The sequence below is a fragment of the Ceratotherium simum genome, chromosome 13 (assembly GCF_057802395.1).
Source record: "Ceratotherium simum simum isolate JZ-2026a chromosome 13, ASM5780239v1, whole genome shotgun sequence".
Classification (NCBI taxonomy): domain Eukaryota; kingdom Metazoa; phylum Chordata; class Mammalia; order Perissodactyla; family Rhinocerotidae; genus Ceratotherium; species Ceratotherium simum.
The window spans coordinates 2,883,086-2,955,174 of NC_141912.1; the positions used below are offsets into that span (position 1 = coordinate 2,883,086).

General features: G+C 40.6%; 1 protein-coding gene and 1 pseudogene across 2 annotated transcripts; both read right to left on the reverse strand.

The window, feature by feature from the left end:
* Window positions 1-20,566: 20,566 nt before the first annotated feature.
* Window positions 20,567-29,820, reverse strand: LOC101408655 (serpin B8-like; annotated as a pseudogene).
* Window positions 29,821-52,194: 22,374 nt separating this feature from the next.
* SERPINB9 (serpin family B member 9) lies at window positions 52,195-67,261 on the reverse strand. Of its 2 annotated transcripts, none has more exons than XM_087437924.1 (7): window positions 67,101-67,261; window positions 64,480-64,657; window positions 59,931-60,068; window positions 59,456-59,573; window positions 57,860-58,002; window positions 55,844-55,999; window positions 52,195-54,681 (listed from the first exon to the last, which is right to left on the reverse strand). In XM_087437924.1, exons 2-7 carry the CDS (start codon window positions 64,645-64,647, stop codon window positions 54,277-54,279), a joined length of 1,128 nt encoding a protein of 375 aa, XP_087294050.1. In that variant the 5' UTR covers window positions 64,648-64,657; window positions 67,101-67,261; the 3' UTR covers window positions 52,195-54,276. The 2 variants fall into 2 exon arrangements, with proteins under 2 accessions (XP_087294050.1, XP_087294049.1); XM_087437923.1 differs by having other exon boundaries at window positions 67,108-67,250.
* Window positions 67,262-72,089: the final 4,828 nt, after the last annotated feature.

Below are 72,089 nucleotides of genomic sequence, written 5' to 3' on the forward strand. Positions count from 1 at the left end.
TTTCATTTGGAAATGATCTAGATATTCAATGAATTTTTATCATTTAATTTAACGTGGCAAAACTTCAGTTTCATGTTACCAAAGAGATTTTGGAAGCTATTTTAAGTACATACTCCATAACACATAATTATTTTTAAAAGTTCACCCAACACTCATTTTTTTCACATCTATTTAGTCACTTGTTCCCAGTAATTATTTAGATTGCCTACAAGATTTCATGAGACATTAGACAAAATTAGCCATCATTTTAAGTTACTATTTTTGTTAACCAGTTTTGTAATAGAGATAACATCAGCTTATTTGACCAACAAATGTAGAATAAAGGCTGCATGTCTGCATCATATCCATTGCTGATAACTCTGATGACATGCCTATTTTAGTCAAACCAATGAACTTAAATAAGCCTTTATTTGCCAAGGATTATTTCATATCACGTTAACTTGAAAGACATTTGGGTTAGTTGCATTTAGAAATCATTTTTGTAAGCGCTTACTTTAAGCCAATTAAACAGAGCTCTTAACTTTAGCCATACCATCCAGAGGTAAAATATCACACACATATAACATACATATAGACACACATAAACAACAGCCAGATGTAACAAAGATTTTATAGCCTGTGTTTTTAAAAATTTTAGCAGTTTGAGTCTACAAAAGCCTCTTTTCTCTTTTTTTTCTTTATTTCAGTCTTACGAATCTGGGCTGGGCTAGATATTCTCCATTTGTTAAGCACTTGTACAAATATGCAGAGTTCAGAGGGGAGGTTGGCTATTTGGGAACTGGTCCAGCTTTTAGACGCTCAATTTCCTGCTTTTCTTTTAGTTTCATTTTGCTATAAACTCTGAACAACATCTAAGGACAGTGTAGTGGGTCAGAATTGTGCTGCTTGTGAGTGTTACTCTCTAAAGAAAGGTTATAAACACTCTTTTATGTGCCTCAGTTTCTCCCGCTGGCAGCCTAAGACCACCATGGGGGCTCAGAGCACATGGGTGACCAACCCTATATGCACTTCCCCAGACAAGCCTTTAATTAATTAACGTGAATGATAGTGAAGTTGCCTATGGGACTGCTACATATCATGAGGATTTGACTCTCTCACACTCCTACTAATGTTCTCAGTCACCTGGGAATGCCTTTCAGCCAGGAAGAGCAATGTTCCTTCTCTTCGGAGCTGAGCACATTTAGTCTCTCATTGTTCTATCAAGCAGTTTGTTCAGACTTTATAAACACAGTTCTTTCCAATTTAAAGCCAAATTTCAAAGGTCAGGCTGCACCATTCACTCCAAAAGTTCCCTCTAGGCTCCCCTGGCCTAGGAAATTCCCCCTGGTTTCTCTTTCCTAGGAAGTCCCCCCCAGGTTCTTTCTCTTACCTAGGGCATGTACTGGTACCCCCTTAAGACATCTAGTCTTTAAGGTTTGAAACAGCTTAAATAAACTCTGGACCATCGACTTGAAATAAGGAGGTCTGGGTTTCAGGAGAACTCACCAGGGTCACCTGAAGAATGCAGTGATCCAGAGGGGCTCAATGGGCCCAAATGCCGGTTCAGTGTAGATTCCGGGTGGTCTCTGATGGGTTTCTCTGAAATCCTACCGCAACTATGACAAGAAATGTTGATGTGAAATAACCAAAAACCATTCTATAGATAAGAGAAATAAGGTGAGTTTACTTGAGTCAGAGTGAGGATTATAACCCAGGAAGGCCTTAGAAAGCGTTCTGGAGAAGCTTGGTTTTCAGTACAGTCTTATATCTTTTTAGAACAAAGAACATACATTAAACACACCCAGGATATATTTTCATCAAAATTTCAAAAGGTATTCAGTTGCAAATTAGCAAGTCAACATCACTGTGATGTCAGGATAGGGACTAATCCGGGTGTTACCAATAGGGCGTTACCAGTAGGGCATAGGAGGGGAAGTATGTATTCTTATCTTAAGAGAATGCGTTCTTTAATGGTTAAGCAGATGTACAATGTATGTTTGATAGGCCATAAGTCAGGCTTTTTATTTAGTTCAAGCGGAGTCAGTTTTGAACCTGAATAATTACCCCATATACCTCAATATGTGAGAATCTCTTGTCACCAAGGGTTATCAAGATAAGGGTCACACAAACAACAGTTCCCATATTGGGGCAGACAACGCTGGCAAGACAGAATAAATTACAGATCTCCTGTCCCCATAACTGACTCAGTAGGTGCCTAAAATACTCAACAGGTTCTTGACAGGAGACAAAAGAGGATTCCAGATTGTCAGTCAAATGACTGACTGAGGGGTCAAACTGGAATCTCTCCAGGTGCCCAAAAACCAGAGGAGAGCTCCCAGAGGTGGAGCACGAGCTCTCCGAAACCAGAAACTGCAGCCTTGTCAGTCAAAGGACTGACCCACCGGCTAACCTGGAATCACTCCAGGTGCCCAAACAGATTAACAGAAACAAGAAACCAGAACCACCAAGAGAGGGCACCTGGGGTCATCAGGGTAATCAGGTCTGGAAACCAGAGGAGAGCTCCCGGGGGGTGGAGCCTTTGATTCTTTAAAGATTTCTTTATTTCTCCTTTCGAAAGCTCAAAAGGAGCCCAAAGTGGCCACAGTAACTTTAAATTATCCCAAGTTTTCTTGCCAGCTGTTTACAGTTGTCTCCATTTTAGGGGAATTTTCCCAAGGTGGCCGAAACAAACAAAGTAACTTCTAAAGAGAGTTTGTTATGATCATCAAGAAACTCAGTCTCCAAACAGCCAATTTTAACAAATAAAACAGTCAGACATAGACAAACATGATTACACACCAAAATCCAATATCCCAGGGCTCCAACCCAGGGTACTCTAGGACTCCAACCCAGAGCTCGGGACTCTAACTTGATCTTTTTGAGTGCCCCAGTGGCTGTAACCTTTATATTGTCTCCCACAAGCCTTAGGACTTTAACTCAGCAACCAAATCTCACCAGTGGGGCCTCTAACCCACTATCCTGATGAGATACTAGACAATTTTGGGGACAGGCTCGTTTTAATGAGGTCACTCACCCAAATCCCAAAGACATCTGATCCTGGAGCTCTTTACAGACACACAGACACAGACAAACCAGACACCTTTGAACCAGTTCCTAGTTTCCGGGTGAAGTCCTATTCCTCTTCCAACTCTGGCAGGACACCCTATTAACCAGATGATCCCCCTTCTCAAAGAAGGGACCCCAGAGAGAGAGAAAGGAAAGTTCTTGGTGGTGCACCACCGAGGCAACTTACCTTACTACGGGTGTGAGCACATCAACCCACCAGAAGTAGCCATTTCTCATTCCACCATAGGGAGCATTAGGAGGCAGCCAGTGTCAGCACAGGACAGCAGATATGGCAGATCCCTGAGACAAACAGAACCTCAGTAGCCACTAAGGACTTACCCGACAGGTCGCCTGTCTGAGGTCGGCTGGCCACGAGCAGGACTTCACATCCCTTCGTGTTCACCAAATTTTTGTTACCGCACAAAGGGCATGATCTGCTCACCATGAGACAAAAGCCAATTGTCAAGAGGCAAGATGGTGGCAGAGAGAAAGGACAGTTTATTACAGCTTGCTAGCAAGGGGGAAGATGGCCAACTAGTGTCTGAAAGAACCATCTTACAGAACAAAGTCCACAGGCCAGTTATATAGAGGGCTGGTGTCTGAGTTGGGGTGGCATCTGATCTCCAGGTGGAGGCATCCATCTGGTCTTAGTTCCTGACAGTCTTTTGTTTTACTGGAGACTGGAGCAACACCCTATACCCTGATCTTTCAGTTGTCATTGATGATGGCTGTCAGCATAGACTCTCTGCCTGGGGGTCATCAAATTCCTAAGGAACTCAAAGGAACAAAGTTATCAACTTATGGCAGCTGGGAGGGGCCATAAAATCCACAGAGATAGTCAGAGGTCATTCAAAGTTACAATAGCATTTCTTTTCTATTGGCTTCCCTCATGTCAACCTTGTGTTGAGCCAGTATCAATAACAATGCACAGTAACACAACATATGGATTCTCTCTGCATAGATCCTAGTTCCACAGCTCTACCACCATGTATTCATATCAAGGTACAAATCATTTTCACACAGTGTGGTGCTGATCCTTTGTAATGAAGCTGACAAGTTTAATCCCCAAGCAGAACATCCTTGACAACACTATGCATTCCCAGGGGCCTGCATTAGCTGAGGATACACTCTGTGTGAACAGCATCCTGCGTGCTCTCATAAGTTAGCTCAGCTAATCTTTTAAATAACACTTGGAGGTACAGTATGACACTGTTGAGTTGCTTGCGTCAAAACTGACTGTAGCAGAACCATTTTAAAATGAAGTCAGAGCTGCCTTTTCAGAGAAACTGTCTTACTGTCTTGAACCTTGGACTGGGCCAAAATGGAAGTTGTTTTATAAGCAATTGTTTGAGAAGTCAGCAGGAGAACAAACAAAGATTGATGATTGCAGACTCTCTGAAGACAGAATCAATAGTCAATCAATGTTTAGCCAAGACTAGCGTCTGCCACAAACTCCACTTAAAATTTTTTATAATACAAACCTCCCCTCTTTGCCTTTAAAAGCTCCTGACTTTTACTCCCTAGCAGGACACTATTTGAGTTTCTACCTGAATCTGTACTCCCCAAATTGCAATTCTTTCATCCCAAATAGATGCTTTACCTCTTAAACTGGTTTCTGTTGCTGATGCTTGACCCTTGGGATGAGAGGTGGGAGTGGGTTGAAACCCCCAAAGGGCAATGTCAAGAAACAGAAGGGGGTGCTTTCAGAGGAGGCGTGTCCTGTCAGGAAAGGACTCTGCTGGTGCTGAGGTGAGCATGCCAGGAATGGAGGTCACATGTGGGAAGAGCTGAATAGTCCTGCCAACAGAGCAGTGGGGAAGGTAAAGTTGGAAGGGCAGCCAGAGAACATAGAAGAGAGAAGAGGAGACAAGATGCTGGCTCCTGGCCAGAGAAGAGAGGGGAGGAAAAAGTAAATTAAAAAACCCAAACATTTCTACTTGTGCGGCCAACGAGGAATTTAAAAGTCAGGGGTGGCTAAGATGGAATTTTAAGTGTTGGCTGAGAGAGTGTCCTCTGACCCTCCCCGGCAGCCCCCTCCCCACTCCCCTGACCCTCTCTTGCAGCCTCTCCTACCCGTTTTTCAGTAAAGCTGTGCTGCTACTTTTCTTTTGTGTGAGTGGGATTTTTTTCTTTTTTTACAGCTCCCAAAAGCAGAAATGTCTCTCTGACTTCTAGACCTTGTTTTACAGGCTCAGCTGATTAGATTAGTCCTGTTTAGGAGACTCTTCCTTTTGACTAATTCAACATAAAATTATGAGGGCTGTTACTAACATCTCTAAAATATCCCTTCTCCTCTACTGGATAAAACAGCATAATCATGGGAATCCTATCCATCAGAGTCACAGGTCCTACCATCCTCAAAGGGAGGGCATAATATAGGGAGTGAAATCTTGGGGCCCACCTTAGAGTTCTACCCACCATATCAGCTAAACGATCACTCCCATTTTCAATCACTCTATGTCCTCTCAAAGTACACGGAGACCTTAACATCTGTAATCCCTGAGGACTTTTTGAATATGTAATGACTCTACTCCTTTTTTGCTGTACTTTCCATATGTCCTGGCAAGTTAGTTAATAATCTTGATTCTCAGGTTCTGAATCTAACAGTGAAGATAATGCAAACCCTCATCTCTCACAAAGAAGGAATATAGTAAATTCTTTGTAATTAGAGGATGTTTTAAAAACACGGTGATGTCTCTGATAGAAATGCTCTCATAGCTTCACTCAGAGAGTGTTGATAACATCCTTTTTCATAATAGACCCAAAATGGAAATGATGGCAATGTCTATCAACAGTAGAATGGATAAATACGTTGTGGTGGATTCACACAATGGCATAGTATGCTGCAATGAGAATCAACTACAGCTGAACTCAAAAATATAGAGGAATCCCTTGCATGATATATTAGGGGAAAAGTCAAACATAAATTTGTGTAAACAGTAGGATTAGATTTATATAAAGTTCAAAAACACATTAAGCTAATTTACAATGCTGAAAATCAGTATGACCCTGAAGGAAGAAGTGATAATGAAATGAAAAGGAAATTGGAAGGGAAATTCTGTGGTGTAGTTAATGTTTTATTTCTTGATCTGTGTATTTTTTTATATGACAACTCAATTAGTGAAAACTCACTAGACTCTATACTTATGAATTGTATTATTTTCTGCATGTAAATTATACTTCAATAGAAAGTTCAAGGATATATAAAATAAATGATATGAACGAGAAAATATATGGAGGTAAAATATCCTCAAATAAATTAGAAACAAAAATAAATAGAAGTGTTGTCCCTATGAAGAATATGTTTGTGATAACATATTCTCTGTACCTATAATGCTATTGAATTTTAAAGTATTTTACAATGAAATCAAATTACAAAGAATTTAGAATTATCTATCAACGCCTACGTATTGGAACATAAGCACATTTTCTGAAATGAAATTTTTCCTTTTATTTCCCACAGATCAGGTAGAAAAAGGAGCTCTGCCCTGATGTCTTTTGCACTGTCACTTTCATGTTAACACAGAGTTTTGGGTTTACTATGTCAGAATTGCTATATACTCTGTAGCATCTCAGCATATTTCAGTGGTTTGGCATAGTTTTTTGTATATACCATTATTAAGGTGCAAAAATTAAATCATAATTTAAAATATATAACCCTGTCATTTATTTCCAATCACTTTGCATAGAACAAAATAAATTATGGCATATTATATTTAACCAAGAATAATCTCCCCAAATATATTTGTGAATGACATTAAGTTATATTGAATGAGTAGACATCATGAACACAGATACCTGATGTGGTTTGAATATTAATTGTAATATATCTTAAAATGGTACCAATATTGACATGAAATCTACATTTCACATTTAATTCTGTGAAATCTTTATTAGCATAGCAAGTTCCTTACTTTGTGTATGTATCAACTATTGGTGATATATTTCTTCATTTCTATGGTAATTTTCTGTGTTGAGATGGACTAAACATAGAGTAGTTTAAACCACTGGTGTCAGAGATCTTTAATAGTTAACATATTCACATTTTGTTCCTCCTGGATCTGTCCTAGACTTTATATCTTCTCATTTTATATATCTTCCCTAGGTGATCCAATCCATTGCTATGCTCTGTAAAATCTATATCTGACATTTTATTTTTTTAAATTTTAGGGCAACACGTCTAACGACCTGCAATAGACTACCTGGATGGCCACAGATATTTAGACACAGCATGTACAAAACTGACTAGCTTTGCCACACAATTTTTCTGCTTCTTAGTTTTTTGTCTATATAGCTGTCATTAACCTCTGAATATTTGTCAAAGATTAAATTACTGTATTGCCCTTATTCAAAACATTTAATATATTAATGTATCATATTGATTTTTTTTCATAAAAATTCTCCAATTCCTCCATTTTTCACTATTCTGGTGACCATTTCTCTATGCCAGGCCACTATCTAACTCCTGGATTAAAGCCATACCCATTTATGCTCCTGGATGTCAATTTTGATATTTTCTAATACCTTATCAAGATATTTCAAAGATGCTCTTTAAAATGGTATATTTCCATTTTATTTTTTTCCCCCACTGCTTACAACTTTTCATGTAGAATAAAATAGAAACTCCTCAACAGAGCACATGGACACCTTCCTCCATTTGCTCCTCCATTTTATTGTCTTTTTAGTCTCTATTTCACTTATTTCTGCTCTGATCTTTGTTATTTTCCTCCTTCTAACTTTGGACTTCACTTGTTCTTCTTTTTCTGTTCCTTGAGGTGTACAGTTAGGTTGTTTATTTGAGACTTTTCTTGTTTCTTGAGGTAGGCATTTATTGCTTTGAATTTCCCTGTTAGAACTACTTTTGCTGCATTCTATAATTTTTGGTATGTTGTATTCCCATTTTCATTTGTCTCAAGGTATTTGTTTATTCTCTTTTGATTTAGTCTTTGACCTATTGGTTGTTCAATACCACGTTATTTAGTCTCCATATATTTGTGAATTTTCCAGTTTTCTCTTTGTAATTGGTTTCTAGTTTCATACCGTTGTGGTTGGAAAAGATGCTTGATATGATTTCAGTCTTCTTAAATTTATCAAACCTTGTTTTGTGGCATAACGTATGATCTATCCTGGAGAATGTTCCATGTGCGATTGAGAAAAATGCGTATTCTGTTGTTTTGGATGGAATGTTCTGTATATATCTGTTGACTCCTTCTAGTCTAATGTGTCATTAAGGCCAATGTTTCCTTATTGATTGTCTGTCTGGATGATCTATCCATTGATGAAAGTGGGGTATTAAAGTCCCCTCCTGTTAATATTTACTTTATATATTTATCATATATCCTATGATGGGTGCATATAAATGGGTTCTTTTAAGGGAACTTGATGTGGTACCGAGTTCTGTCTCTAGGTTGTTGCAGAGTAAAAACAGAAATAATACATGTGGATGCAGGACCTGAGGATTAGGTACACTTGACATTTTGATTTTTTGAGTTTATTAGAATTAGATCTAAAACAGGTTCTGAGTCAAATACTCTATTAGCAAAGTACACTGTAAGATTTATAAGGTGAGACGTTATCAGCACTTATTTTCTTAGCCCCAATTTTAATATTTCTTGGGTTCTTAGTCATATTTCCCATGTTGAAGGTTTGTTAGACTTTATATAGTATAAGTACTTATATATAATTAATAATTTGTGTGTAATAATATATTATTACATTAGTAAATTAATATTATATGATCGGTTAATAACAATTAGTCTCTCTACATGTATATTAGACACATGTTCAAGTACCTAGTAATAGTATGCAAAGATCTTGCACCCTCTAATACCATGTGTTTAAAAGCTTTTTAGTTTGAAGTGATTACAGATTCAGAGGAAGATATTAAAAAACTGCACAGGAATGCCCTATACACTCTTCACCAGGCTTTCTCCTGTTACCCTGGTACCATCTTGCATAACTCGAGTACAATAGAAAAGGCAGGAAATTGACATTGGTACAATCCACAGGATTTGCTCAGATTTCATCAGTTTTACACGTACTTGTGTGTGTGTGTGTGTGTGTGTGTTGTGTTGGTCTCAGCCTATCAGTAACCAGTGTTGTGGCTGGACCAGACTTTGTGGTTCTTATTATGATTGCAAGACACCCTTCAGCAGTAACCTCAGGAAACTTGGACAAAATAAAGCTTTATTACTTTCAGGACCTAGAAATTACACAGCACACCTGGGGCCACACAGCAAAGTCACAGGGAGAGAGAGAGAGAGAGAGAGCCTGGGATCCTGCTTTTATTGGGGCCAAGGGTGGGGGCCTAGGGTTTCATGGGCTCACTCTTTATTGGTGAATTTAAAACACAAAAGTGGGAATTTGAAGTGCGGGAAGAGAAAAAATGAGTAGTCCAAATGGTCAGTTATTGAAATCAACCAAGATCTCTAAAACAAAGGAGCCTCACCTGGGGGAGGTGGCCTAGCTCTTTATCTAGTTGTGTGGCTGGCAAAGTGCTTATTTGAGATAGCTGTCTTTGAAGTGGATGCCTCTTTGACATGGAGGCCTCCACAATCAAAGCTTAAGTCAGGCGCTTGCACTACAAAAAAGGAAGAAAAAAATACCAACTGTCAGAGCTTACACTACAGTGTGTGTGTGTGTGTGTGTGTTGTTGTTGTAAGGGTAAATACAAATAGAAAAAAACATTAATTTTGCATGGTGCAAAGATGGAAAGAGACTTCCCTCACACCTCACTTCTGCTTTTCTTTGAGACCATTTTCTCTAGAAAATGTGTAATTGTAAACCGTTTCACTGTCCCTTTCAGATGTTTATAAATCTTTTTAATACCTAAATAGTCTCTTGACAGCTTTACAACCAAGGCTGTCTTTCTTGAGGACCTTGGAACCATCTCTTTGAAATGTAGAAATTGAAGAAGACAATACCCCTGTCTCCCAGTTTCTGTAGGATGGTAGGAAGGTAACTTCACTGGGTGCCTCCCTCTAAGTTGCAAACCTACCTCCTGTTATAAAAAGAAGAGAAGTTTATTTTTCCTTTGGATAAAGCCAATTAGCTGATACATATAGTCACCTCAACCACCAGGTGAATTTAGAATGAGCTACGTGTAATAAAGCCAGCCCACTATGTGGTCTAGTGGTTGAGATTTGGTGCTCTCACCACTGAGGCCAGGGCTTGTTTCCCAGTCAGGGAAGCACACCGTCTGTCTGTTGGTTGTACTGTGGCAGCTGCGTGTTGCTGTTGATAAGTAAATGGCAAGCAATAGGATATATTGGAGCATATGAGGAAGCCATTTGGTTTAAAACTAATTTGGCCTGAGTTCATTTGTCCAAAAGGGCCTGTCACCTTTGAACATGCATTGTGTATCTGCTTTAAGCAATTAATATATCCCAAAGAGAAGAGTAAATGCCATTAAGATAAGGAGGCAACCTCCCACACATTGGCATTTCCTTAAGGATAAGCATTTCTCCCTAGGCTAGGATTTGATTACTGCACTCACCGCACTCATCCTGTGACCACCCAACTTGAAACAACAGACTTACACCCTGCCACACCCATCAAGCTAGCAGACCTGCTCCCCTCCCCGCTGTGTCCATCAATAGCTTTTCTGGCAGGGCAATCTGGCAGGACAATCTTGTGGCTATTATAAAAGGGACACTGCAATCATATGTGATACATGCTCTTTGATGGTATATAACCGCTCTGTACACCCCACTTCTTTGGTGCCCTTCCTTCTTTAGGGAAGGAAGGCCCCAGGCCATATCGTCCTCAAAAGTTGGCTCATAATAAACTCACCCCAATTTTGATTTACAGATTGATTATGGATTATTTGCATTGACACTGTGATGCTGAAAGCTATGCCACTGGTATTTCAAATACCAGCAGGGTCACCCATCGTGGACAGGTTTCAGCAGAGCTTCCAGACTAAGTCAGACTAGAAAGAAGGACCTGGCCACCCACTCTGAAAAAAATCAGCCATGAAAACCCTATGAATGGCAGCAGAGCATTCTCAGATGTAGCCCAGGAAGGTGAGAGGATGGCGCAAAAAGACCAGGCAGGGTCCTGCTCTGCTGTACACAGGGTCGCTAGGAGTCAGAATCAACTCAATGGCACTAACAACAATAATAAATGTGTGCTGTCAGGTCCTCCTACTTGAGGACATGTTATTATTTATCTTGAGAACATGTGTGTAATGGGCAGTAGCTCCCTGGTTATATGAAAGAGTGAGATTCCTTTCCTTTGCATACTTTTAGCAGATTGCCTGCGAGGCACATCACATTCTGGTTCAAAAAAGCTGTTTTCTTTCTCTTCTACCTTTGTGGAGAGGTTTTTAGGTTAGCAGGAGATTTTGCTTTTAATTATATTTCCCCAACAGTGTATGGTTCTAGGCAATTTTATCACATGTGTAGATTTGTGTAATCATCACAATCAAGATACAGAACTATTCCTTCACCACAAAGATCTCTTGCTGTCCCTTTATAACCACATCAAATTCCCCCCCACCCTTCTCCGAACCTCTGGCAACCACCAGTCTGTTCTCTATATCTATAATGTTGTCATTTCAAGAATTCTTCCGTTTCAAAATTGTTTTAGCTATTGTGTGCCCTTTGCCTTTCCATGTAAAGTCTAAAGTAAGCTTTTCCATGTCTACAAAAATGCTTGCTTGGATTTTGATAGGAATTGTGCTACATCTGTACCTAATTGGGAAGAACTGACTTTTCACTATGTTCAGTCTTCCAATTCATGAACATGATATGTCTCTCCATTTATTTAGATCTTCTTTGATTTCTTTCATCAGCATTTTGCAATTTTCAACATATAGATCCTGTACATGTTTTATTAGATTTATGCTTGAATACTTCATTTTCTTTGGAGTAATTATAAATGGTATTATATTTTTAATTTTTGTTTCCACATGTTTATTGTTACCACATAAAACTGTGGTTGATTTTTTTGCATGTTGACTTTGTACCTTGTAACATTGCTGAATTCACTTATTAATTCAAGGAAAGCTTTTCTTTTGTAGATTCTTTTAGAGTTTTTACACAGACAATCACGTCATCTACAAATAAGAATTTTATTTCTTTGTTTCCAGTCTATATGCCTTTTATTTTTTGTCTTGCTTATTGCACTGACTAAAACTAATATCACTCTGTTTTTAGTTATGTCTCCTAAGTCTCTCCTTTCTTAAATAAACTTTTTGCTTTAGAATAGATCTAGATTTACTGAAAAGTTGCAAGGATAATACAGTTTCCCCTATTGTTAACATCTTATGTTAATATGGTACATTTGTCACAACTAATGAATCAATATTGATACATTAACTAAAGTTCATAATTTATTCATATTTTCTTAGGTTTTACCTAATATCCTTTTTCTATCACAGAACCCCAGCCAGGGCACCACATTACATTTAGTCCTCATATCTCTTCAGGCTCCTCTTGGTTATCACAGTTTCTCAGACTTTCCTTGTTTTTGATGACCTTGACAGTTTGGAAGAGTGCTGGACTCTTTTGTAGAATGACTTCTCAGGTGGGATGTCTGATATTTTTCTCTTGGTTACATGGGGTAATGGGCATTTGGGAGGAAGATCATAGAGCTAAAGTGCCACAGTCATGACATCATATCTAGGGTACATACTATCAGCATGATTTATCACTGTTGATATTGACCTTGGCCACTGGCTGAAGTAGTATTTGTCAGGTTTCTCCACTGTAACTTTCCCACTCCAATGGTGAGAAACCTGGCTCCCACATCCACTTGCTTAATTGTTCAATTAGTAATACCACTTTTAATCAAGAGAGGCATGCAAAGAGTCCCTCAGACTTTGATACTGATACCAGGCAAGAAATGTCTAGTCACAATTCCCCGAGTAAAACCCCCTCAAATGCCCCACAGTTTTGTTTCTTTATCTTCAATCTACCTAATTACTGAGGCTGCTTAGTAACCTTGGGAGTGACTATACTTGAAGCTAATGTTGAACTTGGAAAGTTCATGTGAGTTGCAAACATCCAAATTTTTTAACATTTCCAAAAAATTCACAAAATTTCCTGTCCACTTGTAAAAGTGAATCTGAACCTTACTCTACAGAAATCAATCTGCTCCATTCCCTGGGTAAAACTACCTTTGTAATTTCTTCTTAGAACCTACAGTCTATTGTGCTCATAGGGGTGTCCAAATAGTCTAAAATTCCCTTGTTTCTTATTTTGTCTAAGGCTGTGTTTGAAGATCCTGTGCCTTAAAGGGAACCAGAACAGATGAGCAACACCAAGCGGGAGTCTTGACCAAGGACTTCCCTCTGGGGAACACACCACGCCATGACCACACTGTGGGCCAGGCTAGTAAACAAGGACATATACACAGGATAGATGATAACAACTGGTCCCAAGGAGAGAATCACAGACCAGCCAAGTGAACCAACAGGACAGGAAGTTCTCTTAGCCCTTACTGTTCTCTTAGGTAAGGGCATTCTCAAAAATACGTACATTGGCCCTTTAATTTTCCCACATCATCTGTCTGTCTCCTTTCCTTCTGCTGCCAATATGTTTCAAATACATTTTCAAGCTGTTTAAAAGAGTTAAACAACAGAGTCTTTATCTGGGATCTTATCCTGAAAGCAGAGGACCAGAATTTGTTACTACAGACATGAAAGGATAGGTGGCCAGAAGTACTGGAGGACTTCATCTGGGTCAAGGTCTGAGTGCTGACAGAGGGACATCCAGGGGATTGGAGATGCACCCTTTGGAGACAAAATTTGAGAACAGTCTATGAACAGCCATTTGCTCCTCCAAATCTAGAATAGGCATTTTCTTTCTAAACCCAAATTATCATTCCTCTCCTGGTCTAATTTCCAATGTACCCCAGAGCATCCTAAAGTTGTTTGAAAATTTCAGCATAAAGTGCAAGTGCTCGTATCATTAAGTTCTGAGCTCATAGTTTCAAATGAGCCCCTTTGTTGGGGGTTCTCCCTGCTGTGGGGCTGAGGTCAACTACATGCATACTGTGATAGGAAAGAGGAGAATAGAGCAAAGCAGTCAGAGGAATTGGCTTGTGGAGAGGAGAGCCTTCCACAGAATAGAATGCTCTTTGTTCTGTAGTGCTAGATAAAGAAAAGGAATGGGTGGTCTGCATTAAACCTTTCTACAAGGGTTGTGCATTTTGCTACCTCGACCACTGGCAGTCACAGCAGTCACCTCTGTGCCTTCCTGATTGACCTACATGAAGGACTTGTGCACAAACTTGGAAAGAGACAGCTCTCTCTTGGACGACATTCCAGAAAAATCAGCCTTGTCTCGTCGAAGGCATCAGTAGTTCCCGAATTGCCAAGAACAGACTCCATACTTCAGTTTTCCTCATTGTCCATTGTGCCTGACTTTGTCCACTTGCTGAGCTTTTCATACATAAGCTCATTTTCCACCTGGAAAAAAGAGGTGAGAGCCCTAGGGTCCAGACAGTGGGCCAGCCACTCAGGCCTGCACTGCTTTCCCGTGTCAGACCCAGGACGGTGGCATTGAAGTCCTCTGTCTATGATATAGGGCCTTACAGAGGCTCAGAGAAGCCCAGGCCAATATCATTTTCTGAGTTCCCTGGTTTAATAAAAAAATGAAGAAACGGCAAGCATTATAGTTTTTAAAATTTTATATTTATCAAATGGATGCTTTTAAAACTAGTTAACTAGATAGCAATATAGTTATGCTATCCCCAAGGATTAACTATAGGATTTATAAAACATCATTATGTAGTTTCTTTTATGAGACATGAGCTTAAATTTTATAATTAAAGTATTTTCTGTCCATCTTTTCAGTGTATCTGTCTCTGTGACTCTACATATACTCTCATTAGGAAATAATTTCACAGTTTAACTTTGAGGCCCAAAACAAGTGGCCCCGAGCCACAGGCTCTGCTGCCTGGCGCCTCAAGGCCCGGAGGTTACACCAGGTCCTCAAGGACCCTGAGGTTAGCTCTCATTGGCACCTGGATCCTGTAGGGAGGTGTTTATGGAGTTGTAAGCCACAGGTCAAAAAGGAGTTGAAGTTCAAGAATATTTGAGTTTCCCATACCCCATAGCTCGTTTAAGATGACAGTGAAGTTGATTTCAAATAATCTATTAGTTACTAATTAGTAATTTGTTGTATTTTTTATATATTACTGGCTACGCTGAATCTATCCATGAACTACTGTATACCCGACAGTAAAGCGTTTCTCGTCTTATTGGCAAAGAATTTAGCCTACATCTTTGAGCCTGTCAGCAGTTTTGCATCTGACATTTGAGTAATTTTGAAGTGCTAAGAGGATTTGTTCTTGGTATATTTTCTTCCTTCTCAAAATGAAAATGAAACTTGGTCCAAAAAGTTTCTGCTATAATAAAATGGCCAAAGAATTTATACAAGGAGGGAGCTATCTGTGTACTAATGGCTTTTCAGAAAAAGAGCAACTAACTGTTATGACTGAAACCCACAGGCATTTCCATACTAGGTAGGTGTAGGAAGCCCTAATTTCACTTTACTTACGAATACTCTTCTTAGGGAGGCCAGTTGTTTTGGATAAAACAAACAGTGGAATGTTTATGAATAGTGTCTACCAGCCTGTGACGCGGAACAAGAAATCCCCCTCAGAGCACAGAGGCACCGCCTGGGAATGGGGACTAGAGGAAGACGGGCTAGAGGAAGCATATGGCACTGCCTCTGGATGTCAGATGAAGAAAATAGCGTTGACTGTGCTGTCTCAGCGTGTTGGCCAAGGGGAGAGGATTACAGGCTCTGGGCTGGGTTTGGGGTAGCAGCAGAGAGGAGTTGCCTTGCTGAAAGCAGAACTGAGGGTGGGAGGTGATGTGAAGGGAGAGTTGCTGATAGGCAGCCTGAGCCAGGCTGGAAAGACCTCTGATCATTGAAAAAATGAGCAAAGAAGAAGCACAATGCCTTTTCAAAAAGGTTACCAAGCGAGAATGTGGAGAAACTGGAACCCTTATGCACTGTTGGTGGGAACGTAAAATGGTGAAGCCACTGTGGGAAACATATGGTGGTTCCTCAAAAAATTAAATATAGAATTATCATATGATCCAGCAATCCCACTTCTGGATATATACCCGAAAGAATTGAAAACAAGGTCTCAAAAAGATATTTGTGCACCTATGTTCACAGCAGCATTAGTCACAACAGCCAAAAGGTGGAAGCACCTCAAATGTCCTTTGAAGGCTGAATGGACAAAATGTGGTATATACCTGCAATGGTATAGTATTTAGACTTAAAAAGGAAGAAAATTCTGACACCTGCTACAACAGGGATGAGACCTGAGGGCAAAATACTAAGTGAACTAAGCCAATCACAAAAGGACAAATACTGTATGATTTCATTTATATGAGGTTCCTAGAGCGATCAAATTCATAGAGACAGTAGAATGTAAGTATGAAAGTAGAATGGTAGATGCCAGGGGCTGATGGGAGGGGAGAATGGAGAGTTAGTGTTTAATGGGGACAGAGTTTCAATTTTGCAAGATGAAAAGAGTTCTGTGGATGGATGGTGGTGATGGTTGTACAACAATGTGAATATACTCAATGACACTAAACTGTACACTTAAAATGGTTAAGATGGTAAATTTTATGTTATATGAATTTTACCACAACCAAAAAAAATTAGAAAATAAAATAAAATAAAAATATTAGTAAAGGAGAAAATAAAAAGTTTCCCAAGGTGTGGCCTCAGCAGTATCAGCTGAAGCATCCCCTTCTTGCTTTCCCTAAAAAATGCTATTCAGTGTGGAGGGTGGGTGGGAAGGGTAGCAGCGCTTTGTGTCACTGCCTCTGACCTTTCCCACCTGAGTCATCTGCAAAGGGCAAGGCTGCATGTGTGACAACGTGTGGCTGACGTGTGGCTCCCCAAATCACTGTCCACATGCCCCATTCACTAAGGGCTGGCTCTTCCATCACGTTTTGTGGCAGGAAATTTTGTGGCCTGATTACCAGAAAGTCGCTTAGGATGGGAAAGCAGCTCTCCTTATACAAAGAGCGGTAGAAGATGGAAAATGTAAATGCCCAGCTGAGATGTTGTTTTAGGTAAGAGGCATTAGGTTAAGCATTAACTCACCATCTATTGATATAAACCTTTTGTGCCAAGCCCTCTGCAGTGTTTAAGACAAGCTGAGCTCTGTTCCTGCCCTCACAGAGCAGACCGAGTGGGTAGGATTTAAATGCACCACTGGCAGGACAGAGCACTGCCATACTGAGTGGGAGGCCCCGGGTCATGGCACCATGCGGTCAGGGCGCAATCCAGCCAAGTCTGGTGGGCCTTCCTGAGGACACGGTGTTTAAAGTGAGATGTGGAACAGCAAATATAAACAAGTGGCTATAAACTATTTTTCTGTTTTCATGAGGGGTAGATTGAAAATAGCCCAGAATGAAATTCCTGAAGTGGGAGGAGAGATTACTGCTGAGGAGGAAGAAAGGGACATGAGAAATTCCCCTTTGGTTAGGGCTCAGCTGTGTTTATGGTCCACAAGGCAAGGATGACAGATAATAGGCCTTAAGAATTTCTACTGACCTTTCCCTCCCTCCCACCCTTTCTCCCTCCCTTTTCCGCTCTCCCTCCCTTCTCTCTTCGTTCCTTCCTTCCTTTCTTTTATCATGCAACTACAAAATGAGACAGTTCTGACCCACGGTCTGCAAAAAATAGTTTGTTTTCATATAATTTTCTCCAACTGACCGCAGGCAGTTTCCTGGTCAAAATACACAGTTTTCTTACTGTGCAAACACAAACAAGTTCTCTGACCAGAGTCACCTTTCCCATGGCCCCACCTCTGGTTCAGGCCCTCCCTACCTCATCTCCCAAACCCAAACGCGCCTCTGTGTGGCTGCCAATCATCCTCAGAACCAGGACTTCAGTTATTTTTACAATAAACATTTCCAGTGCATTTTTGATTAAAGTGCCAGGAATCAGATGAAGTTCTGGGAAGACAAGAATTAAACAGTCTTCCAGCCTTCAAGATTATGTTATTCCACTGATCATGAACAATGGCCTGGAATTAGGTAAAAATTAAATATGGCTCAGCCCTTACAACACTAGTCCCCATCTCTTCTCTGTCCATCCTTTCTGTGACCATTTTATGGGTTTTCTCTCTTCACACCTTTGTCCATGCAGATCAGATCCTTAGGCTCCGACACCTTATCAGATGCTCAGCTCATCAGCCTTTCTCTTGAGTTTTGGAGTTTAACCTCCCTCCTCCTCTCTGGTTTGTCTCTGTATCAAGCGCTTAAATTTTAGTCCCAGTTCTGCCACTTATGATCTTAGACAAGTTACTAAACATTTTTGTCCTGAATTCCTTATTTGTAAAATGAAGATAATGGTCCCTGCTTTGCCTGTGGCCTAGAGTTGTTTTAGAAATCAAATACATCATGGATTAAAAGTGCTTTCTAAATTATAAAAGTATTATACACATATATTTTATTATCAAGTTCTATCTCATATTAAATATGGACTCATTTTTCTTTCGTATACTGTTACTGGCTAAAGGTTCGTGGCCTGATGTGCATAAAAAGCCAATGATTAGGGCACCTCCTTTGAGAAAGAAAAGGCTTTATTGCAAAATTGACTGACAAAGAGACAGGAGGCAAGGCTCTCAAATCTGTCTCACTAGTCAAAGTTTTGGGGTAAAGTTTAAGGGATTAGAGAGGGCCAGCTGGTATGCAGAAGCACTGGCAGGATGAGTTTTGATTGGCAGGCCAAAATTTTCTCTTCTGCACGTGCTCCTGGCTGGCTTGCTGCCCCTGAAAATCAGCTTTAACACTCTGTTGTTAAGATGGGGTCAGCTATGGGAGGTTACCAGCAAAAGCACAGTAAACAAGGATAAAGCTGTTATGCAGATTTATGTCACTGCCTTCTGCATTGATAAGAGTTTCTAGAGATAAGATCATCCCCCTTTTCTGGGGAGATATCCTTACAAAGGGAGATTTCTCTTATAAATGTAACTTTCCCTTACAAAAAGGTAACTTCTACTAAGTTTTCAGAGCTTTTCCTGTGTCTGTTCTTTCTTAATAATCTTCAGCTCAAAATAATCCTTATGCCAAAGAGGCATATTTTGGGGTGGCAAATTCTGTTCCTGGTCCTGTAGTTACAATACTACTGTAAACTCTTTGAAGAAGAAGACCATGTTTTACCTATCTTCTTGTTTCTCACGGTTCCTCCCAGATTTCAACAATGCGTCAAGTCTCAGCAAGAGGACAGCAGGGCCACAGGGTTGCTCACCTCCGGGGATGACTTGCCCATCACACTCAATGTGAATGGCACTCCCTGGAGCTGTGCAGACCAACGAGACGGACATCCGCCCTGTTTGTTCTCATTCTAAGGAAAAGCCAGTGTATTGAAACCAAATGACCACAACTAGATGATCAAAAGGGGAAGGAAAAAGGTCTTAACTTATTAAAAATATAGACTTGATACCGGCTCAACACAAAGTTGACATAAGGGAAGCCATATTGTAGAAAACAAACCCTATTGTAACTTTGAATGACCTCTGACTAACTAACCCAGACATGCTCTGTAGATTTTGTGACCCTTCCCAGCTGCTGTAAGTTGATAACTCTCTTCCTTAGGAATGTGATGACCCCCGGGGAGAGAGTCTATCTATGCTGATAGCCATCATTAATGACAACTGAAAGATCAGGGTATAGGCCGTTGCTCTGGTCTCTGATGCATATCCAGTAAAACAAAAGACTATCAGGAACTAAGACCAGATATCTGCCCCACCCAGAGATCAGATGGATGCCCCCACCTGGAGATCAGCTGCCTCCCACACCTGGAGACCAGCCCCATATATATAACTGGCCTGTAGTCTTTTTTCTGTAAGATGATTCTTTCAGACATTAGTTGGTCATCTTCCCCCTTGCTAGCAAGCTGTAATAAGAAGTCCTTTCTCTCCTACCTCCTTGCCTCTTGACTATTGACATGTCTCGTGGCAGGCAGGTGAGCCCCCCTTGGGCAGTAACAAACTTGACTCAGAATACTCACATGATGCAGACAATCATCTCTGATGTTTAGGCACTTGTTTACATTTAAAAGCCTGGAAGAAATCATTGTGATTCTTGAGATCTGAATTAGTTTCTTGTGGCTGCTGTAACAAAGTCCCACAGACTGGGGGTCTTAAACAATTGAAATTTATTGCCTCACAGTTCTGGAGGTTGGAAGTCCAAGATCAAGGTGCCAGCAAGATTGTTTACTTCTGAGAGCCACTCTCCTTGGCTTGTAGACAGCCGTCTTCTCCATATATCTTTTCACGTCATCTTCCCTCTGTAAGTCTGTGTCTAAATTTCCTTTTCTCATGAGGACGTCAGTCATATTGGGTTAGGTCCCATCCATGTGATCCCATTTTGCCTTAATTGCATCTTTAAAGGTACCTCAAAATCCCATCTACAGATACAGTCACATTCTGAGGTACCAGGGGTTAGGACTTCAATATACAAATTTGAAGGGACACAATTCATCCCAGAACAGTATCCCAATGTTTTAAGACAGTTTCTGCACAGGTAGACATAGTCTTATGTCTTATGTGTCTTGCTAATTTTAAAAGACTTTCCTTCTGCATATTTTTCATCAAACTGCTTGGACTACCTTCCTTTAAAGTATATGGCATTGATGAGGACCAGTTCTGTCAATAAATCAATTGAATTGGCAGGCAATACCTCTACAATTCTGTCTTTTTAAAAAAAGAAAGAAAATAGGACTAAGCAATACTTAAACACACATGCTGTGACAACATACGTAAAGAACATATCATGAATTGAGGATAAACCTCTCAAAATGTGTTATGGTTCTCATGCCTACAATCAATTTAATATAAATTTACTATTGCCATCAAACAGTAATTCCTGAGTTGTCACAGGGTGTTTGAAACTATTCTTAACAATACAGAGTTCAGAGAGTTTGGGCTGGCTATTCTCTCTGCAAGAAGGTAAATTATAATTCTTTCAAAAAGAAGTTAAGAATAAATAGAACAATATTAGTTTATAAAATAGATAAATGTTTATAAAACAGATGAGCAGGTTGAATATAGTGAAATTGTAGCCGCATCTGGCTTTATGAAGAAAACTTTTCAGGATGGAAGGAATGAAAGAATGAAGAGAATTCTGCCACTCTGGGTGTGAAGAAATCCAGGGTGGGATTGGGAGGATGGGATGAGGAAAATGCACCCATTTCTGACTGGAATGGTGGTGTGGGCAGTTGTGGAAGGTGAGGTGTCTGGGATTAGATACTGACAATCTCACTGGGACCTGTCATGTCCCAGGCATTGTCCAAAGGCCTTGAGATACATTGATGTAGTTAATCCTCATAATACAACCCCTAGGAGGAATGTCCTAATATGATCCCCACAGGATGCTGGGAGTAATGAGGCTTCTTATAGCTCCTCATGGAAGGTAGGCTGGAGCTATTCAATGTAGACTCACTCCCACTTATAATGTCAAAGATCGTACAGGGGCAAGATTTTTTGTATCCCCTGTGTCTGGGCCAAAGTCAACATTCTTTTGTGTTTTCTTTAAACTAAGCTGAACTGAAGGAAACTGCTTCAAATAGCAGGCAATTCTTTGGCTGCTATGAGCACTTTACTGAGCTATGAGGCATATTACTGCTCTAATGATAAGTATAGATTAACTAAAAGAAAATTCATTTGCTGATGACTATTACTATAAACCCTTTTTTAAAAATCTCCCAGAATAAGTAAAAATAGAGCACTTTTCCTTATGTAATAATCTTACCACCTTATATGTGGCAGAAATATTCATGGAAATCCTAAAGACAATGTAAAAGTTAAAGTTCTCACCTTCAGTCCTTTCTGCCATGCAAGCATTTGTGTGTTGCCTGGACACCTCTGCAGCCTCAGCAAAGGACAGCCCCTCCAGCTCAGCCTGATAAAATTTCTGGCAAGATTCTTTAAAGTCCTGGGGGAAATACCACTATTAAAACAATCCTTCTCGTTCCTAAATAGCCAATAACTTTTCTGAGAAATGAAAATCCTAAAAATTATGCTGCTGATATAGTCAGCTTCCTACTAACAATCCCAGATTGTGACACACGCAGGACTGCACTGTGAAGAGGACAGAGTGGGGCAGCAGTACTGGCCACACACAGATGGAGAGGGTCCACCTGTTGTGATGAGGATCAAGCCTGAAACAATTGGCCGGTTTGTGCATCTTGTTTCATGGCTGGATTTTAAGGGCCTTAAAGGAGGGACTCTATTGTATACTTTTGTGGCTTCTCCCTTTGTCCTCCATAATCTAGCACAGACCTAGAATTTGACTCAAGTAGTCATTCCCATCATTTCTCAGGCTTCCTACGAGGTTGCTTTCACTTATGGTTGTTACATAATAAAAAGTATATTTGATCTTTGTTCTCATTTCCAGTCATAGAGCTCCTAAAACTGAGGTGATCAGAGAGTTGGAATTTCCACCCCACCTCTGACCTCAGAGGAAGAGAGAGGGGCTGGAGATGGAGTTCAGTCATGTGGCCAATGATAAATCCATCACGCCTACATAAAACCCCCAAACAATGGGGTGCAGAGATCTTCCAGGTTGGTGAACACATGGAGGTGCTGGGAGGGTGGCATGCTCAGAGAGGGCATGGAAACTGTGTACCACTCCCCCCATACCCTGCCCTATGAGGTTATATCCTTTATAATAAACCAGTAACAGTATGTAAAGTGTGTTCCTGAGTTCTGTGAGTCATTCTAGCAAATTATCAAATGGGGGGGGGGGGTTGTGGGAACCCTGAATTTGTAGCATTCTGGGCAGAAAAGTAGGTATTTGGGGGACACCTTTTGTGGCTGGCATCCCCACTTCTGAAGGCAGTCTTGTGGGACTGAGCCCTTCAACTTGTGGTATGTGTGCTAACTCTGGGTAGTTAGCCCAAAATTGAATTGAGTTGTTGGACATCCAGTTGGTACGAGAGAACTGGTTGGTATGAATAAAAACCTCTCAAGAGACTTTACTCCTACTTCTGATAGTGTTTCTAAGTTCATAACTATATTTTCTTATCAGTCATGATCTCATTAGGCATGGTTTAGTGAAAGGAAATCATATGTCTTCTCTCCAAAGAGCCTATTTGGCCGTTCTAAGCAAGTACTCAGTTCCCAGTTTGTTCATGTCAGAGAAGTGACAGGAAACTCTGATGAACGTCTTCAACTCTAACTACAGAAAACACCTTTCAAAAAAGGAAAAATAGAGGACCTGAGGTGTTGCCCTTCAGCTTCCTACAGAACAGTGGGTGTTTACCAAAGAAAATCTTTCTACTCAATGCCACGGGGTCTTTTCCTGTCTTAACAGAGAGGTGGGTTGACTTTGTCTGGGAGATTCAAAAATTCAGGGAAGAGCTGGCCTGGTGGTGTAGTGGTTAAGTTTCACGCTCCACTTTGGTGACTCAGGTTCGCAGGTTTGGATCTGGGCGCAGACTTACACCACTTATCAAGCCATGCTGCGGAGGTGTCCCACATACAAAACAGAGGAAGGGGGCGCAGATGTTAGCTCAGGGCCACTCTTCCTCAAGCAAAAAGAGGAAGATTGGCAACAGGTGTTAGCTCAGGGCCACTCTTCCTCACCAAAAAAAAAAAAAAAAAAAAATTCAGGGAAAGATCACATGATAAAATTAGAAAGAGGCCAAATAGCAGTGTTAATATTCGGTGGACTGAAATGTGCTCCATTCAGGAGTAATCAACCATGAACAAAAATGACAATTAACAGCTGATCTGAAGGTATAAAGAAGTGTTCCGAGCACAAGCTGTAATTAAAGCTGTGATGTTCACATATTCCTGTTCATCGTTTGTGGCTAATTAATAAAAGGACATCTGGAGCACTTTGTGATCTCCCTGTTCTTGCCACACAAGTTAACTTGTTCCTCAGGACAGAGTTACACATGCAGGGCATTTGGAGGGAATCCTACCATGTCCTTTGTACAATAAAACTGAATTACTAACATCTTCACTATTTCTAATAAACACAAAAAACCTATTACCTTAAAATTTTGGCTTTTCCTATGTTAGTCTGAAATAAATTCCAAAGTGGATTCATACGAAAAATAAAATTATAAAAACTCTAAAGGAAAACATAGGTGAATATTTATGCAATCTTACCGCCAAGAGGACTTTCTATGCATAACCCCAAAGGAAGAAAGCATAAAGAAAAAGTGATAACGTTGACTATTAAAGTAAAAAGATGCCATAGAATTGCATTTAGGGACATTGAACAAAGTCCATGTGATATTTTGTTAAGTGAAATACGCATAGATAGGACATCTCTAGCTGATTTAGCAGCTATAGACATAAAGATCCAGAAATACTTTATTTTGTGCATCTTTTCTTCTCCCAACCCTATTGTAGCTGAAATCAACTAAAATGAATACCAACAGCAATCTTGCTTGTGGGACATTGTACAAGAATGATTTTTTCAAAAAGTCAATGTTTCTGAAAGTGAAGGGCGGAGGAGGCATTGCTCAGAGAAGCTGCTCTGGATTCAAAGAGTTTTAAGAACGATAACAATGACATTTGATGCATAACCCTTGAATGGATTTTCATTTGAAGTAGCAAGCTGTAAAATATATTTCCAGGACCACAGGGAAACTTGTATATGGATTGGGTATGAGGAAATAATTTGATAAGTGTGAAGATGGTATTATGGTTATGTAGGAAAATGTCCTTTTTAAAAATAAGACATGCGTACTGAAGTATTTAGGGGTAAAAAATCATGATGTATATAATTAACTGATTTTTTTTATGACAATGTCCAATCCACTGTTAAGCTATCAAGTTTTTCATTTCCGACTTAGTTCTAGAATTTTCTTTTTTTTTTTTCCAGTTTCTCTAATGAATTTTTCCATCTGTTCACTCACTATGCCAAGTATTCCTTAAATCCTTTAACATATTTATAACAGCCAAATTGCAATCTTTGACTGCTAATTCCAATGTTTGTATTATTTTGGTGTCTGTTTCTATTGACTGATTTTTTTTCCCCGATTATCGGTCATATTTACTTATACTTTTGTATGTTTAGTAATTTTTTACTCTATGCTAGACATTACTGATTATTTGCCTTCCTTTAACTAGAGTTGAGTTTTGTTCTTAGTTGGTGGCTCAGCTTGCTGCTGGTGAGGTCAGGTTTTGTTAGGGAGGGTCTGGAGTAGCCCTTATTCTTGAGCTATACTAGCCCTGGTCCTAGGACCTGGGCTTTCCGTACTCTCGACTAAATGTCAAACTTGTTCAGCAGGGGTTTCTTAACTCTGGCAGTTCAGAAACCTAACACTGTTCAGCACCATGCAATTTGGAATCTCAGTTCAACCCTTATGACCTAGTCTGTTCTCTGACAATCTTGCAGAATCTCATCCTGTGCTTGCAGAATGGTATTCAGTCAAAGACTAAAGGAAACTCCTGTGCATATTTTGAGGGCTTCTGTCTCTGTTTTTCCCCCTTCTGTGATGCCATGTCCTGCAAATGCGAGTTGCTCCAGCAACCTTGGACACCAATCTCTGTTTGTTCTGTCCACTGAGACTGCTCCTTTCTGTTTGGGCTCCTCCTCCCTGTGCTGCAGTTTGGAAAGTGCACCCCAGCAGAATATGGAACTCATCTCATGTGTTGCCCTTCTCTCAAAGACCACAGCCTTGCACGGTCTGCTCAATACCTGAAAGCAGTTGGTTCATATATCTTGTCCAGTTTTATGGTTAATTAAAAAGGGAGGGTAGATCCAATACTTGTGACTCCATCTTGGCTAGAATTAGAAGTGACATCAACTTGCTTATCAACCTCTGAGCCTCAGGTTCATCACCACCTGTGGCACAAGGAGTTGGGCTAGATCAGTGCTTCTCAAACTTTAACATTCATTAGAACCTGGAAGGTCTCATCCTCAGAGTTGCTGAAGTCTGGGTGGGAGGACTCAAGAATTTGCTTTTCTAACAAATTCCTAGGTGATTCCGATATTGCTCATACAGAGACCACACTTTGGAGAACTGCTTGACTAGATCCATGTTTTTCAACCCTAGCAGTACGTAGAAATCACCTGGGGAGGTTTTTCAAAATGCCAATGCTCAGGCACCAACCTAAAATAATTAAGTTAAAATTCCAGTGGAAGCTAGGCATTTTGGGGATTTTTGATTGTTTGTTTAATAGTAGGCCAGTCTTTAAAACTGCTCCATGCGCCCTCACTCCTTACCCAGGAGGCCAAGGAGAAGAACTAATCTTATGCGCAAACTTCAATGTGCCCCTCATTGTTTTCTTTTTATTGATTTAATTACACTGATTGTTAAAACTACATGTTGATAAATAAAAATGCAAACACTGCAAAGGAATACACTGAAAAAAAGAAAATATCCAGACCAGAATAGGATTAATAGCTCCTCAGGAGATTTTCCTATGTAGCCAAACTCCTAGGCTAGATGTTTCTATTGTTCATTCCAGCCCTGAATTTCTATGATATACAGCAGGGAACTTGCAAAGGGGAAGGAGGGACAAGGAAGTCCTTCACCTGGGGGAGGGAAAGCAAGAATGTAGGAGAAAGAGGTCTTGCCAAGTAGAATCCCCAACTCCCAAAGATGGGGCACATGAGTACCCCAGCAGAGATGGCATCCAAGAGAAGACTCTTAAAACTGCATCAGTTTGAATTAGGCTGAAGGTCCTCACGCTCCTGACGCTGTACATCTGGTGTATGATCCTGCCCATAGTCAGAACTATTTTTTAGGTCAGGCAACACTTTCTCCATCTACGATATGGGTTTCCAGTGTAAAAGTTGGATTCATTCTCTTGAATAAACTCTTCTACAGTCACAGAGACTTTTTGAGCTAGAAAATTCTTCAGAGATTATATAGCCAAGATTTTTATGGCTAATACACAAAATATTTAACATTTTTTAAAGAATTTTAACATACATATTTCACTGGATTACAAATGTCTCATGAAGCAGTAGGCCAGGCTGATATTATCTCTTTTTCATAAAGCTCTGAGAAGTTATGTGGCTTAGGAAAGGTTCTTTAGTGAATCAGAGGCATGACCTGGACTTGAAGGCTGCTCAACTCTTTCCAAGCCTAGTGCCTTCCCATAAGACAATAAAATCTCTGAGTTTATGTAAAAAGTGCCGTAAAGGAAACTATCACAGATCTTCAGGCTCCTACCACATCTTTCACTTCCCTTCTCATTCCAACAGCACTGGCAGAAGTCCTCGTGAGCAGCCCCACAAGGACGTGGAAAAAAATAATGTATTATTGTATCAGTCGGGATCAACTTGGTTACCCTGTGGTAACAAATAATCCCCCAAATCTCAGTGGCTTAAAATAACAAAGAGTCATTTATTCTTCAGGCTATATGTCCATCACAGATAGTCAGGGGCACTGGAGGACCCAGGCCAGTGGAATAGCCATCATCTCAAACGTTGCTAATGCCATGCTAGAGGGACAAAAAAAAATTCTAGAGGATCTCAAACTGTCAAATATTCCTGTGTGCGTCACTTTACACACAACTCAATGGCCAGAACTGGTCATATGGCCCCACAAGGAGCCAAAAATATCAATCCTGCCATGTGCTAGAAGGGAGGAAAACCAGCAACTTTGGGCACACAGCTCTAATGACTACACATAACTCCTCCTCCTTCTGCAGCAGAGGCCTCTGGGCTTTTGGGCAGCTGTGTTTCCTTTTGCCCCCAGGAAGAGCATGACCAAAGCAGAAGAGACAGGGGAGGAAAAAACACATTGTGTGAAGGGTTTTCTTCACATAGTTTCTTTTAGAGATGAGTGGCAAGGATGCCGTTTGCTTCACAGAGGGCAGCTATCGTGGAGGGTCTGGAACCAGAGCAAAAAGAGAAATGTATCATTGTGTGTTTGACAATTTATTGTCCTCAAGAAGGACAAGTGGCTTCTCAGACACAGCCAGGAGAATGTTAAAGGGGTTGGAGGGGAGAAGTGGCTGAGCGGTGGTACAGCCCAGGGAATTGGGGAAAAGAAGGGGTAATTGAGAAGCCCACTACTCTCTTTTCTCCCTCATTCTCACTCAGAGAGCTCTGCACAGCAGGGTGATGCCCAGCAAGGCCAGGCGGTGGTGAAGCAGGAGGCTGTGTCTGCTGGGGGAGGGAACAGCGCCAGTGGCAGCTCCCAGAGGCCATCTGACATCAGGGAGGAAGGGTAAGGCCTGTGAGACCTAAATCACTGCTCCTTTTCAGCCTCTTCACTTGCAACCATGCTTCCCCCCGCCCTGCCCTCACACTCGGGACCTTCCCTTGTGCTGCCTCTAGCAGAGCAGGCCCCAGGTCCATGCCCCTCCCCCAGGAGCCTGCAATAATTAATTAAAGTCTCTTCCTCCTTCCACTTCTTTTCTTCACCACCTTCCCATAAAAAACTTCATTCTCCACTTTCTGTGGGCTTAACTATGCATTAGGAAAAGAGCAATCTGATTAATTTAAAACAATAACAGAAGCTAACATTTATTGAGCCCTTACTGTGGTCCACATAGTGTCCCAAGTACATCACAACCCTAATTCTCAAAACAACCCTTTGGGGTAGGTATCCTTTCGGATGAGGAATTCAGGCGTGCAGAGCTATAGTTGCTTATTTAAGATGGTCCAATTAGAAAGACGCAGAATAAGGGTGACGGCAGGCAGTCCAGAGGCAGAGCTCAGGCACCTAAACACTATGCTGCCTCTCAGCTTTGATGACATATGTGGCTGATCAAACACTCCCAGGGGATCTTGACTTCTGGAATTTCGGGCCACTTAGGGGAGATATTCTGGGGCAGAGCTTTTCTTGGCCCCCCGCCAGAGCATTCCCAGACAAGGGTCTTCTGGCAGACCCTAGAAGGTCTTCCTGCCATGCCCCCCTCTCCTTACCCTAGGTAAGCCCAGAACCCTTGTCCTTTCATGACCTGAGTCCTCCTGGCCCTTGCCTCCATCCTGGTTCTCCTGGATGGGCTTTGAGGAACTGGATGCCTGGCTGGGAGCTCTGCTTCCCCAGGTTTTGGCCTCAGAGAGGCACACTCTCCCCTTGGAACCCAATCCTGGCTGCCATCTTCAGCTCACCTCTGGGATGCTCCACTGACCAAGGAGATGGTGTCTCCTGGGAGGTGGGAGGGAGTCATAGAGCTGGTCTGCCAGAAGGGCAGACCCCAGAGTGGAAGTGAAAATACCCTGGGCACTGGCCAATCAGAATAACTGCTGGCCTAACACAACCAATGAGGCCACATTGGTGCAGACTTGTTAAATATTAGCCTCACCAGGCTTCTCCCCAAGTCAGTCACTAATCCCAGGTCCCATACTGTCAATATCCAAAGTCAGTGCTCAGATAAGGACATAACACTGTGGCTCTCAGTGCCTGCCCTCCCTGACCCTTCCCAGCTTCTACTCTGTGGTTCTCTCTGAATGGAAATCGAGAGCCATGCCCTTAAGAAAATGGATATTGAGGTGTTGTCCCTGCTAGTGCAAGTGTAGCTGGGCAACCTGGCCCTCTCTTTGTTTTCTAACCCTAGCCACACACCAGATCCCTGGATCCCATTGGTCTTGCCCACTCCCAAAGCCACAGTGAACTCCCCGTGGGCCCCAGTGTTCCCGGGGAGATGTGCACCAGCAGGAGGCTGACACTGAGAGCATTTGCCCAGGTTCTCCTCCCTCCCTCCTAAAGCTCAAACTGCAGTTTCTCCTCTTGCGTGATCCCCAGCCACAGGGCCTAGGTGGCCGGGGCGGGGCCGGGGCGGGGCACGGTGGGGCAGCCTGGGGTGGTGCTGGACACTGGGAGAGCTGGTCTCCACCACAAAGCAAAGCCGCTCTCCTTGCTCCCGCATCCCTCCACCCAGAGGTCTGGGGATAAATCTCTGGGCCAACCTGGTTTCACTCTAGGCATTTTCCTACACTGAATGACCTCATCCTGTCCACCCAAGCCTACTGTTCCAGGGTGGTGGCATGGGGCCTGGGGCACAGAGAGCCGGCCCTCCTTAGAGAGATCCAGCTTCGGATCCCAGCTACCCTTGCCCTCCCCCAGCCCGCCTCGCCTGAAACTTCCAGCAGTAGAGACTCATTAACGTTTAAAGAAAATAAGGAGAAAACACTGGCAGCACATGGTTTCCATTATGGAACAGCTAAGCCACAGGAGGGCATCTGGGCAAGGCCCTCTATACGCAGGCATCATGAGTTGGGGGACAGGTGGGGCATGAGAGTGGACAGAGACCCTCCTAGGCTCTCTCCTGAGTGGGACAGTGCAGGCCCATGCCCAGACTGGCAGATGGAGAAAAGACTAAGGATGGCTGTTTGGAAAAGCATTGACATTGTAGTCTGACAGCCTTGGCTTCATTTCCCTTGCCTGCCTCCTACTAGCTAAATGAACTTGAATACATTGCTTAACCTCTCTGAGCCTCAGTTTTCTTATCTGCAAAATGGGGTACCAGTATTTACCTCCCTGGTTGCTGTGAAGACTAAGTAAAATAATACATGTGTAGTGCCTAGCACAGTCTCTGGCACATAGCAGGATTTAAAAATGTTATTTCCTCCTTCCCCTAAAAGAGGAAGGGATTACTAAACCCCATCTTCTCTACCTCACAGCTTTTTTTTCCAATGGAATCCACCTCTCCTTGGAGTGGGTGGCTTAGGCTGTGTGGATGCCACCTTTGCCTGGTTGTCAAGAAGAGATCCAGAATCACAGGCTTGAAGAACGTTGGAGCTGGAAGTCTTGTCCAGCTGGACCTCCTTATTGCATAGCTCTGGAAGGTCAGGACCCGGCTCCCACAGCAGGTAGGGGCAGGGGGGCGTCTTAGGACTCAGCCAGCTTTCTTGGGAGTCAGTGTCACTGTCTGGGACTGGAAATGTCACCAAACCGGGTTCTTTTTTGCCTGTTGCCTAGAAAGCCAAACCCCGAGATGATGAGATTGCAGCAGAGAGAGGGTTTTAATCTCAAGGCAGCCGAGTGAGGAAACAGGAAAACAACTTTCAAATCCACCTCCCTTAAAATGGGGACTCAGGGATATTTAAGGGGAGGGGGCAAGTGGTCTGAAGTGTGGAGATAAATGATTGGAGGTGGGGAGAGGTGAGGTAATTGATAATCTGTGGAGGTGTAGTCAAACTTCATGCCTCTTCATATGACACATGTTCACAAAATGGCAGTGTTAGCATGATCTGAGGGTGGAGTTTTTAGCCTCTTGACATTAAAAGATCACTTATTGGGCATCTGTGTGGGCCCAGTTGATGGGTTGGTGGTCCCAACTGGCCTGAGCTGGACAAGGGGGTCCTAATTCCTGAAAAACAGCTCAAACACCCATTACCATGGTGACCCCAGTGCCAGGGAGATGTTATCTACAGGAACCTAGTGGCAGTCAGATAGCATATTGCCTAAACAGCACAGTTAACAATGGGCAGGGGAACAACTAAAAGCTATAATCAGTAATTGCAAAAAAGAAAAAAAAACTTTAGTTACAAGCTACCTAATCATCACTTCCTAACTGTGTACTGGTTTCAGAAACCTCCCCTTGTCCTGCCCACATTGTGCAAACAACTTTAGCTCCTGCGATGAGTCAGAGAAGCAGCTCAAATCTCAGGGAAAAAGAAGAAAGGCAGTTGGTCCCTGCAGTCACAGCCCCCTTTTGGAGGCTTAGCTGTATTTCCAAGTGTGTTTGACCTTCACGGTTGTGTGGCCCAACTCTGTGAACATTTTCCACCCTCACATCACAATCAAACTGCTTTCTCATTTCACAGACAAGGAACTGAAGCCCTGAGAGGCCAGGTAACTCTAGTTTGGCTCATTTTGGTTCGTTGGAATCGATATTTGCACTCCCTGGACATTTCTCCTGGGCAATATCCAAATGTCTGGCATATCCAGGGGACATGAGTCAAGCTCAATTATAGAGTCTCTCTGTCTCTTGTTTCTCTCTCTCTCTCTCACTATATTTGGCCCTATGTCCAAATATAGTCACATTCTGAGGTACTGGGGATGACAACTTCAACATATGAATTTGGGGGGAACACAACTCAGTTCCTAAAACACCTTGTTAGCTCTATGAAGGAGTTTAATCTTTACCCTAAAATCAGTGGGAAACTACCAAAGCTGATCTCAAGACTCAGGTCCTCTTCTACCTGGGCATACAGCCAGACCATCTGTTCCAGGCTCCTTGTAATCAAGTGTGAATGTGAGACTGAGTGCTCATCATCGGATGCAGGTGGAAGTGGTACATGCAATTTCCAGGCACTGCCCTCCACGCTCCTTCTTCTGCAGTTCTTGGAAGGTGGCTGTTGAATGTTCAATCATCCTAGGTCTTTGAATCACCATTTGGAACAACCATTTCTGACTTTATAGTGGACAAGAAATAGGTTTCTATTGTGTTAAGCTACTGAGACTGAGGGTTTCTATTGTACAGCTAGCATTACCCAGATTTACTTTTAGGAAATATCTCCCTGCCAGTAGTATGGAGAATGAATTGGAGGCATCAAGGAAAGGAAGACAAGTGAGGACGCTGTTGCAGGAATTAGATGAGCGATAATGGTAGCCAGTGAGTAGCATCTAAATTTGCATGGCAGAGTGACAGAGGGAAGAAGGTATCCTGCTGTCTGGCATGGGTGACTGGGTGGATTGTCTTGCCTTTCAGTTCACTCCAATGATATCTAATAAGAAGTACCAGACACTGGCCTGGGTGCCGAGTATGGAGTGTTGATGAAACGAACCTGATTACTGCTCTTGTGGATCTTACAGTCCCAGAGCTGAAAATGAAAGAAGGAGGATTGGGAAGGTGGGCGATGATCTTAGCTTCATATAAATTGAGATAAAGGTACTTGTTGGGTATCCAAATGGAAGGATGAAATGGGCACCTGGAGATGTGGGTCTAGAGTCTCTTGGTCTCTTCAAGAGAGAGATCCAAGCTAAATATCCAGAAGTGAAATGCATCAGCTCTGGGCTGGCAGTTGGACCATTGAGGTGGACCACATCAGCTTGGGAAAGAGAGGCTGCAAGAGGGCCCAGGCCAGCCCTGTGAGGAATAGCGACATTCAAAGAATGGACAAAGGAAAGCACCAGACAATCAGACTAAGCAAGAAATGTTAGGAAAGTACAAGGAAGATCAGGACCCTAAGGCAAAAAGCATTTTGAGAAGGAAGTCGCCAACAATGTCAAATATTGCCCCGAAATCAGATGTCTATTGAATTTAGGAATAAGGAGGGTGTTGGTGACCATTTAGTGCAATGGTGGAAATAAATCTTCTTTTCTTCCGGAAAAGAAGAAAAGATGGAAATAAACCTTACTCAAGAAAAGAGAGAGGTAAATGGTTGTCTGCCATTCTCATTAAAAACTCTTATAAAAACAGGGAATAAAAGAATACTTTAAAAACTGTTTATATAGATTTTATTTCCATTTCAATGCCATGTCACTGAATATTGCACATAAGGTTGTATTCTGGAGTTCTTTTTTCTTTAGATTGTGTGCAGATTTCAGGATTAAAATTTTCCTAGTTAAAAATTTAAATAATATGAAAACATACAGAGAAAAAAATGGAAGTTTTCCTCCTATACCCCCATCCCAGAGATAGTCTCTGTTAGTAGTGAAGGTGTAGCCTTCTAAACCTTTCCCATCACTCACACGCATGAATTTATATATACACATAGGGTTTAGTCCACACAAGTGACATCATACTACACACATTGTTTTGCAAGTTACATTTTCCACTTAATTTGTTTTCATGATCTTTTTCAGGAACTGCATGTAGATCTGTCACAATTTTTCTAAAATTTCCTCATAGTATTCCAATATATAAATGAATTAAATTCTTCTCCTATTGAGGGAAAGACAAAAATTGGATTAATTCCACTTCATTTGTTGTCCTTGTGTCCTCTCTCTCCCTTCTTTTCTGTCTTTCATTCTTTTTCCTTTCTTTTTCTTTCCCTTTTTGCTATTAAAAAACAATGTTGAAGGACCTATACAATGAGAACTACAAGACATTATTGAAAGAAATCCATGATGACATAAAGAAATGGAAAGATATCCCATGCACGTGGATTGGAAGAATAAACATAGTTAAAATGTCTATATTGCCTAAAGCAATCTACAGATTCAATGCAATCCCAATTAGAATCCCAATGACATTCTTCACAGAAATAGAAAAAAGAATACTAAAATTTATATGGGGCAACGAAAGACCCCGAATAGCTAAAGAAATCCTAAGAAAAAAGAACAACGCAGGAGGCATCACAATCCCTGACTTCAAAACATACTACAAAGCAACAGTAATCAAAACAGCATGGTACTGGTACAAAAACAGACACACAGATCAATGGAACAGAATTGAAAGCCCAGAAATAAAACCACACGTATACGGACAGCTAATCTTCGACAAAGGTGCTAAGAACATGCAATGGAGAAAGGAAAGTCTCTTCAATAAATGGTGTTGGGAAAACTGGACAGCCACATGCAAAAGAATGAAAGTGGACCATGTGCTATCGCCATTCACAAAAATTAACTCAAAATGGATCAAAGACCTGAAGGTGAGACCTGAAACTATAAAACTCATAGAAGAAAATATAGGCAACACACTATTTGACATTGGTTTTAAAGGAATCTTTTCGATGACATGCCTACCCAGACTAGAAAAACTAAAGAAAAAATAAACAAGTAGGACTTTATCAGAATAAAGAGCTTTTATAAGACAAATGAAACCAGAATCAAGATGAACAGACAACCAACCAGCTGGGAGAGAATATTTGCAAAACATACATCTGACAAGGGGTTGATCTCCATAATATATAAAGAACTCACACAACTGAACAACAAAAAAACAAACAACCCGATCAAAAAATGGGCAGAGGAAATGAACAGACACTTCTCCAAGGAAGATATACAGATGGCCAATAGGCACATGAAAAGATGCTCAACATCACTAATCATCAGGGGAATGCAAATCAAAACAACACTAAGATACCACCTCACGCCCATTAGAATGGCTATAATCACCAAGACAAAAAACAACAAATGTTGGAGAGGATGTGAAGAAACAGGAACCCTCATATACAGCTGGTGGGAATGCAAATTGGTGCAGCCTCTATGGAAAACGGTATGGAGATTCCTCAAAGAATTAAAAATAGAGATGCCCTATGATCCAGCCATCCCACTACTGGGAATCTATCCAACGCACCTGAAATCAACAATCCAAAGAGGCTTATGCATCCCTATGTTCATTGCAGCATTATTCACCATAGCCAAGAAGTGGAAGCAACCTAAATGTCCCTCGACTGACGATTGGATTAAGAAAATGTGGTATATATATACAATGGAATACTACTCAGCCATAAAAAAAGACAACATCGTCCCATTTGCAACAACATGGATGGGCCTGGAGCATATTACATTAAGTGAAATAAGCCAGAAAGAGAAAGACAAACACTGTATGATCTCACTCATATGTGGAATATAAACCAACACATGGACAGAGAAAACTGGACTGTGGTTACCAGGGGCAGTGGGGGTGGGGGGTGGGCACAAGGGGTGAAGGGAGTCATATATATGGTGATGGACAAACAAAAATGTACAACCCAAAATTTCACAATGTTAGAAACCATTAAAACATCAATAAAAAAACAAAACACAACAAAAAAAAACAATGTTAACTCTACTCTTAGAAATGGTTAAGATGATAAATTTTATGTTATGGGTGTTTTTTTTTACGATAATTAAAAAATAATAATTAAAAAACCCTATAGATTTGAATTATTTTTTTAAAAAAATAATGCTGAAGAGAAAAACTTGGAACATGTCTGAGTATGTATGCAAATACTTCTGTAGAACAGATATATAAAGGTGAGAATGCTGGTCCACAGACAAGATTCATTTAAAATTGAAAGAATTTGTTATATTCCCTCCAGAAAGCCTTAGTTCACCCTCCCACACACAGTGTAGAGGAGTGCCTGTTTCTCACATTCTCATCAATACTGGATATTATCAACCTCTAAATTATTATTATTTTTGTGTGTGGGGGGGGAAGATCAGCCCTGAGCTAACATCCACCAATCCTCCCCTTTTTGCTGAGGAAGACTGGCCCTGGGCTAACATCCATGCCCATCTTCCTCTTCTTTATATGGGACGCCGCCACAGCGTGGCCTGACAAGCGGTGCATCAGTGCGCAACCGGGATCCGAACCCGGGCCACCAGCAGCAGAGCATGCGCACTTAACCGCTACGCGGGGCTGGCCCCTCAACCTCTAAATTATAACAAAGAACAGCACAAGGATTTCCATGGCGATTGCACACTCTGTTTCAGAATTTCTGGATAATGCAAAAAAAGACACAGGCAAAACAATACATTAAAAAGAGAAACAAGGGGTGTAACAGTTAGAAGAATGTGCTTCCTCTTCAGATCATTTGCCAGTTTTCTAATCATATAACAGAAAACCCAAGAGAACATATTGAAATCTCTTAAATTACTGAGAGTTCACCAAATTGGCAATAAACACGATAAATGCTGTGACATAATAAGTAGGGTATATTTGGTCTCTGTCCCCAGTTCCTGACACAGAGCTCCTAAAACCCTTGTAATTTCCTGAGTAATAGGAGTGATAGAAGCATCTTTTGTTCTAATATTTGGTCTTTGACCCCAGTTCCTGACTCAGAGCTCCTAAATCCCTTGTCATTTCCTGAGTGATAGGAGCATCTTTTATTCTAATGAAGCCACTCTTGGTGGGCTTCTGGATAGGTTCGGGATGGGACTGGTCACCAGAAAGACCCAACCATGATTAGAAGCTTGGGACTCTCCGTCCCACCCCCCATTCTCCAGGGAGGGGAGAGGGGCTAGAAGTTGAGTTCATAACTGATCATGCCTACATGAGGAAGTGCCCCCCAAAGCTCCTAAGTGGTGGAGTTTGGGGAGCTTGCAGGTTGGTGAACACATTGAGGCACTGGGAGGGTGGTGCACTGGAAAGGGCATTGAAGCTCTACACCCCTTCCCCCATACCTTGCCCTATGTGTCTCTTTTATCTGGCTGTTTCTGAGTTGTGTCTGTTATAATAAACCAATAATAGGAAGTAAAGCACTTTCCTGAGTTCTGTGAGACATTCTAGCAAATTATTGAACCTGCGGAGGGGGTGCTGGAAACTTCCATTTATAACCCATCAGTCAGAAGTACAGTAAGAACCTGGGACTTGCAATTAGTGTCTGAAGTGGGGGCAGTCTCTTGGGACTGAGCCCTTAACTTGTAGGGTCTGAACTAACTCCAGGCAGTTAGTGTCAGAATTGAGTTAAATTGTAGGACATCCTGTCAGTGTCCCTGAGAATGGGAGAATCGCTTGCTGTGGAAAAACCCGCACAACTGATGTCAAAAGTGTTGTTTAGTAGTAACAGAGAAAAATGGTGTTTCTCTTTAGTATATATAAACTTCAATTATTTACTTATATGCCATCCATAATCAGGTGAGGAAAAATGCTCTTGTTTACTATTGCTATAATGACAATAAAATTAAGAAATAATCATAACAAGAAAAACAAAATCTGTGTGGTGCTGATATAAAACATTAAAATCTAGACAGAGAGATATAAAAAAGGATTTGAATAAATGGAGATTCCTCCCATTTTCCTAAACAAGAAGAATAAGCACTGTAAATAGATTAATTTACCCAAATAGTTTTGTCAACTTAAAAGGCAAATTTTCCTGTTATTTTATCTCAAAATGAGTTTATTTGGGAATAGCCAAAAGAATTGCGACCTGGGATGTGCATGCTGTGGAGAACCATAGGCAAACCCAGAAAAGAAAGGAGGGGAGCTATTTTATAGGAGAAAAGCGGGGGGAGGGAGTAGGGAGGAGCTGTTCTAAACTAAAGTCCATTGGGGAAAAGTAACAGTTCAGGGCGGCAACGGCTTCTCATTGGCAGGGCTGTTGCGGGTGGGGGAGAGATTTCCTTTAGTAGTAAAGTAATTTTACTTCCTGCCCAAGATGCAAGTGTTGTCTCTTCCTGTTTGGTGTCATTAAGGATATGTGATGGGGCATGAGAGCTCCCCCTACAGGCCTTCCAGTCTCCAATTTAGTTAAGCTTTCTTTTATTCATTTTTACATTCTCCCCTTTTGATCAAGATCTTTCTCTGAAAACATGGCTGATCAACAGTCAGGTTCTCTGCATGTAGTGGTCTTGTCCCTCGGTGCCAGGTAGGACCTTTCCTGGTTGTCGTGTCCTACATTGGAGGGAAAGTGCATAGCAGTTGGAAACCACTTAGGCCACATTTGAGTAACAAGGAAGATTAGGAGGGAGAACTCGCAGGCATTTCCCATCTAAACTCTGCTATTTTTCCAAGATTGTAAGCATTGGAGGTCATTTGAAATTGTTGAGCAAACATCACCTTATTAGGTATGTCATTTCTACAGAGGTTCGACAGGCAATAGGTACAGAACTTCAAAACAAGTACACAAAGTAAGATTATGAACAATACAACAAGCCCAGTTTGCAGGATGGTTCTAAACCAGGAGCCCAGACAACCAGCTGAAGAGACCAAAAGACGGTGGATAGTGAGGTGGAATATGGTTTAGCCAATGTGCTTGCTTCCTAATCTTACATAATAGCATTTCTATTTCCCAAGAGGCATTTATCCATGTACAACAGGAGGTGTTCACCACTGCACAGACACCTCTTTTCTCAGTAAGTAGATAATCAAGGGCTATCCAATTATCCAAAACTACCTTGGCCCATGAGTTAAGCGACTGTTGCTGAGCTGAAACTCTTTTGGCTGTGGAGTCAGCCAACTCTTCCAGAGTCGGGGAGAGATTCCTGGTCATTTGTCCATTGGCACTCACTCTGATCCATGGGAAGAAAATTCTTCCCACTGAGGCAAACCCAGAGTCACTTATGCCTCCTGGAAGTTCTCGTTTAGAGCAACTGTGGAGATCCAATGGGAAAGACCAATGAGAAGTCTCTTGTTTGGTTATGCAGAGGGAATAGGACAGTGAATACAACAAGGGCACACTGTCCTTGTATTCTCCAGCTGTCAAGGTAATGAGTTGCCCAAGCATAAAAGCTGTTACTGAAACCTCCACAGATGAAGACGTAACCAGCGGGTGTACATAAGGGTCCTGCATAAGTGATATTATCTGTAGACTAGTTCATCAGCATAGAGGAGTTAGCATTATATAACCAAGGCTCAGATACTATATTGCTACACACCAAAAGGTTGCCTTAATACACGGGTATATCAAGAAATTTACAGATGGCCTGGGTTACACTGGTGGCCCCATAGAATTTTTCATACGAATATTCAAAAGACCTTGTTTTTCCCTCCAAATTTGGGTTAAATTAAAGCAAGGAGCAAGTTTAGGTGAGCTTAGCAACCTGAGTCAGTAAAATGGGCCAACAGATCAATTTAGACAAACAACAGCATCTGGAATCCCAGTGAAATTGCTTATAGGGTGAACCAAGGGGTCATCACTGTCTCGGACAGACCGAAGTTTCTGATGCCAAATCCAGCAATCGGAGAGGTTTCCCCTTTCACAAGGGATTGGGAAATGGGAACAAGGACACTGTCCTTCCAGGAAAGAGAGGGAGAAAACAAAGTAAGAAACAACATTGGGAAGAGGGTGCACAGGCCTGGTCCAGTCATCTTGGGAAAGCTGTCTGCCTCAGATGTCAGCTGCCTCTCTTCCTGGTCAATTTGGTCTGGAGGTCCCCTGGGTTTGTACAGGACCTGATGTCAGGTGGAGCCTTCTTCAGCTGTGAGATGTGCACCCAAGGCTTGAGTCCCTGAAGTTTGACTACATCTGGGTAATGAGGAGGGCCTAGCATAGTCCCTTCCAAGGAGATTTCAAGGGCAGTAAAATTGGAAATGTCGGTTTGGAGTATCATAGCCAGAGATCTAAGGAAACTAGCAGAATTTAGGATCCATTCTAGCTTACAAGTATACAACAAAACCTTAAAGACAATTAATAGGACTAGAATTTAATATCTACAAAGGTGTAAACATATTTCCTCTCTCCACGACAACCCCCATTTTTATTAAAGATATTCATAGTAAAACTACCTTGTTTGTATGTACTTGGCCTGATTATTTATATTAATGAAGCAAAAACAGTGACTGACAATATAAGATCTTTTTTTAAGATTGCTTTGCTGAAACCTTGTAAGCAAGGTACTAGGCTGATTTTTCAAGCAGTTCCTTAAAGCTGTCTGGTCATATCTGAGTCTGCGTTCATCTTTCTTGAATATAATATTCTAGTCAAAGCCTTGGTAATATAGCCAATACTTTCAGTTGTCCTGTTACAAGGAGAACAGACCTTCACTGAGCCCATGCAAATAGGTGCATTGTCATGAAAAGAGTACTTAAGAGTTTCTGAATTCTAGAGGGATCAGGTAGAGAGAAAAAGATAAATGCTTCAACCCTCGTTGCAAAGACACAGTTTAACAAATTGCTGTAAGTTATAGGTAGCTTAAAGGAGAAGAGAAAAGGGGGTCCTTTACATCTGGAAAAACAAAATGTTAAAGCAATCAGTCCACCACATGAGTTCCAGAAACTCAATCCCAGTTCAGTGTTATGATCTCAAAGTTACCAAAACCTGTATTCCAGAGTACTTGTCAAAGTCTTTCCATGAATCTCTTTGAAAGTGAAACATATTTGTAAAAGCATCAGTGTAAAACAGTAACCGTTTGTAACTGACAAATGAATGCAATTAACAAGGAAATTGGAGTGTTTTTGTGATATACATTTTAAAGAGTAGAATTACAAGTAATAACATTATATTAGGACATATCAGATGTTTAGGAATTTTATACAATTTCTAGAATTCTTTTTGGTAACATTCACCCATACAATATAACCTAAAAATGTTTGTTATTGATTATTCAACCATGCTTCTCATGTAATTTGAGATATCAAATAAGCTTCATTAGTGTTATGTCTGTTTTTTGATGAGGAGAGGGAATAAATCTTTTCAGATGTCCCAGGTGCCCTCTGGAAAATCCCAAGTTTACATTCTGGTGGAAAAATGTCATTTAGAATTTGAATATGTTGGGAAGCTTGTCAAAAATATCAAAAGGTTTAGACACTTGACCAAATAGGATCACAGATCATTATGAAATAATACTTAAGTATCTATTTGACCAAAGTAACAAGAATAGGTTTCGAAGGCAAATACAAAACGGTACATAGTTGTAAGCAAAACTTAACTCCTTCAGTACTAAGAAGACTCAGTTTTCTTAAGTAATTAAAAACCTGATAGAAGCAACACAGGAAATTATTTTGACAAAATACAAAATCTCTGTTTTCTAGGCATATTGCTTAAAGGTAAAGAAGCTTTCACAATCTGTTATCAAGAGGAGACCAACAGCCCAAGAAAATCTTGTTCTCTTAACAGAAAAGAAAACCAAATTTTAATTTTGCATCAGTTTGTTTTGGTATTAAAATTTGTTCCTTCTAATCTTAACCAGTCCTGACTGCTCATAAAATTATTTTCCCAAGATTCCTTTCCTTTATCCTATATTTTTTCTTTTGACAATTCCAAGATAACCAGACTCTATTTAGGACAAAATCATTTTCTTTCCCCTCAACAAAACGCATTTCCATTCCTTATACTTTCTTTCACTGAAACACATATCCTACTTTCTTTGCTTACAGAGATGTTTCCCTTTTACTTCTCATAGCTTTAGTTACATATATTAGAATACTTAACCCTTGGAATCCCCAATTCCTAGTGAAAACTAAGAAGTAAGCAATCATGGATGGCAGATTTATAAATATATTTCATAATTTCTAGGAGTACATGCCCTTTGAATAGTGTGATATTGCAATGTGGCACAACACTTGGTTATCAACAGACCCAAATTTATATTTAGTTTCTTTGCAATGGGAAGCCAAAAGTAGATAAACCTATGTTTGATAATCAATGTTTTAGTATTTTATCTTGTTTGGAAAATGATTTAGGTATTCAATGACTATCCGCTATTTAGTTTAACTTAGTATAAACTTTGATCTCTTATTTACATTTATTTTAGTTACTTGCTTTAACAATCATGCTTGGATCAGACACTAAATAGCCAACCATCATCCAAAGTTACTTTCTTGCTGACAAATTATGTAACAGAAACAGCATGAGTCTACTTGACTAGTAAACACAGGCAGAGAGAAAAGGGGCACATTTGCATTACACTCAATACTAACAATTTGGAAGACATGCCTGTTTTAATTTATATCAACAACTGTAAGTTAGCTTTTATTTACTAAGAATTAATCCTAGATCATGTGGACCTGTAAAGCATTTGAGTTAGTTTCCGTTATATTTCTGAGACTGCGGAATGCTTAATATATAGATTCTTAATTTCAAGCCAATTAAATAGAGCTTTTTACAAATAAATTCCAGCAATACCATCCAGAGGTAGAAAAATATCACATCTCTATAACATAAATATGTATGCGTACATAATAGACAGATAGGCACAGACAGAGATCTCATAGCTTTCATTTGAAAACTTTTAGTCCTCTCTCAGGTACAAAACTCAAAAGAATAGGTGGCTCAAATTGTATTTCTGGCAGATGGACCAAGGCAAGGTTACCTGTTCACATGGCCAAAGTCTTTTACTAAAGATTTTTGTTTGCACACTGTAAGGATCCTTTTGGAGCTGTTTTGGGTGTCATTTTGTCTATTATCAGAAGTCTAGGGTAATTGCTATTTAAATTTTACCCTCTAGTTGTTTATTTGCTCCAGTTAAGTTAGAATAGTAATTAGGGATTTAGCATTTGAATCCTCAGGGGGTCTGATCTTAAAGGGGCAGGTTTCCACAGAGCGGAAGAGAGGAAGGTGGTGTCAGGGGTGGAGCCTGAGACAAAGGAGTCTGGGAAGACAAACAAGATGGCGCCTGAGGCAGAGAAGAAGGGGGAGAGAACATGAGGCTTCAGAAGCCATTTTATTCTCCCTCAGTTTTTTAGTTGTTTTGGCTAATTTAGACAAGGTTTCTTGCCGCGAGGTGATTTTAGAATTTTGTGTGTGTGGAAATCCAGAAGCCTCCAGGTACCAATAAAAATAGACATACCATTCGTTTTGCTTAATTTTAGAGCTGTAGTCTTCTAATTTGGTTTTAAGAAAAGCTAGTTTGGGGAAATTGAAAGTTCCCCATAACGACCATTGCAGTTCTGGACTGCTTTTGGTCTGTTTGGTCCACTTAGTTAAAAATGCATATGTAGGGGGCTCATAGTTCTTAAACATAAAACTGGCCATGGTCCCTGAAGGAGGGTTTCCCTCAGAACATTTAGATGACTGAGATCCCATTTCTGAAATGTCCTCTGAAAACCCAAGAAATGGTAGAGTCCCAGCCCTGATCCCTGGAGGAATCTAAAAACAAAAGAAAGTTGCTGGATTACAAGCCCTGAAACGCCAAAAAGAATCTGAAAACCAAAGAAAAACTGGATTTTTTGCAAGCTTGAGCTCCAAAGGGAACTGTGCTACCTTCAAAAACAACTGAGTACTCACCAAGGGCAACGCCTTGAACTCAAGGACAGAGCCTTGAACCTGGAGAACAAAATTCCTCCCCCAAGAGGACAAGGATGTTCTGATCCCAAATAAAGTCTGAGAGCTCAAAATGCAAATAAAGTAGTGTTTGAAATCCAAGAGGAAACTCACAAAACTGAATGCAGGTGACAACTCACAGAATGAGCACGAGGGGCTTGGTGTGGATACCTTGATTCTGGGGGTTGCTGTCTCTCCAGGGTTGCCTCCTTTGGATCCCACTTTTCTGACACCATCTATGTCAACTTAAAAAGCAAATTTGCCTGTTTTTTATCTCAAAATGAGTTTATTTGGGAATAGCCAAAGAATTGCAATCTGGGACATGCATGCTGTGGCAAACCATAGGCAAATGTGGAAAAGGAAGGAGAGGAGCTGCTTTTATAGAGAAAAAGGGGGACAGGGAAGGGCTGTTCTAAATGAAAGTCCATTGGGGGAAAGTAGCAGTTTAGTGCAGCAACGTCTTCTCATTTGCTGAGCTGCAGCATTTCTCATTGATTGGGCTGTCGCCAGGTGAGGAGAGAAATCTTCCTTCAGTGGTGAAGTAGTTCTACTTTTGAAGATGCAAGCCTCCATCTCTTCCTGTTTGGTGTAGTTGATGATGTGTGATAGGGCATGAGAGCTCCCCCTACAGGCCTTCCTGACTCGAATTTAGTTAAGGTTTCTTTTATTAATTTCTACAATCTGCAAGCTAACCTCACATTAATCTCTCCAAAAAAATCCCAAAGTTTAAAATAAAATATTTTGGTTATTGAAAAATTATTCTAAAGTTCACCTGGAAGCATAAAGATGAGAAAATAGGCATGAACACAGGGGGAAAACATTATTTGTAAAATAATGTTGAGTAGTTGGATATTTGTAAATAAATCAAATTGTATTTTCTCCTAAATGTCAATAACACAAAAACAAATTCAAGATGAACTAAACTGTTAAATTGATTTAAAAAATAAAAGTTTAGAAGAAAAAATAGGTGACTAACTGGTTTCTCAGTGGGAAAGTACTGCTAAGAATGAAAGCAGTGTCAGAAATCACTAAGGAAAAACCTAGATTTGACTATAGGGAAAAAAACCTCTTAATTAATAAATATCACAGCAAAATTTATGAAAAAGTTCTCACTAATAATAAAAGAAATGTAGTAGGTATGTACCTTGTATAATATATAATGTTGCAGGTGTTTTTAATTTATGTGAATGGTATTGGACTATATGCCTCCTTCTATCCCTTTTTTCACTCATCTTCTATTCATGAGACTGGATGTACATCCAGTTTGTACTTTAGTTTCTAACTCCTCCATAGTATTCCAAAGTGTGCCCCACATTTTCATTTTCTATGTCCATTGAATGGACACTTAGGTAGCTTCCAACTCCTTGCTGTCATAAATGAGTCTGCAGTGAACATCCTAGTCCCTTTGCCTTCATGGACTTGTGCAGTGACATCACTCGGCCATATGCCGAGAAGTGAGTCTGCTGGAGCCCAGGACAGACACTCACAGAGGTCACTGCCAGATGACTTCCTGTGTTGACTATATTGGTGCCTGTTCCCACAGGTGTCCCTATGTCACTACTTCCTGGCTGACACTGGGTAGTGTCAGTTTTCTAACTGCCATCAATCTGAAGGATGTAGAGCAGTACCTCATGGTATTTTACCTGTATTTCTATGATTACTAATTTACTGCCTTATTCTCTTTGACTTGCGGGAGTTCATTGTATACCCTGGCATTAATTCCTTGTTGATTTTTTAAAATAATTTTATTGAGGTCATAATAGTTTATAATATTGTGAAATTTCAGGTGTACATTATTATTTGTCAGTCACCATATATATGTGCCCCTTTACCCCTTATGCCCAAGCCCCAACCCCCTTCCCATCTGGTAACCACTAATCTGTTCTCTTTGTCAATGTGTTTGTTTATCTTCCACATATGAGTGAAATCACACAGTGTTTGTCTTTCTCTGTCTGGCTTATTTCACTTAACATAATACCCTCAAGATCCATCCATGTTGTTGCAAATGGAATGATTTTTTCTTTTTTTATGGCTGAATAGTATTCCATCTATATATATATATATATAAAGAAGATATATATATATATATATATATATAAAGAAGATGTGGTATATGTGTGTGTGTATATATATACACACACACATATACCACATCTTCTTTATCCAATCATCAGTTGAGGGGCACTTGTGTTGCTTCCATGTCTTGGCTATAGTGAATAATGCTGCAATGAACATAGGGATGCATAAGTCTCTTTGGATTGTTGATTCCAAGTTCTTTGGACAAATACCCAGCAGTGGGATAGCTGGGTCATATGATATTTCTATTTTTAATTTTTTGAGATATATCCATACTGTTTTCCATAGTGGCTGCACCAGTTTGCATTCCCACCAGTAGTGTATGAGAGTTCCCTTTTCTCCACATCCTCTCCAGCATTTGTGATTTTTTTCTTGGTAATTATAGCCGTTCTAACATGAGTAAGGTAATATCTCATTGTAGTTTTGATTTGCATTTCCCTAATGATTAGTGATGTTGAACGTCTTTTCATGTGCCTGTTGGCCATCTGTATATCTTCTTTGAAAAATGTCTGTTCATACCCTCTGTCCATTTTTTGATTGGGTTGTTTGTTTTTTCAGTGTTGAGTTGTATGAGTTCTTTATATATTTTGGAGACTAACTCCTTGTTGGATACATGATTCACAAATATTTTCTCCCAGTTGGTGAGTTGTCTTTTTGTCTTGTTCCTGCTTTCCTTTGCCTTGCAGAAGCTCTTTAGTCTGATGAAGTCCCATTTGTTTATTTTTTCTTTTCTTTCTCTTGCCTGAGTGAACATGGTATTCAAAACGATGCTGCTAAGACCAATGTCAAATAGGGTACTGCTTATATTTTCTGCTAGGAGTTTTGTGGTTTCAGGTCTTACCTTCAAGTCTTTAATCCATTTTGAGTTAATTTTTGTGTGTGACATAATATAACGGTCTACTTTGATTCTTTTGCATTGTGGCTGTCCAGTTTTCCCAATAAAATTTATTGAAGAGACTTTCCTTTCTCCATTGTATATTCTTGTCTTCTTTGTCAAAGAATAGATATCTGTAGATGTTTGGTTTTATTTCTAGGCTTTCAGTTCCATTCCACTGATCTGTCTTTTTTTGTACCAGTACCATGTTGTTTTGATTACTATAGCTTTGTAGTATATTTTGAAGTCAGGGATTGTGATGCCTCCAGCTTTGTTTGTTTTTTTCTCAGGATTGCTTTACCTATTCAGAGTCTTTTGTTGCTCCATATGAATTTTAGGATTCTCTGTTCTATTTCCGTGAAGGATGTCATTCAGATTCTTATTGGGATTGCATTGAATCTGTAAATTGCTTTAGGTAATATGGACATTTTAACTATGTTTATTCTTCCAATCCATGTGCATGGAATATCATTCCATTTCTTTATGTCACCATTGATTTCTTTCAGTAATGTCTTATAGTTTTCATTGTATAGGTCTTTCACCTCCTTGGTTAAATTTATTCCTAGATATTTTATTCTTTTTGCTGTGATTGTAAATGGGATTGTATTCTTGAGTTCTCTTTCTGTTAGTTCATTATTAGAGTAAAGAAATGCAACGCTATACATTTTTGTAAATTGATTTTGTATCCCGCAACTTTACTGTAGTTGTTTATTATTTCTAATAGTTTTCTGATTGATTCTTTAGAGTTTTGTGGGGGGTTTTTGGTAAAGAAGATTGGCCCTGTGCTAACATCCACTGCCAATCTTCCTCTTTTTCTTGAGGAATATTGTCCCTGAGCTAATATCTGTGCCAATCTTCCTCTATCTTATATGTAGGATGCTGCCACAGCATTGCTTGATGAGTGATGTGCAGGTCCACACCAGAGATCTGAACCCATGAACCCCAGGCTGTCGAAGCAGAATGCGCAACTACTGTGCCACCAAGCCAGCTGCTAGGGTTTTTTATATATAGAATCACGTTGTCTGCAAACAGTGAGAGTTTCACTTCTTCCTTGCCCATTTGGATACCTTTTATTTCTTTTTCTTGCCTAATTGCTCTGGCCAAAACCTCCAGTACTCTGTTGAATAAGAGTGGCAAGAGTGGGCACACTTGTGTTGTTCCTGTTCTCAGAGGGATGGCATTCAGTTTTTCCCCATTAAGTATGATGTTGGCTGTGGGTTTGTCATATATGGCCTTTATTATGTTGAGGTACTTTCCTTCTATACCCATTTTATTGAGAGTTTTTTTTTATCATAAATGGATGTTGGATCCTGTCAAATGCTTTCTCTGCTTCTATTGAGATGATCATGTGGTTTTTATTTCTCATTTTGTTAATGTGGTGTAGCACACTGATTGATTTGTGGATGTTGAACCATCCCTGTGTCCCTGGTATAAATCCCACTCGACTGTGGTGTATAATCCTTTAATGTGTTGCTGTATTCAGTTTGTTAACATTTTGTGAGGATTTTTGCATCTATGTTCATCAGTGATATTGGCCTGCAATTTTCCTACTTTGTGTTGTCCTTGTCTGGCTTTGGGATCAGGTTGATATTGGCCTCATAGAATGAGTTAGGAAGCATTCTGTCTTCTTCAATTTTCTGGAATAGTTTGAGAAGGATAGGTATTAAATCTTCTCTGAATGTTTGGTAGAGTTGTCCAGAGAGGCCATCTAGTCTTGGACTTTTATTTTTTGGGAGGTTTTTGATTACTGTTTCGACCTCCTTACTGGTGATTGGTCTATTAAAATTCTCTATTTCTTCTTCATTTAGTTTTGGAAGGTTGCATGATTCTAAGAATTTATCCATTTCTTCTAGATTACCAAATTTGTTGGCATATAGCTTTTCACAGTATTCTCTTATAATCTTTTGTATTTCTGAGGTGTCTGTTGTAATTTCTCCTCTTTCATTTCTGATTTTGCTTATTTGAGCATTCTCTCTTTTTTTCTTGGTGAGTCTTGCTAAAGGTTTGTCAATTTTGTTTACATTTCAAAGAACCAGCTCTTGGTTTCATTAATTTTTTTCTATTGTTTTTTTAGTCTCTATTTCATTTATTTTTGCTCTAATTTTTATTATTTCCCTCCTTGTGATGACTTTGGGGCTTGTTTTTTCTTCTTCTTCTAGTTCTGTTAGGTGTAGCTTGAGATCACTTATTTGAGATTTTTCTAGTTTGTTAATGTGGGCCTGTATTGCTATAAATTTCCCTCTTAGGATGGCTTTTGCTGCAGCCCATATGAGTTGGTATGGTGTATTTTCATTTTCATTTGTCTCCAGATATCTTTTGATTTCTCCTTTAATTTCTTCATTGATCCATTGGTTGTTCATTAGCATGTTGCTTAGTCTCCACATATTTGTGACTTTTTTCTTGTAGTTGACTTCTAGTTTCATAGCATTATGGTCAGAAAAGGTGCGTGACATGATTTCAGTCTTCATAAATTTATTGAGGCTTGCCTTGTTTCCCAACATATGGTCTATCTTTGAGAATGTTGCATGTGCACTTTAGAAGAATGTGTATTCTGCTGTTTTTGGATGGAGTGTTCTATATATATCTGTTAAGTCCATCTGGTCTAGTTTTTTGTTTATTCCCCTATTTCCTTGTTGAATTTCTGTCTGGATGATCTATCCATTGATGTAAGTGGGGTGTTGATGTCCCCTACTATTTTTGTGTTGCTGTTAATTTCTCCCTTTTGTCTGTTAATAGTTGCTTTATGTACTTTGATGCTCCTGTTTTAGGTGCATATGTATTTATAAGTGTTATGTCCTCTTGGTGGAATGTCCTTTTTATCATTATATGCTGCCCCTCTTTGTCTCTCATTGCCTTTATTATCTTGAAGTCTACTTTGTCTGATATAAGTATGGCAACACCTGCTTTCTTTTGTTTGCCATTAGCTTGGAGTATAGTCTTCCATCCCTTCACTCTGAGCCTGTGTTTGTCTTTACAGCTGAGATGTGTTTCCTGGAGGCAGCATATTGTTGGGTCTTGTTTTTTAATCCATCCTGCCACTCTGTGTCTTTTGATTGGAGAATTCAATCTATTTACATTTAGAGTGATTGTTGATATATGAGGGCATAATCCTGCCATTTTATCTCTTGTTTTCCAGTTCTTCTGTATTTCACTTGTTTCTTGTCCCATGTATTTCCAACTGCCATTTCAGTCTGGTGTTTTTCTATGATGGTTTTCTCAGTTTTATTTATCATTTATGTCTCTGTTCTGATTATACACTTAGTGGTTACTGTGAGGTTTGTATAAAAGATCTTGTAGATGAGATAGTCCATTTTCTGATAGCCTCTTATCTCCTTAGCCTAAGCAGCTTCCATCCCCTTTCTCTTCCACATCTAAGTTATTTTTGTCACAACTTATTCCATTTTGTGTTGTGAGTTTGTGATTAAAATGAAGTGATTTTAGTTATTTTTGATGCTTTCCTTCCCTTTATCTTTAATGTTATAATTGTTTTAACCTGTTCTGATAGAGAGCTGCAATTTTATGATTTTATGTGTCTATTTACTTCCTTACTCAAGGGTTTGTAAACATTTTCTCTTTTTTTTGCAGGTATGAGGGCCCTTTTGATCATTTCTTGGGGGGTGGGGTCTTGTGGCAATGAACTCTCTCAGCTTTTGTTTATCTGGCAAAGTTTTTATTTCTCCCTTGTAACTGAAGGATAGTTTCACTGGATAGAGTATTCTTGGCTGAAAGTTTTTGTCTTTCAGTATTATGAATGTATCATTCCACTCTCTCCTAGCCTGTAAGGTTTCTGCTGAGAAATGTGCTGAAAGCCTGATAGGGGTTCCTTTGTCAGTTATTTTCTTCTGCCTTGCTGCCCTTAATATCTTTTATTTGTCATTTATTTTTGCCAGTTTTACTAATATATGCCTTGGAGAAGGTCTTTTTATGTTGATGTAATTAGAAGTCCTATTAGCTTCATTTACATATAATTCCAACTCCTTCCCCAGGTTTGGGAAGTTCTCAGCTATTATTTCTTTGAACAAGCTCTCTGCCCCTTTTTTCCATCACTTCTCCCTCTATAAAACCTATAATCCTTATGTTGCATTTCCTAATTGAGTTGGATATTTCTCAGAGAATTTCATTTCTTTTTAGTCTTAGTTCTCTCTCATCCTCTACCTAAGGCATTTCTATATTTCTGTGCTCTAAATTGCTAATTCTTTCCTCTATAATGTCAGCTCTGTTTTTTAAGGATTCTAGATTTTTTATCTCATTCATTGTGTTTTTCATCTCCAGCGTTTCTGTTTGGTTGTATTTTAGAGTCTCAATCTCTTTTGTGAAGAATTTCTTGTGCTCATTAATTTTATTCCTGATTCACTGGACTCTTTCTGAGCTTTCTTGTAACTCATTGAGCTTCTTTATGATAACTATTGTGAATTCTCTGTCATTTAGATTGTAAATTTGTGTGACTTCAGGATTGGTTTCTGGACACTTGTCATTTTCATTCTGGTCTGGAGTATTAATGTATTTCTTCATGCTGTTTGAATGGGGTGGATCTTTGCTGGTGCAAAGTGGTAGTATCTGCCCACAGATTCCACCTGCCACCACTCGGGGGAGGGCAGGAGCTGTGTTTTCTGAGCCCGCTGCATCCCCTGGCAATTGTGCCAATCCGTTGCAAGTTGTGCCAATAGGGTTCTCTGCATCTGGCTGCTGCTGCTTCACACACACACCCACACACAGGCACATGCACTCTGACAGGGATTCCTTGCCCTTGCTGAGAGGCTAAGCTGGTGCACCAGGCGGGATCAGGGGGAGGGAGCGCTTTCTTTCCCACCCATGCTCCTGCTCTGCACTCAGTGGTGGGCCACTTGTGTTGCTCCGGTTGGTGGGGGTTCCCCCACAGTGACTGAGTGGCCAGTGTGGAGTGTTCCCACGTGCTAAGCAGCTCCAAGTGAAAGCATTCCCATGGAGGGCTGCCTTTTCCCCCATTTCCTCTCAGAGTCATGTGTCAGATACTGTGAGGTCCCATGCCCTAGACTGCAGCTGCTGGGGAGGGAGAGGAGATCCACTTATCCCCTTCCACTGCTTCCTGAGGAGCCCAGTACCCCACCTTCAGACGTATGGGTGCTTGAATCTATTGTGTTATGTGATGTTCTCTGTTGGTCAATGAATGTCCTTTTTGTTGTATCTTAGTGGGGGGAGACCAAGGAAACAGCTCACTCCACCATGATGCTGATGTCACCGCTCTTGTTCATTTTTTCATATTTTCTTTCAGTCTAGTTATGGTATTCTTCACAGAATGAATTTGATATATTCAAATTGAGTAATTTTTCACCTTATCACTTGTTTAGATATTATCTTTCCTTTTTATCTAGTATAAACACTTTTTCAATTCAAAAACAGTTTCAGGTGCTGAGACAACTGGATATCCCATATGCAGAAAAATTAAGTTGGACCCCTACCTCACATCATATACATCAAAAAAAATTAACAATCTAAATATCAGAGCTAAAACCATAAAAGACTTAGAACAAAGCATAGCTGTAAATCTTCATGACTTTGGATTTGGCAATGGATTGGCTATGACACCAAAAGTATGAGCAATAAAAGAAATAAATAGATAAACTGGACTTCACCGAAATTAAAAACTTTTGTGTATCAAAGGGCATTATCAAAAAAGAGAAAATATAACCTAAAGAATGAGAAAGAATATTCACAAATCATATATCTGATAAGAGTCTAGTATCCAGAATATATAAAGAATGCTTAAAACTTGACAACAAAAAGACAAACAACTCAATGAAAAATTGGACAAAGAACTTCAATAGACTTTTCTCCAAAGATGTACAAATGGCCAGTGAGCACATGAAAGATGCACATTATCAGTCATTAGGGAAATGCAAATGAAAAACACAATGAGATATCACTTCCAACCCACTAGGATGGCCAGAATTTCAAGAAAAAAAGGAAAACAACAAGTGTGGACAAGGAGGTGGAGAAATTGGAACCCTCATACATTGCCAGTGGAAATGTATAATGGATCAGCCACTGTGGAAAGCAGTTTGGTGGTTCTTCAAAAAGCTAAACACAGGGGCCGGCCCCATGGCCTAGTGGTTAAGTTCAGTGCATTCTGTTCAGTGGCCCCGGTTCCCTTCCCGGGCTTGGACCTACACCACTCATCTGCGACCTTGTTCTGGCAGCAACCCACGTACAAAATACAGGAAGACTGGCACAGATGTTGGCACAGGGCAAATCTTCCTCAGGGGGAAAAAAAAAGTTAAACATAGAATTACCATATGACCTAGCAATTCTCTCCTAGATATATACCCAAAAGAACGGAAAACAGGTATTCAAACAAATACATATACATGCATGTTCATAACAGCATTATTCACAAATAGGTAAAAGGTGGAAACAAACCACATGTCCATCAATGGATGAGCGGATAAACAAATTGTGCTATATCTGTACAGTGGAATATTATTCAGTCATAAATAATGATGAAGTACTGATACATAGTACAACATGAATGAACCTTGAACACATTATGCTAAGTGAAAGAAGACAGACACAAAAGGTCATATATTATATAAATCAATTTATATGAAATATTCAGAATAAGTAAATCCATAGAGATAGAAAGCAGATTGGCATTTGCCAGGGGTAGGAGAGAGCAGGGAATGGAGAGTAACTGCTTAATATGTATGGAGTTTTCCTTTGAGGTGATGAACATTTTTTGGAACTAGATAAAGGTGGTGTTGCACAACACTGTTAATGTACTAAAGGCCACTGCATTGTTCATTTTAAAATGGTTGTGTGAATTTCACCTCAATAAAAACTTCTAAAAAAAAATAAAGTCACTGATATCTAATCATCTTTTTAAAAGGTACTGAGCTCATTTATGATCAAATTACTTATCAATGCACTAATCAGTGGCATGCAAATATGTAAAATATAGTCCCAACCTCTGATGAATTTACAGTCTAGTTGGAGAACACAGATGGTAAATAAATAAAGCAGCTGCTGCGAGAGAAATGCCCTCTCTAGGCAATAAGAGTGCAAAGATGCACGTCTGCCTACACAGAAAAGGAAAAACTTCTCAGAGAAGATGACACTGGAAATGAGCTTTAAGGGTTAAATGGAATTTCTACTGTTAGAGTTAGAAGTGGAGAAACACAACAACATGAAGAAAGGTGTGATCCCTACAAAAGAATCACGTGGTAAGCTTAAGGATATTACCTAGTGCAACGTGGTTGTCGTAAAAACTATGTAATTCTGGCATGGGTATTAAAAACTAGGTGTCAAAGGACCATGACTCCGCCCCTTTGCATCACCACTGCCTGACGCAGTGTTTGGTACATACTTGGTGATCGATGAACATTGAACAAAGATAAAATAAAAACGTGCATTAAAGAAACTTCCTAAAAAGCGCAAACACCAGGAAAACTATAAAATAGTAGGAATAGCCAGCAGCATTTATTACTATTGAAATGATCAGGTTAAGGCAAGTGTGTGACCAGATTTGAGGTACAAGGCAGAGCACAGTGTAACTACCATGAATTGCATGTGGAATGAGTGGGAGGTAAGTCTGCGGCCAAATAGGAAAACTCTGCATGTCATCCTATGGGATTTGGACTGCATCTTAAATACAACAGGAAATCATTAAGTCTATTATCCCATGATCCTGACTAAAGAGCGCAAATGAGTGATCAGTATGGCAAGAGCTGAGTGTAGAGAAGCATGGAATTGTGCTGGCAAATCATGGAAACGGTTGAAGAATCTGCCCTCACCTTTGCACTGGGCCCATCCTCATGGAGATGTACAGTGAGATTTAGGGACACAAAAAGAGGGAACTACTCACATGCATAGTAAGTGAACTCCCTTACGGAGAGGAAAACCTGCCACAGAACAGAATGCTGTTGGCTTTGTTGTGCCTAATGAAGAAAAGGAAGGGATGGTCAGCACAGAACCGTGGTCCAAATTCCATGCAACATTCCACAACCACCATGGCTGAAGCAGCCGTGGCCTCTGTGCCTTCCTCATTCACCTCCACAAAACTCTTGTGCACAAACTTGGACAGACACAGGTCTCTCTCGGCTGACATTGCTGAAAAGTCAGCCTTGCCCTGTTGAAAGGCATCAAGTATCCCCAAATGTTGAAGCACAGATTCCATGTCATACTCCTCTTCAAGTTTAAATCTTGGAAGGAAAACTTCAACTTCAGTGCTCTTCATACAGTCTGGCTTGGTCCAGGCTATGAATTTCTCAAAAGTGAGATTTTTTTCCACCTGAAAGACCAGAATTAGATTTTAAGATACACACTTCAGCACATATCTACATGCACACAGGCATACCACGTACTCCTCCTCCTCTTGGAGATGGGAGTTGATTGTCACACAAAACCAGTGGCACCTTTACCTGCAAGAAAATCTGTTGAGATCTCGTACCTGTGCTATTACATACATGGCTTCCTTGCCAAGCAGGGGAAACCTCAAGCAGCCTGGAGGCACAAAGACCGTGTCTGTTCCCCTCCTTACCCAACAACTACTAGGAGACATCTTTTATCTTGACAATTGTCAATGCCCAGCTGACTGTGCTTCTTTTAACTATGCTTCTTTTGAAGACAAGACATTACTGGCAAGGAAAAAGATTGGAAAAGAAAGGGCTCTCAGTGTAGCCCACCCAGAAGGGAAGTCTGCCCAGAGATGCGATCCTGCATGGTTTCTGGAGAGGAGACATCACAGGGAGCTGGACAGAGGGAGAGCCAACAGCTGCAGCTCTGCTTACACAGGCCCCTTAGGACACGGGAACGCTGCCTGCCACTCGGTGCCCAGTCCAAGAATCTACTGGGCAACAGTTGACTCTCTCACCCTAGGGAGCCACGATGAAAGACAGCAAGTGGAAGGGGCGAGCCATTTGGGGCTGTTTCTGGCTCCGCCCCCTAAGTGCTGGCTCCTGCCCTCCACCCCTTCCCCTCGTTAGGTCAAAGTGCAAGGTTTTCTCACTCACTGTTTCAGATTCTGAATAGAGACCATGGTTCTTAGTTTTTAAAATATAATGCTAATAACAGTGATTATGATAATTACAAAGGATCGCATTTATATAGGGCTTATTTATGTACCAGACAGCATGCTAAATTTGATACCTGAGTTACCCCCATTTTATCCTCATAATAAGCCTATCAAGCAGATGTTATCATTATCCCCATTTTGGAGATGAGAAAACAGAGGCTGAGATGAGTTAAGTAATTTGGCAAGGTCACGGAGATAATAATGGGAGAAGTAGGTCTTGAATAACAGTTTGATGCCGAAGCCCAAGTGTCTGAACACTGTGCTCTGCTGCCCGGCTGCCTGCATCCCCAACTTGAAAGGTAAACTCAAAACGTCAAAGTGGTGCTCGAGTTCAGTCCTATAAGGAGGGACACGCAGGGGGTCACTGCGTTCATCTCACCGAGTTTAGATCCACACTGTCGTCAGGGAGCAGAATGACCATGCTCAGCTCCTCGTCCATGTAGGGCAGCTCCAGGACCTGGGCCTGCACCTCCTCGATGTAGGCAAGTTGAAACGTGGCTTCCTGAAACATCATCTGCACAGGTCTTTGCTCCTTCTGATGCAAATAAACAGATGGGTATGGAATTAAAAATAGGTTACAGAGAGAGGCAATAAAAATTTCCAAAGAACTGCAGTTGTCTCCAGGAGGGTTTTCAGCAGCCGTGATGGAAACACTATTCATGCTCTAGTGAACACTTACAAAATGTCCACCGACTCCGTCCTGTCGTCACGACAAGGCCTCTATTGTAAGCAGATGCAGCACTAGCCTGGGAAAGAAGATGCTGTATTCAGCAAAATAAATGTGATACTCTGCATTTTCCAGAGGAGGAAGTCAGATTTCCTTCATTTAAAATATGTCCGGCACAAAAAAAAAAAAATATGTCTGGCACATATATCTAAGGAAACAATATAATCAAATGATATTAAATAGAAAATTATTTCTATTTAATTAGACAAAGTTTTTATAATAAAGTAGGAGGAAACACAGTTTCACAGCAATGTGAGTGGGAGTGTGGATGGATACGCCCCTCAGGAAGCAGTCTGGCAGCAAGTTTGAAGAATCACGTGTATCTTCATGCATTTAAATCCAATTGTCCCAATGCTGGTACTCTTATCCAAGGAAATAATTTTATTTTTTGTGAAGAAGATCAGCCCTGAGCTAACATCCATGCCAATCCTCCTCTTTTTGCTGAGGAAGGCTGGCCCTGGGCTAACATCTGTGCCCATCTTCCTCTACTTTATGTGGGATGCCGCCACAGCATGGCCTGACAAGCGGCGTGTAGGTGTGCGCCCTGGATCCGAACCCGGACCACCAGCAGCGGAGCGCGAGCACTTAACCGCTACGCCACAGGGCCGGCCCCAGGAAGTAATTTTTTAAAAAGTACAGAAGAGGTATATGAATGCAAAAGTTAACTGAGGTATCATACTTATTAAATTAATTTTTAAAAGTTGATACAGACCATCTATTATAAAAACTAAAATAGTTTATAAAATCAATGTTAGAAAAGTTCTCCCCCTCCCCCCTTTGTAACTAGAGGGCTCATTATTTAAAGTACCCCTTATCCCCCCCGAATGGTTTTACCTATGTGGTGTTTTTTTAGGAGCTGGGGGATTGGTAAACTATTTTAATGCCTGCCTGAATTAGAAGTTATACCTCAGTGTCAAGACTAGGGTCTTTGTCAGTTAGTTTTAATATTAAAAAGCTATAAAACTGAATTAATAATAATTAATTAACAGCAATTCAAGTCTATACTTATTTTAATTTTTAAAATACCCGATTAAAGAAATATGTTTTCACATTCTCTCCCTCTACCCTCTGGAAGACACACATAGATCACATTTCCTTAACACCTGTTTTTTTGCTTTCTATCTAAGCAACTTGGGCTTAAAGGAAAATCTTAAGTTTCCAGAATGAGGGGGCAGCAATGAATGTATAAGAGATTATCAGAGGCAGTAGAAGCAGTAATAAAATGCAAAAAATTAGGGGCCCGCCCCGTGGCACAAGTGGTTATTAAGTGCGCGTGCTCCGCTGCGGCCACCCAGGGTTCGCCGGTTCAGATCCCGGACGCGCACAGATGCACGGCTTGTCAAGCCATGCCGTGGCAGCGTCCCATATGAAGTGGAGGAAGATGGGCATGGATGTTAGCCCAGGGCCAGTCTTCCTCAGCAAAAAAAGAGGAGGATTGGCAGATGTTAGCACAGGGCTGATCTTCCTCACACACACAAAAAAAAATGCAAAAAATTATAGGCAGCAAATATTTTTTATTCCTTCAGTCCTTTTCTACTGAGTTTAAAATTCCATTCAGAAATGTGTTGTTTCAAATTACTTTTAACTAATCACTTATGCTTTCAGAATGTTAAATTTTTCCATTCAACTTATTCATCAAACTAAAGGGATTTTGAAAGCTTCCCCCACCTGGTTTATTTTAAAAGGCATTTCCCTCGTGTACGTTTTGTTGAACTGTTCATTCCACCTTCCTTTGAAGTAGATGGCGTTGACAAGAACCAGCCTGGTCTGCGCATCAACTGAGTTACCTGGCAACAACTCTCGAATTTTACCTTCCAGGAAAAGTAGAGAATATATTCAGTTGATTTTTTTAAAAGCATGATGAATAAACTGTGATAAGGTTTATTGACAGATCCTTGATTATTAGTCGAGAACCAAACATTCTTTTTTCAAATTTGCTGAGTTTGGAATGTTACGTACAGAAATCAAAAACAACACAAGCAAGTAGTATTCATGATCACCGATGCTTTGGGAATATCTACAAAGTTGATGACAGCAAAAGACTTCTAAATCACTCAGGGAAAGACACTACACCAGGCTGGGGAACGAGGTGAGCAGGAAATGAGAGACGGGATGGAGGGGCCTCGGTTACCCCATGTGGTTAAATGGAGTGTCTGATCTAAGGCTCCAAAGTTACATCCACTGCTAACATTCCACGACCACATGTGGACACTTCAGAGGCAGCCGGAAAGAACGACTCAAAGAGGAAATTGCTGGCAATGGGCAGTGTGGGTACACTGAGGAGCTTCTGGAAGCCTCTAGAAAAGACTTCACTATTTGATCCTCTAAACAAAACACCAGACATTCCTGGAAAAGGTAAGGTGGGCAAGTGAAAGATAGTCCCTTCTTCCCTCGGATATTGAGTTGTACCTTTTCAATGAACGAAAAGCATCCTTGCTAATTCACTGCTTCCAGATGGCATAAGTGGGAAATATTCCAAGAAGAAATGGGGGAAGTAACTGCTAAGTCTTTAAGGAAAGACAACCTCTTGTTCTTTACTGTCTCATTTAGTAACAGAAACAGGAATGCTCCTAGTGGTACTAAGTATAGTTGGTGCAGAGGAGCTGAATGGTTCAAACATCATACCATCATTGATTGTGGGGGCCAAGATCAGAACATGCCACTCTCTGAAATAGAAACGAATAAGGCTCAACCCCGAACACAGGGCGATTTCAGTCTGCAGAATTGATCAGCCCTGAGAGAAGGTTTGCAGTTGGCCTACCAAGTCTAGGTTTATCAAGTCTAATTAAGGGAGTGCTAAGTGGAAGACATGAAAGAGGCAGAAGAATAAGTAAGCTTAACAGGTACAGTAAAGGTGGTGGTGATGCAGGTCCACATAGAATCTAGAAAGAGGAGGCCCAAGTGTATGACTCAGGGAAGATTTGACCATGAGTCTCCTTCCTACAGAGATGATGCATTCACACAACATGTCAATGTTACAGGCCAAGTGAAAGGACATTTCCGTGTAAGTTATTAAACTGGAAATCTGGCCTGAGTTTCTTCTGACATTTGTATCAGTCACTCTGTTCCTGGGAGAATGGACAAAATTGAGTCTTTGTTGTTGAAAACCCAAGCATCTGATTGGAACCTCTATGAGTCCATTAAGGTTCAAATATGCCATGAGGCCAAGCCTGTCAACATGACTCTGACCATCTGAAACACTGGTGAAATCAGAGGAGCAGGAAGAGGCGGCGCAGGGGAGGGGAAATCACACATAATTCTGACCTTCAGTCTTTTTTGAGACCCAAGTGTTTATACGTTTCCTGGACTGCTCTGCAGCTTGGGCAAAGGACAGCTGCTCCAGCTCAGCACGGTAGAATTGAAGACAGGATTCCTTGAAGGTCTTTGGAGAGAAAAGTGTTCAATGAGGCTATGTTCCTAAATAAAATGTCAGGAAGTTTCCAAAATTCTGAATATTACATACTTTTTATTAAAAAGAGCATACATCTCTTAAAAGTGATCATATCATAATCTACTACATATTAAAATATCAGAGTTTATAAATAGGTAAGTACTAAGCCATGAATAACCAGAAATGGATAAATGAATTCTAGAAGTACTCAAATTTTAAATAATCAAGGTATAGCTACAGCATTATGATTTTTTAAAACAATGTTCCCCATAAGTTTCAGTTCTCTAGGTCTTTCCCTCAACTCTATATTTTGAATACAACTTTTATTGTTCTGTTGACTCAACTTACTGAGAGGAATTCACAAGTCTTTTCTCCAAAGAGCCTGTTGGCTGTTCGGAGCAAGTAATGAACGCCGGGCTTGTTTACTTCAGCGAGAAGGGACTGGAATCCCTGATGAATGTCTTTATCTGTGTTTAAAGAAAGCACCTGTTGAGAAAAATAATTAAGAAATTATCAATATTGCTCTTTGGTCTCAAAAAACTTTGTAAGCAAAATTTTTTCTCAAATACTCCACAAAATTTTCCTTTAAAGGGACATTATTTTTATTTTAATTGTGGATTTAATACATACTAGAAAAGCAATATCATTTGGGGGCTGGGGGGAGATACAGAAAGAAAAAGAGAGAGAGAGAACAAGAGAGAAAGAGTTGGCTTTTCTGCCTAAACAGATCTCTTGTTTAAAGATGAGTAACAGGAAAGAATGAAAAGGACCTGCATCCCAGGAAACCAGGTCCTAAAAAGAAGACAACTTACCTCTAAAATGTACCAACCAAAAAAAACATGCAGTTAAAAGCATTAAAAATTCAAGGAGAAATGGGCAAAAATACCCTCACAGTGGGAAACCCATCACTTTCAGTCTCTGACAGCTTAAACAGAACCCAAGAGCTAGTTCTCTGAAAGAACTTCCTTTATGTTAGAAGCAACAATATGCACTGAGCATTAGAGGATAAGAAATCTAGTTGAGCATTAGAGGATAAGAAACTAACAGTGTCACACCCAGTAGAGTAACCAGACAATTCTGGGGCTCTAAAAATAAGCTCCTGTGAACTTGGGTTCACTGGCCTAAGTTAGAAGAGTTCACTAAGCATAAAGAATACCCTCTCTATAAAGAGATAGAAATAGTAATCAAAAACCTCCCCCCAAATAGAAGTCCAGGACCAGATGGCATCTCTGGAGAATGCTACCAAACATACAAAGAAGATTTAGTACCTATCCTTCTCAAACTATTCCAAAAAATTAAAGCAGACGCAATGCTTCCTAACATATTTTATGAGGCCAACATCACTGGGATCCCAAAGCCAGACGAGGACAACACAAAGCAGGAAAATTATAGGCCAATATTTCTGGTGAACATAGATGCAATAATCCTCAACAAAATATTGGCAAACCGAATACAGCAATATGTTAAAACAATCATATACCATGAACAAGTGGGATTTATACCAGGAACGCAGGGATGGTTCAACATCCACAAATCAATCAATGTGATACACCACACTAACAAAATGAAGAATAAAAACCACATGATCAACTCAATAGATGCAGAGAAAGCATCTGACAAGATCCAACATCCATTTATGATAAAAACTCTCAATAAAATGGGTATAGAAGGAAAGCATCTCAACATGATAAAAGCCATATATGGCAAATCCACAGCCAACATCATACTCAACAGTAAAAAACTGAAAGCCATCCTTCTGAGAACAGGAACAAGACAAGGGTGCCCACTCTCACCACTCATATTCAACACAGTACTGGAGGTTTTGCCCAGAGCAATTAGGCAAGAAAAAGGAAAAATAGTACCCAAATTGGCAAGGAACAAGTGAAACTCTTGCTTGTTTGCAGATGACATGAGTTTACATATAGAAAACCCTAAAGAATCCATGGGAAAACCATTAGAAATAATCAACAACTACAGCAAAGGGGAAGGGTACAAAATCAACTTATGAAAATTAGTTGCATTTCTATACTCTAATAACAAACTAACAGAAAGAGACTCAAGAATACAATCGCATTTACAATCGCAACAAAAAGAATAAAATATCTAGGAATAAATTTAACTAAGGAGGTGAAAGACCAATACAATGAAAACTATAAGATATTATTGAAATAAATCAATGATGGCATAAAGAAATGGAAAGAAATTCCGTGCACATGAATTAGAAGAGTAAAACATAGTAAAATGTCCTACTTTTATTTTATTTGTCCAGATTACATAAAGCAATCTACAGATTCAGTGCAATTCCAATCAGAATCCCAATGACATTCTTCATGGAAATAGAACAAAGAATCCTAAAATTCTATAGGGCAACAAAAGACCCTGAACGTCTAAAGCAATCCTGAGAAAAAAAGAACAAAGCTGGAGGCATCAGAATCCTTGACTTCAAAATATATTACAAAGATATAGTAATCAAAACAGCATGGTAGTGGTAAAAAACAGACCCACATATCAGTGGAACAGAACTGAAAGCCCAGAAATAAAACCACACGTCTACAGACAGCTAATCTTCGACAAAGGAGCTAAGAACACACAATGGAGAAAGGAAAGTCGCGTCAATAAATGGTATTGGGAAAACTGGACAGCCACATGCAAAAGAATCAAAGTAGACCATTATCTTTTGCCACACACAAAAATTAACTCAAAATGGATTAAAGACTTGAAGGTAAGACGTGAAACCATAAAACTCCTAGAAGAAAATATAGGGAGTACACTCTTTGACATCAGTTTTAGAAGAATCTCTTCGAATAGCATTTCTACTCAGGCAAGGGAAACAAAAGAAAAAATAAACAAATGGGACTTCATCAGACTAAAGAGCTTCTGCAAGGCAAAGGAAACCATGAACAAAATGAAAAGACAACTCACCAACTGGGAGAAAATATTTGCAAATCATATATCCGACAAGGGGTTAATCTCCAAAATATATAAAGAAATCATAAACTCAACAACAAAAAATCAAACAATCCAATCAAGAAATGGGCAGAGGATATGAACAGACATTTTTCAAAGAAGACATACAGATGGCCAACAGGCACATGAATAGACGTTCAACATCACCAATCATCAGGGAAACGCAAATCAAAACTACACTGAGATGTCACCTTACACCCATTAGAATGGCTATAATCACCAAGACAAAAAATAACAAATATTGGAGAGGATGTAGAGAAAAGGGAACCCTCATACACTGTTGGTGGGAATGCAAACTGGTGCAGCCACTATGGAAAATAGTGTGGAGAGTTCTTGAAAAATTAAAAATAGAAATACCACATGACCCAGCTATGCCATTATTGGGTATTTATCCAAAGAACTTGAAATCAACAATTCAAAGAGACTTATGCACCCCTATGTTCATTGCAGCATTATTCACTATAGCCAAAACATGGAAACAACCCAAGTGCCCAATAACTGATGAGTGGATAAAGAAGATGTGGTATATATACACAATGGAATACTACTCAGTCATAAAAAAGACAAAAATCGTCCCATTTGCAACAACATGGATGGAACCCGAGGGTATTATGTTAAGGGAGATAAGCCAGACAGAGAAAGATAAACACCATACGATGTCCCTCATATGTGGAAGATAAACAAACATATGGACAAAGAGAACAGATTAATGGTTACCAGATGGGAAGGGGGTTGGGGGTTGGGCATAAGGGGTAAACGGGCACATTTATATGGTGACTGACAAATAATAACGTACACTTGAAATTTTACAATGTTATAAACCATTATGACCTCAATAAAATTAAAAAATTAAAAAAAAGAATCCCCTCTATACACAAACCTTCACTCCCTCACACCATGAGCTAGAAAATGATTAAAATGAGTAATTACCACTAAAAGGGTTCTCAAGGGAAGAGAAAGTCATGTGGAAACAGAGAACCACATTGACTAACATTCCTACAATGAAGGTGTGTGCAGGGCTGTGAGCTCAGCAATGATACAAGCTTTTATGTTTCATCTCAGGCACATATCCCCAGACCACTCTATAAAACCACTTGTGATAGGGATTGATTCTTAGTCATTTTCAGATGTTTACTGAATATCTGTTAATCTAAACTACTACATACACAGTCTGCACACGTAATTAAGTACATGCCTTTTCACCCTCTTCTGCACAGTTCTGTTTATCCCCTTACTGAGCTAGGCAGGCATGTTAGTATATCAATGACTTGACATAGACATCCCCTTCCTTAGCAATGAATAATTATAGTTACAAAGTCTTTTACTCCAAAAATGAGATAGATCTTAGCTGCCTAGATTTCAAATAATTTCAGTATCATTTTCTAAACAAAGATAAAGAGCTAGGACAATTTTTTGTGTGTGTGTGAAGAAGATCAGCCCTGAGCTAACATCTGCCAATGCTCCTCTTTTTTTTGCTGAGGAAGGCTGGCCCTGGGCTAACACCCGTGCCCATCTTCCTCCACCTTATATGGGAGGCCTGCCACAGCATCGCCTGACAAGTGGTGTGTCAGTGCACGCCCAGGATCCAAACCAGCAAACCCCAGGCCACAGCAGCGGAGCACGCACACCCAACCGCTTGCGCCACTGGGGTGGCCCCGAGCTAGGACAAAATTTTGATCGTCTTATCCAGGTTATTAATTGGAGAAACTTTTCCCAAAAAGTCTCCGTGAAGGAGACTCCCAGCCCTGCCCTTTGCATCATGTTCCCCAGGCAGCCCCACCTCCGGGAAATGAACATGTGTGTGTGAATACACCAGGCTCCACTCCCCCATCCTCCTTCGCGGCAGCTCTGGAGCAGCAGGTATGAAGCTGGTGATAGAACATAACAACCGCAGAGCCAGTCCCTTCTCCTGGGCGACAGGCAGCCTTACCTGGGCCATCTGGGCAGCGGTGTTTCCTTTTGCCCCCAGGAAGACCATGGCCAGGGCAGAGGAAATGCTCACAGGAGAATAAAACACATTGTGTGAAGGGTTGTCTTGACACAGTATCTTTAAAAGGCGGAGTGCAAATGTGCCATTTGCTTCAGAAAGAGCGTCCATGATGCAGAGTCTAGACCGAGAGAATAAAGAGAAAGGCTGCTTCAATACACCCCTGGATGTTACTGACCTTGTACATGGCAATTTTGGAATTGTACTTTTTTTTAACTTAGATCTCATAAATATTTTAAGTTGAAGGAAAATTCATTTACTGCTGTTCTCCATCCAAAAAAATAAGTCCAAATTTTAAGGTAGTTAGCTAAGTGTGGTAGTGGCAGCAGATCAAACCAGCTTGCGAGTCTCGGGAAAATCAACAGAACTGGCTCGCCTGCACAGCCACACACATACACACACACAGAGCCATGTGCACACACAGGCATGTGCATGTACACATAACACACAGCCTCCTGGGAGCAATGAAGTCTAATCCTCTCCCATAAGGACCAATTCCTTTCATCTGAAGAGGAGAAGAGAGGGGGAGGAGGGGGAGGGGGAGGAGGAGGAAACTCCAAGTGAAAAACTTCTCAGTTCTCTAGTCTGGTCTCCATAATACCATGTTTATTCTTGCATACATTAATGAAGAGTACTTGCGAGATTTTCAATTATGCACCAGACCGTGGTCTTCTCATGTGTCAGCTGATACATGAAAAATGTATGAGATGCTGAACTGGGCCCAGAGACAGGCTGAAATTGGGTATAAAATTGGCTACGAAGCAAGGAACTTTCATCTCCAGTGGCTGGTCTGTCTGCCGCTGGCCAGCCGAGGGAGAGCCAGCCTGCTCTCCTGCTGAGCAGCCCTCAGCCTCCAGATGGCCAACAACTCCTGACATCCCATAACCCAACTCAGAGTGCCTGCACATCGCCATCCCCTAGACATCATGTGATCTATGAACATTGGAAATGCGGCTTTGAGACAACTGTGTGTTGTTTCTATTTTGTTTTTCAATATTCTTGATAACTCAGAAACACAGATTTGCGAGCTTTACTCATTAGCTCCAGCAAAAGCCACTAGCGTAGACTGTGCATTCGAGGGGGGAAACCAGCCCCTGCCGAACGCCAGAGTGGAAAGGCACAGAGGAACAGAGAAGAGTCAAAAAAAAAAAAAACAAACCAGTTGGGGTGACCAGGTGAAACCAATGAGAACAGGCAGGCCTATCTGTGAAGCCAGGGGAGGTCACAGTGTAAATGCTAGTGCGCAGGTTGGAGACTGCACATCTGAAACTGAACACATCACCGCCATCATCCCCCAGCATTTCTTCACATTTCTCCAACATTTCTTGGAAAAGAGACTCTCACTCACCCGACTGCTTGCCTCAGACCCCAGGAGACCTCCCTGACTCCTTCCCACCTCCCCTCATCCCCTCAGCCCCCTCACCAAGGCCTGTCTTCTGCCCCCTAAATAGCTCTTGAACCAGATCCTGCACCTGGTCTGGACCACCTTCTCCCTCTCCATTCCAGGCTCCCTGCTGTCCCTCTTGAGAGCCTCAGAGCAATGCACAGGGAGCTGGCTCCTCCACCACCCCCCCCCCCCCCCCGCCCCGCCCACCCCCACATACACTCCATTCTGAGAGGAAAGCAGCATCCTGATCCTTTCCCTCTCCTCTTAGATCTCCCATGGCCCTTAGGACGAGCTCAAAGCTCACTTTATTTAAATTGCTTATCATCCGCCTGGCCTCCTCCTCCTGCTCCAGCCTCCACCTCTAGCCATCCTGAACCCCTTCCAGTCCCTCAAAGTCACCTCTGAGCCTTTGAAAACACTGCGTATCCGACTCCCCATCCCCTTAACTGGGTTCATGGCACTCCCCCCTCCCTCTCCACTCAGCTTCAGGAGGCTTCAGACTCCCTACCCTAGAGGAGGTTTCCCTCTCTGCGTCCACCCACGCCCCAGCATAACTCATCACTCTGTATTGTAATTCCTCCGTCACTGATTGTGTCGGGCCGCCCCGGAAGCTCTGAAGGCAAGGGCAGTCTGGCACCGCTGATTCTAAGGGCCTGGAGGAGCGCTCAGGAAATGGAAGGGCTCCGTAAGTTTGTGTTGAATTAACAAAAGAATTAGGATGGACAAAAGTGCTCAGGATTCGCAACTACAGACTGGTGACGTACACGGGAGAGGTAGGGCGGATGTCATTATGCTGATCCCTGAGGGGAGAGGGGAGGGGAAGAAATGGGGCCGGCAAGTGGGAATGGGGCTGTAGGGTGAGGACCCAGGCAAAGGGAAGGGCAGCGATGCCGCAGGAAGAGGCATCGGAAGAGCCGAGAGACGACGTGGAGAGGGACAGCGGCTGTGGCTTGTTCGGAAATCACGGGACACAGGCTCTGGCCACTGACCAGCTGCGGCCCAGAGAGCCTCTATTTCTGGAAATAAGGAGGAGGCACCGCCTTCTCGGGTTCGTTTTTGTAGCGACAGCTCTCACGCCCTCGCGTCGCGTCTCTAAGTGATAGCCTGGGGGTTCTCCTCGTCCCCCCAGCCCCCGCCCCGCCCCGCCCCGCCCCGCCCCGCCCCACGATGCCCCCACCTGCCACCTTCGGCACCGCCGCGCTCCTGCTGTGGCCTGGATCTCCTCTGAGCCTGGATCCCGACGACCCGAAGCGCAGACCCGCCTGCTGCAGCCGCGCGCCGTGGGTCCGCACTCAGGTCTCCGGCCCCCGCGGATCTTGCGCCCGCTCTCGGCGTGGGGGCGGGGCCGCGGAGCTCCAGCCCTCTGCGTGCGGCCGGGCCCGGCGTGGGCGGAGCCCTCGGTGGCCCGGGTGAGGGCGAGCCCAGGGGCCGCGCCTTCTCCGTTCCCCCAGGGCCCGGGTCGAGGACGTCCCCGCCCAGCCCCGCGCGCCCCCGCCTCACCTGTGGGACCCACAGTTACGCACCGGACCCCCGCTGGGGGCACGGGGGCACGGGGACACGGGATGGGCTGGAGGCGCGCTCTTCTTGCCGATACCATGGCGAATCCAAGCCAAGTTCTGAAAGGGAAAGCATTTTCAAACTGATAGCCCAGCCTGGCTGGAAGCTCGCGGTGCCTCTGGCGCAAAAATAACACCTGGGGCACCTGGGGACGAGGCGAAGAGAACTTGAAATTCTGGGCTTTTCCACTTTCAGGAAACAAGCAAAGGTGGAGTGACAGATTCCTATTTTAGTGCATTCTCCTGAGGGCCCGAATTAGGGTGAGGTAAGCCAGGTGACTAGGACACGTTTAAGGAGGCACTCACTCTTAGGTGCCAACCCCTGCACTTGCGTGACCCTGAGAACCAGTGCCTGCTTATATTTTGCACCCTAGGTCCCTCCCTTTGTTTTAATAACAGATTTATTGATATATAATTAATATACCATAATATTCACTTTCTTAAAGCATACTATTCAGTGGTTTTTAGTCTACTCACAAAGCTCTACAACTATCACCAATATCTAACTCCAGAACATTTTCATCACCTCAGAAAGAAACACCAAGGGGCCGGTCCCTGTGGCATAGTGGTTAAGTGCCCGCGCTCCACTGCAGGCAGCCTGGGTTCGGATCCTGGGTGTGCACTGATGCACCGCTTATCAGGCCATGCTGTGGCAGCATCCCATATAAAGTGGAGGAAGATGGGCAGAGATGTTAGCCCAGGGCCAGTCTTCCTCAGCAAAAAGAGGAGGATTGGCATGGATGTTAGCTCAGGGCTGATCTTCTTCACAAAAAAAAGAAACGCCATACCCATGAGCAACTATTCTCCATCCCCTCCTTCCCCCAGCCCCTGGACCACTAATCCATTTTCTGTCTCTATGGGTTTGCCCGTTACAGGCATTTCATGCAGATGGAATCATACAACATGTTACATATGTTGCATAGTCTTTTGTGATTGCCTTCTTCCACTTGGCATAATGTTTTCAAGGTTTGTCCTTGATGGCTCAATGTAACATTTATCAGTACCTCATTTCATTTTATGGCTCAATAATACTCACAGTAATGTTGGGTATATATAGCAATTTTGTTTATTCATTCATCAATTGATAGACATTTGGATTGTTTCCCTCTTTTGTCTATTATGAATAATGCTGCTATGAACATTCACGCACAAGTTTTTGTGTAGACATATATTTTCATTTCTCTTGGGTATATACCTAAGAGTGGAATTGCTGGATCATTTGGTAACTCTATATTTAACTTTCTGAGGAACTGCCAAACTATTTTGCAAAGGAGCTGTGCAGTTTTACATTCCCACCACCAATGTGGGTTTCAATTTCTTGACATTATCTTTTTTAATTTCAGTCATGCTACTGTATGTGAAGTGGTATCTCATTATGGTTTTGAGTTGTATTTCCCTGATGTCTAATGATGTTGCACATCTTTTCAAGTGCTTATTGGCTCTTTTTATATTTTCTTCAAGAAATGTCAATTCAAATGCTTTGCCCATTTTCAGATTGGGTTATTTGTCTTTTTATTGTTGATTTTTAACACCATGAATGCTGATTTACTTCATCATCATAATCAAATTGCTCAAAACCAATGATAAAGAGAAAATCTTAAAAGTGATCAAAGAAAAAAGGTACAGAAAAACAAAGATAAAGATGATACCAGAATTCTCTTTGACAACAATGTAAGCAAGAATACAGTGGAGAAACACCTTTAAAATGCTGCAAGAAAAAATAGAAACCATCAACCTAGAATTCTATACTCTTCAAAAATATCTTTCAAAAATGAAGATGAAATACTTTTCCAGACATACAAAAACTGAAAATTTTCATCACCATCAAGACATGTTATAGTAGTTCCTTCAGGCAGGTAGAAGGCAAGTGATACCAGGTGGAAATAAGGATCTACCCAAAGGAAGAAGAGCATTGAAAATGGTAACTATCAGGTAAATAAATAAGATGATTTTTCTTATTTTTTAAATGTCTTTAAAAGATAGCTGACTGTTTTAACAAAACAAATAACAATGTATTGTGGGGTTATAACACATATGAAAACAATAACATAAAGGCCAGCAGAGGGGAAATGGAAGTACACTGTTGTAAAGTTCTTATACTGTACCTGATGTGATATAATATCATTTGAAAATAAGTGATAAGATGTATACTATACATCCTCAATTACTAATATAAGAAAACAAAGAGATATAGCTAATAAGCCAACAAATTAGTTAAAAAAGAAACACCAAAACATAACTAATCCAAACAAGGGAGAAAAGGAGGAAAAGAAAGAACAAAGAACATATGATAAAAATAGAAAACAAACAATGAGATGATGGACTTAATCCTAACTATATTAATAATTACATTAAATGTAAATGGTCTAAATAATCCAGTTAAAAAGCAGATTGTCAGATGATTTAAAAAAGCAAGACCCAATCATATACTGCCTACATAAATGCACTTTAAATATAAAGATATAAATAGCTTAAAATTTTTAAAAAGTAAAAAGATATACTATACTAACACTAACCAAAAGAAAGTGGCTATATTAATTATATTAATCAGCTAAAGTAGATTTCAAAGCAAAGAATATTACTGGGGATGAAGAAGGTCACTGCATAATGAGGAAGGGGTCTATTCATCAAGAAGACACAACCCTCCCACTAGGAAAACTCCAGTTTCAGATGGCTTCACTGGTAAATTCTACTGAAATGAATGGAAAAAATAATGCCAATTCTACAAAATCTCTTCCAGAAAATTGAAAGGGCAGGCATGCTTCTCAACTCATTCTATGAGCCCAAAGGCATATACCAAAATCAAAGACATTGCAGGCAAAGAAAACCACAGACCAATGTCCCTTAAAAACATATATGAAAAATTCTAAAAGAATTTTAGCAAATCGAGTCCAATAATATATAAAATGGATAACACCTCATAATCAAGTAGGATTTATCTCAGTAATGCAAGATTGGTTTAACATTAGAAGATTAAGCAATATAATTCTCGATATTAACAATCTAAAAAAATGATAATCTCAAAGATACAGAAACAGCATTTGGCAAAATCCGAAATCCGTTCTTGATAAAAACTCCAATAAACTAGAAATAGAAAGGAACTTCTTCAACCTGATCAAGAGTATCTATGAAAAACTTACAGCTAATATCTTATTTAATGATGAAAAACTGCATGTTAGACTCTAGGTTCTACCTCATGCACTAAGGCAGGAAAAAGGGGGGAAAAGGCATCCAGATTGGAAAGGAAGAAGAAAAATTGTCTTTATTAGCAGAAAATGTAATTGTCTATGTAGAAAATCCAATGGAATCTACAAAAAGCTACTAAAATAAGTGATGTTAGCAAGGTTGTAATACAAAAATCAATTATATTTCTATATTAGCAAAAAGGAATAGAAATTGAAATTAAAAGACAATACCATTTTACAAGTGGACAAGCTAATTCTAAAATTCACAGGGAAATGCAAAGTACCCAAAATAGCCAAAATTATTTTGAAAAATAAGAATAAAATTGGAGGACTTACATTAGCTCAAAACTTATTATTAAGCTACAGTAATTAAGACAGTGTAGTATTGGCATCAAGATAGACAATAGATCAATGGAATCAAATCGAGTCCAGAAATAGAGCCACACATGTATGATCAATTTATTTTTGGCAAAGGTGTAAATGCAATTCAGTGGAGAAAGGATGGTCTTTTGAATATATGCAAAATATGAATTCAAAATGGATCATAGGCCAAAATGTGAAATCTAACACTATAACATTTCTAGAAGAAACATTGGAGATAATCCCCATGACCTTGGGTTAGACAGAGTAGTAAGATATGACAACAAAAGCACAATGCGTAAACAAAAAAAAATTTGATAAATTGGACTTCATTAAAATTAAGAACTCTTGCACTTTGAAAGGCACTGTTATCAAAATGAAAACTCAAGCCACAAGCTGAGTGAAAATATTTTCATATATCATATCTGATAAAGGACTTGGTATCTATAATGTAAGAACTCTTGATTGCAATTAGAAAACAAAACAAAAATAAATAAATAAAATATGGGTAAGAGATTTAAAAAGACATATATGGATTGCAAATGCACACGTGAGAAAATTCTGAACATCGTTAGTCATTAGGGAAATGCAAACTAAAACCTCAATGACCCTGCAGACAAATTCTGCAACAGAAACAGCAGATCTTATCTGACTAGTAAACCCAGATAGAAAAAGTTGTATATGTGCATTGTATTCAATATTGATAACTCTTAAGACATGCCTGTTTTTATTAAACCAACCAATTTCAACTATCTTTTAGCAAAGATGATCTCAGATCAAGTGAACTTGAAAAATATTTTTAGTTTTAATTATATTTAGAAATAACTTATATAAGCACTTACTTTAAGTTAATTAAATAGAGCTCTTTAGAAATGAATTTTGATAATACGTTCTGGGGGTAGAAAAATACCACGTCTATAATGTACATGCATATATATAGACAGACACGAACAGAGATCTTATAGCTTTTATTTAAAAAATTTCAGCCATGAATCAGATACAGTAACACAAAGTTCACAATTTATGAAAGAATAGTTGAATCTAAATTTTGTTTCTGGCAGAGGG

Excerpts from the sequence above, each read along its gene's own strand:
- SERPINB9 (XM_087437924.1), bottom strand. The coding sequence starts at position 64,647 with ATGGACGCTCTTTCTGAAGCAAATGGCACATTTGCACTCCGCCTTTTA. Across the intron at positions 58,003-59,455 it reads GGTCTCAAAAAAGACTGAAG|GTAAAATTCGAGAGTTGTTG; the intron begins GTCAGAATTATG and ends TTTTCCTGGAAG. Across the intron at positions 54,682-55,843 it reads ACAGTGTGGATCTAAACTCG|GTGGAAAAAAATCTCACTTT; the intron begins GTGAGATGAACG and ends CTGGTCTTTCAG.